A 72,089-nucleotide genomic window follows, 5' to 3' on the forward strand; every position below is an offset into this window, starting at 1 on the left:
TACCTCTAGACGTTGGGTTTTACCTCTGGATGGTGGGTTTTACCTCTAGATGGTGGGATTTACATGTAGATTGTGGGCTTTAAATCTAGATTTTGGGCTTTACCTTTTGATTTTGGGTTTTAAATCTAGATTTTGGCTTTTCCTCTAGAAGTTGGTCATTACCTCTGGACGTTGGGTATTACATCTAGATGTTGGTCTTTACGACTAGATTTTAAGCTTTACCTCTAGACTTTGGGCTTTAACTCTAAATGATGCGCTTTAACTTTAGATATTGGGCTTTACCTCTAGAAGTTTGGGTTTTACATCTAGGTGTTTGGCTTTAACTGTAGGTGTCGGGCTTTAACACTAGATTTTGGAATTCACCTCTAGTTGTTAGGCTTTACCTCTAGATGCTGGTCTTTACCTCGAGATGTTGGGCTTTAGATCTAGAAGTTGGGCTTTACCTCTAGATATTGGGCTTTACCTGTAGATGTTTGGCTTTAGATCTAGAAATTGGGATTACATCTAGATTTTCGGCTTTATCTCTAGATGTTGAGATTTACCTCTAGATTTTGGGCTTTGCATTGCTTAGTCTTTACCTCTAGATGTCCTGCTTTACCTCTAGATGTTTCTCTTTACCACAAGATGTTGGGTTTTACATCTAGATTTTTGGCTTTACCTCTAGATGTTGGGCTTTACATCTAGATGTTTGGCTTGCCCTCAATACATTCTGCTTTACCTGTAGATGTTGGGCTTTAAATCTAGATTTTCTGCTTTAGCTCTAGACTTTGGGCCTTACATCACTTGGTTGTTACCTCTAGATGTTGGGCTTCATCTCTAGATATTGGGCTTTATCTCTAGATATTGGGCTTTACCTCTAGATGTTGGGTTTTACTTCTAGATGTTGGGTTTTTTCCTCTAGATGTGGGATTCATATCTAGAGGTTGGGCTTCTCCTCTAGATGTGGGGCTTTATATTTAGATGTTGGGCTTTACCTCTAGATTTTGGGATTTACCTCTAGATGTTGGGTTTTTCCTCTAGATATTGGGCCTTACCTCTAGATTTGGGGATTTACCGCTAGATGTCTGTCTTATCTTTAGATGTTGGGCCTTAAAGTTAGATTTTGCAATTCACCTCTAGATGTAAGGCTTTACGTCTAGATGTTGGGCTTTACCTCTAGATGTTGGGTTTTAGATCTAGATGTCTGTCTTTAACTTTAGATGTTGGGTCTTAACATTGGATTTGGAATTCACCTCTAGATGTTAGGCTTTACGTCTAGATTCTGGGCTTTACCTCTAGATGTTGAGCTTTACTTCTAGATTTTGGGTTTTCCATCTGGATTTTTGGCTTCTCTCTAGAAGCTGGGCTTTACCTCCAGATGTTGGGCTTTACCTCTAGATGTTGGGTTTTACCTCTAGACGTTGGGTTTTACCTCTGGATGGTGGGTTTTACCTCTAGATGGTGGGATTTACATGCAGATTGTGGGCTTTAAATCTAGATTTTGGGCTTTACCTTTTGATTTTGGGTTTTAAATCTAGATTTTTGGCTTTTCCTCTAGAAGTTGGTCATTACCTCTGGACGTTGGGCTTTACCTCTAGATGTTGGTCTTTAAGTCTAGATATTGGACTTTACCTCTAGATGTAGGGGTTTACATCTAGATGTTTTGCTTTACATTTAGATTTTGGGCTTTATCTCTAGATGTTGGGATATACCTCTATATGTTTTGCTTCACCTCTAGATGTTGGGCTCTAACCTCTAGATGTTGGGCTTTTTATCTAGACTTCGGAATTTATCTCTAGAATTTGGGCTATACTTCTATATGTTGGGCTTTACCTCTCGATTTTGGGTTTTATATCTAGATGTTTGCCTTTACCTCTAGAAGTTGGGCTTTCCCTATAGACATTTGGCTTTACGACTAGATGTTCAGCTTTACATCCGAAGTTGGGCTTTACCTCTAGATTTTGGGCTTTACCCCTAGATGTTGGGCTTTACCTCTAGATTTTGGGATTTACCTCTAGATATTGGGCTTTACCTCTAGATTTTGAGTTTTAAATCTAAATTTTTGGTTTTAGCTCTAGATGTTGGGCTTTACCTCTAGATGTTAGGCTTTACCTCCAGATTTTGGGATTTACAAATAGATGTTGGGCTTTATATCTAGACTTTGGGCTTTAAATCTAGACGTAGGGCTTTAACTCTAGATGTTGGGCTTTACATTGCTTCGGCTTTAGCTCTACATGTTCTTCTTTACCTCTAGGTGTTTGTCATAACCTCCAGATGTTGGGCTTTATATCTAGGCTTTGGGCTTTAAATCTAGACGTTGGGGTTTACCTCTAGATTTTGGGCATTGCACTGCTTCGTCTTTACCTCTAGATGTCCTGCTTTACCTCTTGATGTTTTTCTTTACCTCAAGTTTTTGGGTTATACATCTAGATTTTTGGCTTTACCTCTAGATGTTGGGCTTTACATCTAGATGTTTGGCTTTCCCTCAATACATTCTACTTTACCTCTAGATATTGGGCTTTAAATCTAGATTTTCTGCTTTAGCTCTAGACTTTGGGCCTTACATCGCTTGTTTTTTACCTCTAGATGTTGGGCTTCATCTCTAGATATTTGGCTTTACCTCTAGATGTTGGGTTTTTCTTCTAGATGTTGTTTTTTCCTCTAGATGTGGGATTCATATCTAGAGGTTGGGCTTCTCCTCTAGATGTTGGGCTTTACCTCTAGATTTTGGGATTTACCTCTAGATGTTGGGATTTACCTCTAGATGTTGGGTTTTTCCTCTAGATATTGGGCCTTACCTCTAGATTTTGGGATTTACCTCTAGATGTCTGTCTTATCTTTAGGTGTTGGGTCTTAACATTGGATTTGGAATTCACCTCTAGATGTTAGGCTTTACGTCTAGATTCTGGGCTTTACCTCTAGATGTTGAGCTTTACTTCTAGATTTTGGGTTTTCCATCTGGATTTTTGGCTTCTCTCTAGAAGCTGGGCTTTACCTCCAGACCTTGGGCTTTACCTCTAGATGTTGGGTTTTACCTCTAGACGTTGGGTTTTACCTCTGGATGGTGGGTTTTACCTCTAGATGGTGGGATTTACATGTAGATTGTGGGCTTTAAATCTAGATTTTGGGCTTTACCTTTTGATTTTGGGTTTTAAATCTAGATTTTTGGCTTTTCCTCTAGAAGTTGGTCATTACCTCTGGACGTTGGGCTTTACCTCTAGATGTTGGTCTTTAAGTCTAGATATTGGACTTTACCTCTAGATGTAGGGGTTTACATCTAGATGTTTTGCTTTACATTTAGATTTTGGGCTTCACCTCTAGATGTTGGGCTTTACATCTAGACGTTGGACTTTACCTCTAGAAGTTGATATTTATATGTAGACATTGGGCTTTACGTCTAGATGTTGGGCTATACCTCTAGATATTGGCTTTAGATCTAGAATTTGGGATTTACATGTAGATTGTGGGCTTTAGCTCTAGATGTTGGGCTTTACCTATAGATTTTGGTTTTTAAATCTATATATTTGGCTTTTACTCTAGATGTTGCGTTTTAACTCTAGATATCTGTCTTTACCTCTAGATGTTGGGCTTTACCTCTGTATTTTGGGCTCTAACTCTAGGTGTTGGGCTTTAAATCTAGATTTTGGGCTTTACCTTTAGATTTTGGGTTTTAAATATAAATCTTTGGCTTTTCCTCTAGAAGTTGGTCCTTACCTCTAGACGTTGAGCTTTACATCTAGATGTTTGGGCTTTACCTCTAGATTTTAAGCTTTACCTCTAGACTTTGGGCTTTAACTCTAAATGATGCGCTTTAACTTTAGATATTGGGCTTTACCTCTAGAAGTTTGGGTTTTACATCTAGGTGTTTGGCTTTAACTGTAGGTGTCGGGCTTTAACACTAGATTTTGGAATTCACCTCTAGTTGTTAGGCTTTACCTCTAGATGCTGGTCTTTACCTCGAGATGTTGGGCTTTAGATCTAGAAGTTGGGCTTTACCTCTAGATATTGGGCTTTACCTGTAGATGTTTGGCTTTAGATCTAGAAATTGGGATTACATCTAGATTTTCGGCTTTATCTCTAGATGTTGAGATTTACCTCTAGATTTTGGGCTTTGCATTGCTTAGTCTTTACCTCTAGATGTCCTGCTTTACCTCTAGATGTTTCTCTTTACCACAAGATGTTGGGTTTTACATCTAGATTTTTGGCTTTACCTCTAGATGTTGGGCTTTACATCTAGATGTTTGGCTTGCCCTCAATACATTCTGCTTTACCTGTAGATGTTGGGCTTTAAATCTAGATTTTCTGCTTTAGCTCTAGACTTTGGGCCTTACATCACTTGGTTGTTACCTCTAGATGTTGGGCTTCATCTCTAGATATTGGGCTTTATCTCTAGATATTGGGCTTTACCTCTAGATGTTGGGTTTTACTTCTAGATGTTGGGTTTTTTCCTCTAGATGTGGGATTCATATCTAGAGGTTGGGCTTCTCCTCTAGATGTGGGGCTTTATATTTAGATGTTGGGCTTTACCTCTAGATTTTGGGATTTACCTCTAGATGTTGGGTTTTTCCTCTAGATATTGGGCCTTACCTCTAGATTTGGGGATTTACCGCTAGATGTCTGTCTTATCTTTAGATGTTGGGCCTTAAAGTTAGATTTTGCAATTCACCTCTAGATGTAAGGCTTTACGTCTAGATGTTGGGCTTTACCTCTAGATGTTGGGTTTTAGATCTAGATGTCTGTCTTTAACTTTAGATGTTGGGTCTTAACATTGGATTTGGAATTCACCTCTAGATGTTAGGCTTTACGTCTAGATTCTGGGCTTTACCTCTAGATGTTGAGCTTTACTTCTAGATTTTGGGTTTTCCATCTGGATTTTTGGCTTCTCTCTAGAAGCTGGGCTTTACCTCCAGATGTTGGGCTTTACCTCTAGATGTTGGGTTTTACCTCTAGACGTTGGGTTTTACCTCTGGATGGTGGGTTTTACCTCTAGATGGTGGGATTTACATGCAGATTGTGGGCTTTAAATCTAGATTTTGGGCTTTACCTTTTGATTTTGGGTTTTAAATCTAGATTTTTGGCTTTTCCTCTAGAAGTTGGTCATTACCTCTGGACGTTGGGCTTTACCTCTAGATGTTGGTCTTTAAGTCTAGATATTGGACTTTACCTCTAGATGTAGGGGTTTACATCTAGATGTTTTGCTTTACATTTAGATTTTGGGCTTTATCTCTAGATGTTGGGATATACCTCTATATGTTTTGCTTCACCTCTAGATGTTGGGCTCTAACCTCTAGATGTTGGGCTTTTTATCTAGACTTCGGAATTTATCTCTAGAATTTGGGCTATACTTCTATATGTTGGGCTTTACCTCTCGATTTTGGGTTTTATATCTAGATGTTTGCCTTTACCTCTAGAAGTTGGGCTTTCCCTATAGACATTTGGCTTTACGACTAGATGTTCAGCTTTACATCCGAAGTTGGGCTTTACCTCTAGATTTTGGGCTTTACCCCTAGATGTTGGGCTTTACCTCTAGATTTTGGGATTTACCTCTAGATATTGGGCTTTACCTCTAGATTTTGAGTTTTAAATCTAAATTTTTGGTTTTAGCTCTAGATGTTGGGCTTTACCTCTAGATGTTAGGCTTTACCTCCAGATTTTGGGATTTACAAATAGATGTTGGGCTTTATATCTAGACTTTGGGCTTTAAATCTAGACGTAGGGCTTTAACTCTAGATGTTGGGCTTTACATTGCTTCGGCTTTAGCTCTACATGTTCTTCTTTACCTCTAGGTGTTTGTCATAACCTCCAGATGTTGGGCTTTATATCTAGGCTTTGGGCTTTAAATCTAGACGTTGGGGTTTACCTCTAGATTTTGGGCATTGCACTGCTTCGTCTTTACCTCTAGATGTCCTGCTTTACCTCTTGATGTTTTTCTTTACCTCAAGTTTTTGGGTTATACATCTAGATTTTTGGCTTTACCTCTAGATGTTGGGCTTTACATCTAGATGTTTGGCTTTCCCTCAATACATTCTACTTTACCTCTAGATATTGGGCTTTAAATCTAGATTTTCTGCTTTAGCTCTAGACTTTGGGCCTTACATCGCTTGTTTTTTACCTCTAGATGTTGGGCTTCATCTCTAGATATTTGGCTTTACCTCTAGATGTTGGGTTTTTCTTCTAGATGTTGTTTTTTCCTCTAGATGTGGGATTCATATCTAGAGGTTGGGCTTCTCCTCTAGATGTTGGGCTTTACCTCTAGATTTTGGGATTTACCTCTAGATGTTGGGATTTACCTCTAGATGTTGGGTTTTTCCTCTAGATATTGGGCCTTACCTCTAGATTTTGGGATTTACCTCTAGATGTCTGTCTTATCTTTAGGTGTTGGGTCTTAACATTGGATTTGGAATTCACCTCTAGATGTTAGGCTTTACGTCTAGATTCTGGGCTTTACCTCTAGATGTTGAGCTTTACTTCTAGATTTTGGGTTTTCCATCTGGATTTTTGGCTTCTCTCTAGAAGCTGGGCTTTACCTCCAGACCTTGGGCTTTACCTCTAGATGTTGGGTTTTACCTCTAGACGTTGGGTTTTACCTCTGGATGGTGGGTTTTACCTCTAGATGGTGGGATTTACATGTAGATTGTGGGCTTTAAATCTAGATTTTGGGCTTTACCTTTTGATTTTGGGTTTTAAATCTAGATTTTTGGCTTTTCCTCTAGAAGTTGGTCATTACCTCTGGACGTTGGGCTTTACCTCTAGATGTTGGTCTTTAAGTCTAGATATTGGACTTTACCTCTAGATGTAGGGGTTTACATCTAGATGTTTTGCTTTACATTTAGATTTTGGGCTTCACCTCTAGATGTTGGGCTTTACATCTAGACGTTGGACTTTACCTCTAGAAGTTGATATTTATATGTAGACATTGGGCTTTACGTCTAGATGTTGGGCTATACCTCTAGATATTGGCTTTAGATCTAGAATTTGGGATTTACATGTAGATTGTGGGCTTTAGCTCTAGATGTTGGGCTTTACCTATAGATTTTGGTTTTTAAATCTATATATTTGGCTTTTACTCTAGATGTTGCGTTTTAACTCTAGATATCTGTCTTTACCTCTAGATGTTGGGCTTTACCTCTGTATTTTGGGCTCTAACTCTAGGTGTTGGGCTTTAAATCTAGATTTTGGGCTTTACCTTTAGATTTTGGGTTTTAAATATAAATCTTTGGCTTTTCCTCTAGAAGTTGGTCCTTACCTCTAGACGTTGAGCTTTACATCTAGATGTTTGGGCTTTACCTCTAGATTTTAAGCTTTACCTCTAGACTTTGGGCTTTAACTCTAAATGATGCGCTTTAACTTTAGATATTGGGCTTTACCTCTAGAAGTTTGGGTTTTACATCTAGGTGTTTGGCTTTAACTGTAGGTGTCGGGCTTTAACACTAGATTTTGGAATTCACCTCTAGTTGTTAGGCTTTACCTCTAGATGCTGGCCTTTACCTCGAGATGTTGGGCTTTAGATCTAGAAGTTGGGCTTTACATCTAGATTTTGGTCTTTACCTCTAGATGTTTGGCTTTAGATCTAGAAATTGGGATTACATCTAGATTTTCGGCTTTATCTCTAGATGTTGAGATTTACCTCTAGATTTTGGGCTTTGCATTGCTTCGTCTTTACCTCTAGATGTCCTGCTTTACCTCTAGATGTTTGTCTTTACCACAAGATGTTGGGTTTTACATCTAGATATTTGGCTTTACCTCTAGATGTTGGGCTTTACATCTAGATGTTTGGCTTCCCCTCAATACATTCTGCTTTACCTCTAGATGTTGGGCTTTAAATCTAGATTTTCTGCTTTAGCTCTAGACTTTGGGCCTTACATCACTTGGTTGTTACCTCTAGATGTTGGGCTTTATCTCTAGATATTGGGCTTTACCTCTAGATGTTGGGTTTTCCTTCTAGATGTTGGGTTTTTTCCTCTAGATGTGGGATTCATATCTAGAGGTTGGGCTTCTCCTCTAGATGTGGGGCTTTATATTTAGATGTTGGGCTTTACCTCTAGATTTTGGGATTTACCTCTAGATGTTGGGTTTTTCCTCTAGATATTGGGCCTTACCTCTAGATTTTGGGATTTACCGCTAGATGTCTGTCTTATCTTTAGATGTTGGGCCTTAAAGTTAGATTTTGGAATTCACCTCTAGATGTAAGGCTTTACGTCTAGATGTTGGGCTTTACCTCTAGATGTTGGGTTTTAGATCTAGATGTCTGTCTTTAACTTTAGATGTTGGGTCTTAACATTGGATTTGGAATTCACCTCTAGATGTTAGGCTTTACGTCTAGATTCTGGGCTTTACCTCTAGATGTTGGGTTTTACCTCTAGACGTTGGGTTTTACCTCTGGATGGTGGGTTTTACCTCTAGATGGTGGGATTTACATGTAGATTGTGGGCTTTAAATCTAGATTTTGGGCTTTACCTTTTGATTTTGGGTTTTAAATCTAGATTTTTGGCTTTTCCTCTAGAAGTTGGTCATTACCTCTGGACGTTGGGCTTTACCTCTAGATGTTGGTCTTTAAGTCTAGATATTGGACTTTACCTCTAGATGTAGGGGTTTACATCTAGATGTTTTGCTTTACATTTAGATGTTGGGCTTTATCTCTAGATGTTGGGATATACCTCTATATGTTTTGCTTCACCTCTAGATGTTGGGCTCTAACCTCTAGATGTTGGGCTTTTTATCTAGACTTCGGAATTTATCTCTAGAATTTGGGCTATACTTCTAATTGTTAGGCTTTACCTCTCGATTTTGGGTTTTATATCTAGATGTTTGCCTTTACCTCTAGAAGTTGGGCTTTCCCTATAGACATTTGGCTTTACGACTAGATGTTCAGCTTTACATCCGAAGTTGGGCTTTACCTCTAGATTTTGGGCTTTACCCCTAGATGTTGGGCTTTACCTCTAGATTTTGGGATTTACCTCTAGATATTGGGCTTTACCTCTAGATTTTGAGTTTTAAATCTAAATTTTTGGTTTTAGCTCTAGATGTTGGGCTTTACCTCTAGATGTTAGGCTTTACCTCCAGATGTTGGGATTTACAAATAGATGTTGGGCTTTATATCTAGACTTTGGGTTTTAAATCTAGACGTAGGGCTTTAACTCTAGATGTTGGGCTTTACATTGCTTCGGCTTTAGCTCTACATGTTCTTCTTTACCTCTAGATGTTTGTCATAACCTCCAGATGTTGGGCTTTATATCTAGGCTTTGGGCTTTAAATCTAGACGTTGGGGTTTACCTCTAGATTTTGGGCATTGCACTGCTTCGTCTTTACCTCTAGATGTCCTGCTTTACCTCTTGATGTTTTTCTTTACCTCAAGTTTTTGGGTTATACATCTAGATTTTTGGCTTTACCTCTAGATGTTGGGCTTTACATCTAGATGTTTGGCTTTCCCTCAATACATTCTACTTTACCTCTAGATATTGGGCTTTAAATCTAGATTTTCTGCTTTAGCTCTAGACTTTGGGCCTTACATCGCTTGTTTTTTACCTCTAGATGTTGGGCTTCATCTCTAGATATTTGGCTTTACCTCTAGATGTTGGGTTTTTCTTCTAGATGTTGTTTTTTTCCTCTAGATGTGGGATTCATATCTAGAGGTTGGGCTTCTCCTCTAGATGTGGGGCTTTATATTTAGATGTTGGGCTTTACCTCTAGATTTTGGGATTTACCTCTAGATGTTGGGTTTTTCCTCTAGATATTGGGCCTTACCTCTAGATTTTGGGATTTACCTCTAGATGTCTGTCTTATCTTTAGGTGTTGGGTCTTAACATTGGATTTGGAATTCACCTCTAGATGTTAGGCTTTACGTCTAGATTCTGGGCTTTACCTCTAGATGTTGAGCTTTACTTCTAGATTTTGGGTTTTCCATCTGGATTTTTGGCTTCTCTCTAGAAGCTGGGCTTTACCTCCAGACGTTGGGCTTTACCTCTAGATGTTGGGTTTTACCTCTAGACGTTGGGTTTTACCTCTGGATGGTGGGTTTTACCTCTAGATGGTGGGATTTACATGTAGATTGTGGGCTTTAAATCTAGATTTTGGGCTTTACCTTTTGATTTTGGGTTTTAAATCCAGATTTTGGCTTTTCCTCTAGAAGTTGGTCATTACCTCTGGACGTTGGGCTTTACCTCTAGATGTTGGGCTTTACCTCTAGATTTTAAGCTTTACCTCTAGACTTTGGGCTTTAACTCTAAATGATGCGCTTTAACTTTAGATATTGGGCTTTACCTCTAGAAGTTTGGGTTTTACATCTAGGTGTTTGGCTTTAACTGTAGGTGTCGGGCTTTAACACTAGATTTTGGAATTCACCTCTAGTTGTTAGGCTTTACCTCTAGATGCTGGTCTTTACCTCGAGATGTTGGGCTTTAGATCTAGAAGTTGGGCTTTACCTCTAGATATTGGGCTTTACCTGTAGATGTTTGGCTTTAGATCTAGAAATTGGGATTACATCTAGATTTTCGGCTTTATCTCTAGATGTTGAGATTTACCTCTAGATTTTGGGCTTTGCATTGCTTCGTCTTTACCTCTAGATGTCCTGCTTTACCTCTAGATGTTTGTCTTTACCTCAAGATGTTGGGATTTAGATCTAGATTTTTGGCTTTACCTCTAGATGTTGGGCTTTACATCTAGATGTTTGGCTTGCCCTCAATACATTCTGCTTTACCTGTAGATGTTGGGCTTTAAATCTAGATTTTCTGCTTTAGCTCTAGACTTTGGGCCTTACATCACTTGGTTGTTACCTCTAGATGTTGGGCTTCATCTCTAGATATTGGGCTTTATCTCTAGATATTGGGCTTTACCTCTAGATGTTGGGTTTTACTTCTAGATGTTGGGTTTTTTCCTCTAGATGTGGGATTCATATCTAGAGGTTGGGCTTCTCCTCTAGATGTGGGGCTTTATATTTAGATGTTGGGCTTTACCTCTAGATTTTGGGATTTACCTCTAGATGTTGGGTTTTTCCTCTAGATATTGGGCCTTACCTCTAGATTTTGGGATTTACCTCTAGATGTCTGTCTTATCTTTAGGTGTTGGGTCTTAACATTGGATTTGGAATTCACCTCTAGATGTTAGGCTTTACGTCTAGATTCTGGGCTTTACCTCTAGATGTTGAGCTTTACTTCTAGATTTTGGGTTTTCCATCTGGATTTTTGGCTTCTCTCTAGAAGCTGGGCTTTACCTCCAGACGTTGGGCTTTACCTCTAGATGTTGGTCTTTAAGTCTAGATATTGGACTTTACCTCTAGATGTAGGGGTTTACATCTAGATGTTTTGCTTTACATTTAGATTTTGGGCTTCACCTCTAGATGTTGGGCTTTACATCTAGACGTTGGACTTTACCTCTAGAAGTTGATATTTATATGTAGACATTGGGCTTTACGTCTAGATGTTGGGCTATACCTCTAGATATTGGCTTTAGATCTAGAATTTGGGATTTACATGTAGATTGTGGGCTTTAGCTCTAGATGTTGGGCTTTACCTATAGATTTTGGTTTTTAAATCTATATATTTGGCTTTTACTCTAGATGTTGCGTTTTAACTCTAGATATCTGTCTTTACCTCTAGATGTTGGGCTTTACCTCTGTATTTTGGGCTCTAACTCTAGGTGTTGGGCTTTAAATCTAGATTTTGGGCTTTACCTTTAGATTTTGGGTTTTAAATATAAATCTTTGGCTTTTCCTCTAGAAGTTGGTCCTTACCTCTAGACGTTGAGCTTTACATCTAGATGTTTGGGCTTTACCTCTAGATTTTAAGCTTTACCTCTAGACTTTGGGCTTTAACTCTAAATGATGCGCTTTAACTTTAGATATTGGGCTTTACCTCTAGAAGTTTGGGTTTTACATCTAGGTGTTTGGCTTTAACTGTAGGTGTCGGGCTTTAACACTAGATTTTGGAATTCACCTCTAGTTGTTAGGCTTTACCTCTAGATGCTGGCCTTTACCTCGAGATGTTGGGCTTTAGATCTAGAAGTTGGGCTTTACATCTAGATTTTGGTCTTTACCTCTAGATGTTTGGCTTTAGATCTAGAAATTGGGATTACATCTAGATTTTCGGCTTTATCTCTAGATGTTGAGATTTACCTCTAGATTTTGGGCTTTGCATTGCTTCGTCTTTACCTCTAGATGTCCTGCTTTACCTCTAGATGTTTGTCTTTACCACAAGATGTTGGGTTTTACATCTAGATATTTGGCTTTACCTCTAGATGTTGGGCTTTACATCTAGATGTTTGGCTTCCCCTCAATACATTCTGCTTTACCTGTAGATGTTGGGCTTTAAATCTAGATTTTCTGCTTTAGCTCTAGACTTTGGGCCTTACATCACTTGGTTGTTACCTCTAGATGTTGGGCTTTATCTCTAGATATTGGGCTTTACCTCTAGATGTTGGGTTTTCCTTCTAGATGTTGGGTTTTTTCCTCTAGATGTGGGATTCATATCTAGAGGTTGGGCTTCTCCTCTAGATGTGGGGCTTTATATTTAGATGTTGGGCTTTACCTCTAGATTTTGGGATTTACCTCTAGATGTTGGGTTTTTCCTCTAGATATTGGGCCTTACCTCTAGATTTTGGGATTTACCGCTAGATGTCTGTCTTATCTTTAGATGTTGGGCCTTAAAGTTAGATTTTGGAATTCACCTCTAGATGTAAGGCTTTACGTCTAGATGTTGGGCTTTACCTCTAGATGTTGGGTTTTAGATCTAGATGTCTGTCTTTAACTTTAGATGTTGGGTCTTAACATTGGATTTGGAATTCACCTCTAGATGTTAGGCTTTACGTCTAGATTCTGGGCTTTACCTCTAGATGTTGGGTTTTACCTCTAGACGTTGGGTTTTACCTCTGGATGGTGGGTTTTACCTCTAGATGGTGGGATTTACATGTAGATTGTGGGCTTTAAATCTAGATTTTGGGCTTTACCTTTTGATTTTGGGTTTTAAATCTAGATTTTTGGCTTTTCCTCTAGAAGTTGGTCATTACCTCTGGACGTTGGGCTTTACCTCTAGATGTTGGTCTTTAAGTCTAGATATTGGACTTTACCTCTAGATGTAGGGGTTTACATCTAGATGTTTTGCTTTACATTTAGATGTTGGGCTTTATCTCTAGATGTTGGGATATACCTCTATATGTTTTGCTTCACCTCTAGATGTTGGGCTCTAACCTCTAGATGTTGGGCTTTTTATCTAGACTTCGGAATTTATCTCTAGAATTTGGGCTATACTTCTAATTGTTAGGCTTTACCTCTCGATTTTGGGTTTTATATCTAGATGTTTGCCTTTACCTCTAGAAGTTGGGCTTTCCCTATAGACATTTGGCTTTACGACTAGATGTTCAGCTTTACATCCGAAGTTGGGCTTTACCTCTAGATTTTGGGCTTTACCCCTAGATGTTGGGCTTTACCTCTAGATTTTGGGATTTACCTCTAGATATTGGGCTTTACCTCTAGATTTTGAGTTTTAAATCTAAATTTTTGGTTTTAGCTCTAGATGTTGGGCTTTACCTCTAGATGTTAGGCTTTACCTCCAGATGTTGGGATTTACAAATAGATGTTGGGCTTTATATCTAGACTTTGGGTTTTAAATCTAGACGTAGGGCTTTAACTCTAGATGTTGGGCTTTACATTGCTTCGGCTTTAGCTCTACATGTTCTTCTTTACCTCTAGATGTTTGTCATAACCTCCAGATGTTGGGCTTTATATCTAGGCTTTGGGCTTTAAATCTAGACGTTGGGGTTTACCTCTAGATTTTGGGCATTGCACTGCTTCGTCTTTACCTCTAGATGTCCTGCTTTACCTCTTGATGTTTTTCTTTACCTCAAGTTTTTGGGTTATACATCTAGATTTTTGGCTTTACCTCTAGATGTTGGGCTTTACATCTAGATGTTTGGCTTTCCCTCAATACATTCTACTTTACCTCTAGATATTGGGCTTTAAATCTAGATTTTCTGCTTTAGCTCTAGACTTTGGGCCTTACATCGCTTGTTTTTTACCTCTAGATGTTGGGCTTCATCTCTAGATATTTGGCTTTACCTCTAGATGTTGGGTTTTTCTTCTAGATGTTGTTTTTTTCCTCTAGATGTGGGATTCATATCTAGAGGTTGGGCTTCTCCTCTAGATGTGGGGCTTTATATTTAGATGTTGGGCTTTACCTCTAGATTTTGGGATTTACCTCTAGATGTTGGGTTTTTCCTCTAGATATTGGGCCTTACCTCTAGATTTTGGGATTTACCTCTAGATGTCTGTCTTATCTTTAGGTGTTGGGTCTTAACATTGGATTTGGAATTCACCTCTAGATGTTAGGCTTTACGTCTAGATTCTGGGCTTTACCTCTAGATGTTGAGCTTTACTTCTAGATTTTGGGTTTTCCATCTGGATTTTTGGCTTCTCTCTAGAAGCTGGGCTTTACCTCCAGACGTTGGGCTTTACCTCTAGATGTTGGGTTTTACCTCTAGACGTTGGGTTTTACCTCTGGATGGTGGGTTTTACCTCTAGATGGTGGGATTTACATGTAGATTGTGGGCTTTAAATCTAGATTTTGGGCTTTACCTTTTGATTTTGGGTTTTAAATCCAGATTTTGGCTTTTCCTCTAGAAGTTGGTCATTACCTCTGGACGTTGGGCTTTACCTCTAGATGTTGGGCTTTACCTCTAGATTTTAAGCTTTACCTCTAGACTTTGGGCTTTAACTCTAAATGATGCGCTTTAACTTTAGATATTGGGCTTTACCTCTAGAAGTTTGGGTTTTACATCTAGGTGTTTGGCTTTAACTGTAGGTGTCGGGCTTTAACACTAGATTTTGGAATTCACCTCTAGTTGTTAGGCTTTACCTCTAGATGCTGGTCTTTACCTCGAGATGTTGGGCTTTAGATCTAGAAGTTGGGCTTTACCTCTAGATATTGGGCTTTACCTGTAGATGTTTGGCTTTAGATCTAGAAATTGGGATTACATCTAGATTTTCGGCTTTATCTCTAGATGTTGAGATTTACCTCTAGATTTTGGGCTTTGCATTGCTTCGTCTTTACCTCTAGATGTCCTGCTTTACCTCTAGATGTTTGTCTTTACCTCAAGATGTTGGGATTTAGATCTAGATTTTTGGCTTTACCTCTAGATGTTGGGCTTTACATCTAGATGTTTGGCTTGCCCTCAATACATTCTGCTTTACCTGTAGATGTTGGGCTTTAAATCTAGATTTTCTGCTTTAGCTCTAGACTTTGGGCCTTACATCACTTGGTTGTTACCTCTAGATGTTGGGCTTCATCTCTAGATATTGGGCTTTATCTCTAGATATTGGGCTTTACCTCTAGATGTTGGGTTTTACTTCTAGATGTTGGGTTTTTTCCTCTAGATGTGGGATTCATATCTAGAGGTTGGGCTTCTCCTCTAGATGTGGGGCTTTATATTTAGATGTTGGGCTTTACCTCTAGATTTTGGGATTTACCTCTAGATGTTGGGTTTTTCCTCTAGATATTGGGCCTTACCTCTAGATTTTGGGATTTACCTCTAGATGTCTGTCTTATCTTTAGGTGTTGGGTCTTAACATTGGATTTGGAATTCACCTCTAGATGTTAGGCTTTACGTCTAGATTCTGGGCTTTACCTCTAGATGTTGAGCTTTACTTCTAGATTTTGGGTTTTCCATCTGGATTTTTGGCTTCTCTCTAGAAGCTGGGCTTTACCTCCAGACGTTGGGCTTTACCTCTAGATGTTGGGTTTTACCTCTAGACGTTGGGTTTTACCTCTGGATGGTGGGTTTTACCTCTAGATGGTGGGATTTACATGTAGATTGTGGGCTTTAAATCTAGATTTTGGGCTTTACCTTTTGATTTTGGGTTTTAAATCTAGATTTTGGCTTTTCCTCTAGAAGTTGGTCATTACCTCTGGACATTGGGCTTTACCTCTAGATGTTGGTCTTTAAGTCTAGATATTGGACTTTACCGCTAGATGTAGGGGTTTACATCTAGATGTTTTGCTTTACATTTAGATTTTGGGCTTCACCTCTAGATGTTGGGCTTTACATCTAGACGTTGGACTTTACCTCTAGAAGTTGATATTTATATGTAGACATTGGGCTTTACGTCTAGATGTTGGGCTATACCTCTAGATATTGGCTTTAGATCTAGAATTTGGGATTTACATGTAGATTGTGGGCTTTAGCTCTAGATGTTGGGCTTTACCTCTAGATTTTGGTTTTTAAATCTATATATTTGGCTTTTACTCTAGATGTTGCGTTTTAACTCTCGATATCTGTCTTTACCTCTAGATGTTGGGCTTTACCTCTGTATTTTGGGCTCTAACTCTAGGTGTTGGGCTTTAAATCTAGATTTTGGGCTTTACCTTTAGATTTTGGGTTTTAAATATAAATCTTTGGCTTTTCCTCTAGAAGTTGGTCCTTACCTCTAGACGTTGAGCTTTACATCTAGATGTTTGGGCTTTACCTCTAGATTTTAAGCTTTACCTCTAGACTTTGGGCTTTAACTCTAAATGATGCGCTTTAACTTTAGATATTGGGCTTTACCTCTAGAAGTTTGGGTTTTACATCTAGGTGTTTGGCTTTAACTGTAGGTGTCGGGCTTTAACACTAGATTTTGGAATTCACCTCTAGTTGTTAGGCTTTACCTCTAGATGCTGGCCTTTACCTCGAGATGTTGGGCTTTAGATCTAGAAGTTGGGCTTTACATCTAGATTTTGGTCTTTACCTCTAGATGTTTGGCTTTAGATCTAGAAATTGGGATTACATCTAGATTTTCGGCTTTATCTCTAGATGTTGAGATTTACCTCTAGATTTTGGGCTTTGCATTGCTTCGTCTTTACCTCTAGATGTCCTGCTTTACCTCTAGATGTTTGTCTTTACCACAAGATGTTGGGTTTTACATCTAGATTTTTGGCTTTACCTCTAGATGTTGGGCTTTACATCTAGATGTTTGGCTTCCCCTCAATACATTCTGCTTTACCTGTAGATGTTGGGCTTTAAATCTAGATTTTCTGCTTTAGCTCTAGACTTTGGGCCTTACATCACTTGGTTGTTACCTCTAGATGTTGGGCTTTATCTCTAGATATTGGGCTTTACCTCTAGATGTTGGGTTTTCCTTCTAGATGTTGGGTTTTTTCCTCTAGATGTGGGATTCATATCTAGAGGTTGGGCTTCTCCTCTAGATGTGGGGCTTTATATTTAGATGTTGGGCTTTACCTCTAGATTTTGGGATTTACCTCTAGATGTTGGGTTTTTCCTCTAGATATTGGGCCTTACCTCTAGATTTTGGGATTTACCGCTAGATGTCTGTCTTATCTTTAGATGTTGGGCCTTAAAGTTAGATTTTGGAATTCACCTCTAGATGTAAGGCTTTACGTCTAGATGTTGGGCTTTACCTCTAGATGTTGGGTTTTAGATCTAGATGTCTGTCTTTAACTTTAGATGTTGGGTCTTAACATTGGATTTGGAATTCACCTCTAGATGTTAGGCTTTACGTCTAGATTCTGGGCTTTACCTCTAGATGTTGGGTTTTACCTCTAGACGTTGGGTTTTACCTCTGGATGGTGGGTTTTACCTCTAGATGGTGGGATTTACATGCAGATTGTGGGCTTTAAATCTAGATTTTGGGCTTTACCTTTTGATTTTGGGTTTTAAATCTAGATTTTTGGCTTTTCCTCTAGAAGTTGGTCATTACCTCTGGACGTTGGGCTTTACCTCTAGATGTTGGTCTTTAAGTCTAGATATTGGACTTTACCTCTAGATGTAGGGGTTTACATCTAGATGTTTTGCTTTACATTTAGATTTTGGGCTTTATCTCTAGATGTTGGGATATACCTCTATATGTTTTGCTTCACCTCTAGATGTTGGGCTCTAACCTCTAGATGTTGGGCTTTTTATCTAGACTTCGGAATTTATCTCTAGAATTTGGGCTATACTTCTATATGTTGGGCTTTACCTCTCGATTTTGGGTTTTATATCTAGATGTTTGCCTTTACCTCTAGAAGTTGGGCTTTCCCTATAGACATTTGGCTTTACGACTAGATGTTCAGCTTTACATCCGAAGTTGGGCTTTACCTCTAGATTTTGGGCTTTACCCCTAGATGTTGGGCTTTACCTCTAGATTTTGGGATTTACCTCTAGATATTGGGCTTTACCTCTAGATTTTGAGTTTTAAATCTAAATTTTTGGTTTTAGCTCTAGATGTTGGGCTTTACCTCTAGATGTTAGGCTTTACCTCCAGATTTTGGGATTTACAAATAGATGTTGGGCTTTATATCTAGACTTTGGGCTTTAAATCTAGACGTAGGGCTTTAACTCTAGATGTTGGGCTTTACATTGCTTCGGCTTTAGCTCTACATGTTCTTCTTTACCTCTAGATGTTTGTCATAACCTCCAGATGTTGGGCTTTATATCTAGGCTTTGGGCTTTAAATCTAGACGTTGGGGTTTACCTCTAGATTTTGGGCATTGCACTGCTTCGTCTTTACCTCTAGATGTCCTGCTTTACCTCTTGATGTTTTTCTTTACCTCAAGTTTTTGGGTTATACATCTAGATTTTTGGCTTTACCTCTAGATGTTGGGCTTTACATCTAGATGTTTGGCTTTCCCTCAATACATTCTACTTTACCTCTAGATATTGGGCTTTAAATCTAGATTTTCTGCTTTAGCTCTAGACTTTGGGCCTTACATCGCTTGTTTTTTACCTCTAGATGTTGGGCTTCATCTCTAGATATTTGGCTTTACCTCTAGATGTTGGGTTTTTCTTCTAGATGTTGTTTTTTTCCTCTAGATGTGGGATTCATATCTAGAGGTTGGGCTTCTCCTCTAGATGTGGGGCTTTATATTTAGATGTTGGGCTTTACCTCTAGATTTTGGGATTTACCTCTAGATGTTGGGTTTTTCCTCTAGATATTGGGCCTTACCTCTAGATTTTGGGATTTACCTCTAGATGTCTGTCTTATCTTTAGGTGTTGGGTCTTAACATTGGATTTGGAATTCACCTCTAGATGTTAGGCTTTACGTCTAGATTCTGGGCTTTACCTCTAGATGTTGAGCTTTACTTCTAGATTTTGGGTTTTCCATCTGGATTTTTGGCTTCTCTCTAGAAGCTGGGCTTTACCTCCAGACGTTGGGCTTTACCTCTAGATGTTGGGTTTTACCTCTAGACGTTGGGTTTTACCTCTGGATGGTGGGTTTTACCTCTAGATGGTGGGATTTACATGTAGATTGTGGGCTTTAAATCTAGATTTTGGGCTTTACCTTTTGATTTTGGGTTTTAAATCCAGATTTTGGCTTTTCCTCTAGAAGTTGGTCATTACCTCTGGACGTTGGGCTTTACCTCTAGATGTTGGTCTTTACGACTAGATTTTAAGCTTTACCTCTAGACTTTGGGCTTTAACTCTAAATGATGCGCTTTAACTTTAGATATTGGGCTTTACCTCTAGAAGTTTGGGTTTTACATCTAGGTGTTTGGCTTTAACTGTAGGTGTCGGGCTTTAACACTAGATTTTGGAATTCACCTCTAGTTGTTAGGCTTTACCTCTAGATGCTGGTCTTTACCTCGAGATGTTGGGCTTTAGATCTAGAAGTTGGGCTTTACCTCTAGATATTGGGCTTTACCTGTAGATGTTTGGCTTTAGATCTAGAAATTGGGATTACATCTAGATTTTCGGCTTTATCTCTAGATGTTGAGATTTACCTCTAGATTTTGGGCTTTGCATTGCTTCGTCTTTACCTCTAGATGTCCTGCTTTACGTCTAGATGTTTGTCTTTACCTCAAGATGTTGGGATTTAGATCTAGATTTTTGGCTTTACCTCTAGATGTTGGGCTTTACATCTAGATGTTTGGCTTGCCCTCAATACATTCTGCTTTACCTGTAGATGTTGGGCTTTAAATCTAGATTTTCTGCTTTAGCTCTAGACTTTGGGCCTTACATCACTTGGTTGTTACCTCTAGATGTTGGGCTTCATCTCTAGATATTGGGCTTTATCTCTAGATATTGGGCTTTACCTCTAGATGTTGGGTTTTACTTCTAGATGTTGGGTTTTTTCCTCTAGATGTGGGATTCATATCTAGAGGTTGGGCTTCTCCTCTAGATGTGGGGCTTTATATTTAGATGTTGGGCTTTACCTCTAGATTTTGGGATTTACCTCTAGATGTTGGGTTTTTCCTCTAGATATTGGGCCTTACCTCTAGATTTGGGGATTTACCGCTAGATGTCTGTCTTATCTTTAGATGTTGGGCCTTAAAGTTAGATTTTGCAATTCACCTCTAGATGTAAGGCTTTACGTCTAGATGTTGGGCTTTACCTCTAGATGTTGGGTTTTAGATCTAGATGTCTGTCTTTAACTTTAGATGTTGGGTCTTAACATTGGATTTGGAATTCACCTCTAGATGTTAGGCTTTACGTCTAGATTCTGGGCTTTACCTCTAGATGTTGAGCTTTACTTCTAGATTTTGGGTTTTCCATCTGGATTTTTGGCTTCTCTCTAGAAGCTGGGCTTTACCTCCAGATGTTGGGCTTTACCTCTAGATGTTGGGTTTTACCTCTAGACGTTGGGTTTTACCTCTGGATGGTGGGTTTTACCTCTAGATGGTGGGATTTACATGCAGATTGTGGGCTTTAAATCTAGATTTTGGGCTTTACCTTTTGATTTTGGGTTTTAAATCTAGATTTTTGGCTTTTCATCTAGAAGTTGGTCATTACCTCTGGACGTTGGGCTTTACCTCTAGATGTTGGTCTTTAAGTCTAGATATTGGACTTTACCTCTAGATGTAGGGGTTTACATCTAGATGTTTTGCTTTACATTTAGATTTTGGGCTTTATCTCTAGATGTTGGGATATACCTCTATATGTTTTGCTTCACCTCTAGATGTTGGGCTCTAACCTCTAGATGTTGGGCTTTTTATCTAGACTTCGGAATTTATCTCTAGAATTTGGGCTATACTTCTATATGTTGGGCTTTACCTCTCGATTTTGGGTTTTATATCTAGATGTTTGCCTTTACCTCTAGAAGTTGGGCTTTCCCTATAGACATTTGGCTTTACGACTAGATGTTCAGCTTTACATCCGAAGTTGGGCTTTACCTCTAGATTTTGGGCTTTACCCCTAGATGTTGGGCTTTACCTCTAGATTTTGGGATTTACCTCTAGATATTGGGCTTTACCTCTAGATTTTGAGTTTTAAATCTAAATTTTTGGTTTTAGCTCTAGATGTTGGGCTTTACCTCTAGATGTTAGGCTTTACCTCCAGATTTTGGGATTTACAAATAGATGTTGGGCTTTATATCTAGACTTTGGGCTTTAAATCTAGACGTAGGGCTTTAACTCTAGATGTTGGGCTTTACATTGCTTCGGCTTTAGCTCTACATGTTCTTCTTTACCTCTTGGTGTTTGTCATAACCTCCAGATGTTGGGCTTTATATCTAGGCTTTGGGCTTTAAATCTAGACGTTGGGGTTTACCTCTAGATTTTGGGCATTGCACTGCTTCGTCTTTACCTCTAGATGTCCTGCTTTACCTCTTGATGTTTTTCTTTACCTCAAGTTTTTGGGTTATACATCTAGATTTTTGGCTTTACCTCTAGATGTTGGGCTTTACATCTAGATGTTTGGCTTTCCCTCAATACATTCTACTTTACCTCTAGATATTGGGCTTTAAATCTAGATTTTCTGCTTTAGCTCTAGACTTTGGGCCTTACATCGCTTGTTTTTTACCTCTAGATGTTGGGCTTCATCTCTAGATATTTGGCTTTACCTCTAGATGTTGGGTTTTTCTTCTAGATGTTGTTTTTTCCTCTAGATGTGGGATTCATATCTAGAGGTTGGGCTTCTCCTCTAGATGTGGGGCTTTATATTTAGATGTTGGGCTTTACCTCTAGATTTTGGGATTTACCTCTAGATGTTGGGATTTACCTCTAGATGTTGGGTTTTTCCTCTAGATATTGGGCCTTACCTCTAGATTTTGGGATTTACCTCTAGATGTCTGTCTTATCTTTAGGTGTTGGGTCTTAACATTGGATTTGGAATTCACCTCTAGATGTTAGGCTTTACGTCTAGATTCTGGGCTTTACCTCTAGATGTTGAGCTTTACTTCTAGATTTTGGGTTTTCCATCTGGATTTTTGGCTTCTCTCTAGAAGCTGGGCTTTACCTCCAGACCTTGGGCTTTACCTCTAGATGTTGGGTTTTACCTCTAGACGTTGGGTTTTACCTCTGGATGGTGGGTTTTACCTCTAGATGGTGGGATTTACATGTAGATTGTGGGCTTTAAATCTAGATTTTGGGCTTTACCTTTTGATTTTGGGTTTTAAATCTAGATTTTTGGCTTTTCCTCTAGAAGTTGGTCATTACCTCTGGACGTTGGGCTTTACCTCTAGATGTTGGTCTTTAAGTCTAGATATTGGACTTTACCTCTAGATGTAGGGGTTTACATCTAGATGTTTTGCTTTACATTTAGATTTTGGGCTTCACCTCTAGATGTTGGGCTTTACATCTAGACGTTGGACTTTACCTCTAGATGTTGGGCTCTAACCTCTAGATGTTGGGCTTTTTATCTAGACTTCGGAATTTATCTCTAGAATTTGGGCTATACTTCTAATTTTTAGGCTTTACCTCTCGATTTTGGGTTTTATATCTAGATGTTTGCCTTTACCTCTAGAAGTTGGGCTTTCCCTATAGACATTTGGCTTTACGACTAGATGTTCAGCTTTACATCCGAAGTTGGGCTTTACCTCTAGATTTTGGGCTTTACCCCTAGATGTTGGGCTTTACCTCTAGATTTTGGGATTTACCTCTAGATATTGGGCTTTACCTCTAGATTTTGAGTTTTAAATCTAAATTTTTGGTTTTAGCTCTAGATGTTGGGCTTTACCTCTAGATGTTAGGCTTTACCTCCAGATGTTGGGATTTACAAATAGATGTTGGGCTTTATATCTAGACTTTGGGTTTTAAATCTAGACGTAGGGCTTTAACTCTAGATGTTGGGCTTTACATTGCTTCGGCTTTAGCTCTACATGTTCTTCTTTACCTCTAGATGTTTGTCATAACCTCCAGATGTTGGGCTTTATATCTAGGCTTTGGGCTTTAAATCTAGACGTTGGGGTTTACCTCTAGATTTTGGGCATTGCACTGCTTCGTCTTTACCTCTAGATGTCCTGCTTTACCTCTTGATGTTTTTCTTTACCTCAAGTTTTTGGGTTATACATCTAGATTTTTGGCTTTACCTCTAGATGTTGGGCTTTACATCTAGATGTTTGGCTTTCCCTCAATACATTCTACTTTACCTCTAGATATTGGGCTTTAAATCTAGATTTTCTGCTTTAGCTCTAGACTTTGGGCCTTACATCGCTTGTTTTTTACCTCTAGATGTTGGGCTTCATCTCTAGATATTTGGCTTTACCTCTAGATGTTGGGTTTTTCTTCTAGATGTTGTTTTTTTCCTCTAGATGTGGGATTCATATCTAGAGGTTGGGCTTCTCCTCTAGATGTGGGGCTTTATATTTAGATGTTGGGCTTTACCTCTAGATTTTGGGATTTACCTCTAGATGTTGGGTTTTTCCTCTAGATATTGGGCCTTACCTCTAGATTTTGGGATTTACCTCTAGATGTCTGTCTTATCTTTAGGTGTTGGGTCTTAACATTGGATTTGGAATTCACCTCTAGATGTTAGGCTTTACGTCTAGATTCTGGGCTTTACCTCTAGATGTTGAGCTTTACTTCTAGATTTTGGGTTTTCCATCTGGATTTTTGGCTTCTCTCTAGAAGCTGGGCTTTACCTCCAGACGTTGGGCTTTACCTCTAGATGTTGGGTTTTACCTCTAGACGTTGGGTTTTACCTCTGGATGGTGGGTTTTACCTCTAGATGGTGGGATTTACATGTAGATTGTGGGCTTTAAATCTAGATTTTGGGCTTTACCTTTTGATTTTGGGTTTTAAATCCAGATTTTGGCTTTTCCTCTAGAAGTTGGTCATTACCTCTGGACGTTGGGCTTTACCTCTAGATGTTGGGCTTTACCTCTAGATTTTAAGCTTTACCTCTAGACTTTGGGCTTTAACTCTAAATGATGCGCTTTAACTTTAGATATTGGGCTTTACCTCTAGAAGTTTGGGTTTTACATCTAGGTGTTTGGCTTTAACTGTAGGTGTCGGGCTTTAACACTAGATTTTGGAATTCACCTCTAGTTGTTAGGCTTTACCTCTAGATGCTGGTCTTTACCTCGAGATGTTGGGCTTTAGATCTAGAAGTTGGGCTTTACCTCTAGATATTGGGCTTTACCTGTAGATGTTTGGCTTTAGATCTAGAAATTGGGATTACATCTAGATTTTCGGCTTTATCTCTAGATGTTGAGATTTACCTCTAGATTTTGGGCTTTGCATTGCTTCGTCTTTACCTCTAGATGTCCTGCTTTACCTCTAGATGTTTGTCTTTACCTCAAGATGTTGGGATTTAGATCTAGATTTTTGGCTTTACCTCTAGATGTTGGGCTTTACATCTAGATGTTTGGCTTGCCCTCAATACATTCTGCTTTACCTGTAGATGTTGGGCTTTAAATCTAGATTTTCTGCTTTAGCTCTAGACTTTGGGCCTTACATCACTTGGTTGTTACCTCTAGATGTTGGGCTTCATCTCTAGATATTGGGCTTTATCTCTAGATATTGGGCTTTACCTCTAGATGTTGGGTTTTACTTCTAGATGTTGGGTTTTTTCCTCTAGATGTGGGATTCATATCTAGAGGTTGGGCTTCTCCTCTAGATGTGGGGCTTTATATTTAGATGTTGGGCTTTACCTCTAGATTTTGGGATTTACCTCTAGATGTTGGGTTTTTCCTCTAGATATTGGGCCTTACCTCTAGATTTTGGGATTTACCTCTAGATGTCTGTCTTATCTTTAGGTGTTGGGTCTTAACATTGGATTTGGAATTCACCTCTAGATGTTAGGCTTTACGTCTAGATTCTGGGCTTTACCTCTAGATGTTGAGCTTTACTTCTAGATTTTGGGTTTTCCATCTGGATTTTTGGCTTCTCTCTAGAAGCTGGGCTTTACCTCCAGACCTTGGGCTTTACCTCTAGATGTTGGGTTTTACCTCTAGACGTTGGGTTTTACCTCTGGATGGTGGGTTTTACCTCTAGATGGTGGGATTTACATGTAGATTGTGGGCTTTAAATCTAGATTTTGGGCTTTACCTTTTGATTTTGGGTTTTAAATCTAGATTTTTGGCTTTTCCTCTAGAAGTTGGTCATTACCTCTGGACGTTGGGCTTTACCTCTAGATGTTGGGCTTTACCTCTAGATTTTAAGCTTTACCTCTAGACTTTGGGCTTTAACTCTAAATGATGCGCTTTAACTTTAGATATTGGGCTTTACCTCTAGAAGTTTGGGTTTTACATCTAGGTGTTTGGCTTTAACTGTAGGTGTCGGGCTTTAACACTAGATTTTGGAATTCACCTCTAGTTGTTAGGCTTTACCTCTAGATGCTGGTCTTTACCTCGAGATGTTGGGCTTTAGATCTAGAAGTTGGGCTTTACCTCTAGATATTGGGCTTTACCTGTAGATGTTTGGCTTTAGATCTAGAAATTGGGATTACATCTAGATTTTCGGCTTTATCTCTAGATGTTGAGATTTACCTCTAGATTTTGGGCTTTGCATTGCTTCGTCTTTACCTCTAGATGTCCTGCTTTACCTCTAGATGTTTGTCTTTACCTCAAGATGTTGGGATTTAGATCTAGATTTTTGGCTTTACCTCTAGATGTTGGGCTTTACATCTAGATGTTTGGCTTGCCCTCAATACATTCTGCTTTACCTGTAGATGTTGGGCTTTAAATCTAGATTTTCTGCTTTAGCTCTAGACTTTGGGCCTTACATCACTTGGTTGTTACCTCTAGATGTTGGGCTTCATCTCTAGATATTGGGCTTTATCTCTAGATATTGGGCTTTACCTCTAGATGTTGGGTTTTACTTCTAGATGTTGGGTTTTTTCCTCTAGATGTGGGATTCATATCTAGAGGTTGGGCTTCTCCTCTAGATGTGGGGCTTTATATTTAGATGTTGGGCTTTACCTCTAGATTTTGGGATTTACCTCTAGATGTTGGGTTTTTCCTCTAGATATTGGGCCTTACCTCTAGATTTTGGGATTTACCTCTAGATGTCTGTCTTATCTTTAGGTGTTGGGTCTTAACATTGGATTTGGAATTCACCTCTAGATGTTAGGCTTTACGTCTAGATTCTGGGCTTTACCTCTAGATGTTGGGTTTTAGATCTAGATGTCTGTCTTTAACTTTAGATGTTGGGTCTTAACATTGGATTTGGAATTCACCTCTAGATGTTAGGCTTTACGTCTAGATTCTGGGCTTTACCTCTAGATGTTGAGCTTTACTTCTAGATTTTGGGTTTTCCATCTGGATTTTTGGCTTCTCTCTAGAAGCTGGGCTTTACCTCCAGATGTTGGGCTTTACCTCTAGATGTTGGGTTTTACCTCTAGACGTTGGGTTTTACCTCTGGATGGTGGGTTTTACCTCTAGATGGTGGGATTTACATGCAGATTGTGGGCTTTAAATCTAGATTTTGGGCTTTACCTTTTGATTTTGGGTTTTAAATCTAGATTTTTGGCTTTTCATCTAGAAGTTGGTCATTACCTCTGGACGTTGGGCTTTACCTCTAGATGTTGGTCTTTAAGTCTAGATATTGGACTTTACCTCTAGATGTAGGGGTTTACATCTAGATGTTTTGCTTTACATTTAGATTTTGGGCTTTATCTCTAGATGTTGGGATATACCTCTATATGTTTTGCTTCACCTCTAGATGTTGGGCTCTAACCTCTAGATGTTGGGCTTTTTATCTAGACTTCGGAATTTATCTCTAGAATTTGGGCTATACTTCTATATGTTGGGCTTTACCTCTCGATTTTGGGTTTTATATCTAGATGTTTGCCTTTACCTCTAGAAGTTGGGCTTTCCCTATAGACATTTGGCTTTACGACTAGATGTTCAGCTTTACATCCGAAGTTGGGCTTTACCTCTAGATTTTGGGCTTTACCCCTAGATGTTGGGCTTTACCTCTAGATTTTGGGATTTACCTCTAGATATTGGGCTTTACCTCTAGATTTTGAGTTTTAAATCTAAATTTTTGGTTTTAGCTCTAGATGTTGGGCTTTACCTCTAGATGTTAGGCTTTACCTCCAGATTTTGGGATTTACAAATAGATGTTGGGCTTTATATCTAGACTTTGGGCTTTAAATCTAGACGTAGGGCTTTAACTCTAGATGTTGGGCTTTACATTGCTTCGGCTTTAGCTCTACATGTTCTTCTTTACCTCTTGGTGTTTGTCATAACCTCCAGATGTTGGGCTTTATATCTAGGCTTTGGGCTTTAAATCTAGACGTTGGGGTTTACCTCTAGATTTTGGGCATTGCACTGCTTCGTCTTTACCTCTAGATGTCCTGCTTTACCTCTTGATGTTTTTCTTTACCTCAAGTTTTTGGGTTATACATCTAGATTTTTGGCTTTACCTCTAGATGTTGGGCTTTACATCTAGATGTTTGGCTTTCCCTCAATACATTCTACTTTACCTCTAGATATTGGGCTTTAAATCTAGATTTTCTGCTTTAGCTCTAGACTTTGGGCCTTACATCGCTTGTTTTTTACCTCTAGATGTTGGGCTTCATCTCTAGATATTTGGCTTTACCTCTAGATGTTGGGTTTTTCTTCTAGATGTTGTTTTTTCCTCTAGATGTGGGATTCATATCTAGAGGTTGGGCTTCTCCTCTAGATGTGGGGCTTTATATTTAGATGTTGGGCTTTACCTCTAGATTTTGGGATTTACCTCTAGATGTTGGGATTTACCTCTAGATGTTGGGTTTTTCCTCTAGATATTGGGCCTTACCTCTAGATTTTGGGATTTACCTCTAGATGTCTGTCTTATCTTTAGGTGTTGGGTCTTAACATTGGATTTGGAATTCACCTCTAGATGTTAGGCTTTACGTCTAGATTCTGGGCTTTACCTCTAGATGTTGAGCTTTACTTCTAGATTTTGGGTTTTCCATCTGGATTTTTGGCTTCTCTCTAGAAGCTGGGCTTTACCTCCAGACCTTGGGCTTTACCTCTAGATGTTGGGTTTTACCTCTAGACGTTGGGTTTTACCTCTGGATGGTGGGTTTTACCTCTAGATGGTGGGATTTACATGTAGATTGTGGGCTTTAAATCTAGATTTTGGGCTTTACCTTTTGATTTTGGGTTTTAAATCTAGATTTTTGGCTTTTCCTCTAGAAGTTGGTCATTACCTCTGGACGTTGGGCTTTACCTCTAGATGTTGGTCTTTAAGTCTAGATATTGGACTTTACCTCTAGATGTAGGGGTTTACATCTAGATGTTTTGCTTTACATTTAGATTTTGGGCTTCACCTCTAGATGTTGGGCTTTACATCTAGACGTTGGACTTTACCTCTAGAAGTTGATATTTATATGTAGACATTGGGCTTTACGTCTAGATGTTGGGCTATACCTCTAGATATTGGCTTTAGATCTAGAATTTGGGATTTACATGTAGATTGTGGGCTTTAGCTCTAGATGTTGGGCTTTACCTCTAGATTTTGGTTTTTAAATCTATATATTTGGCTTTTACTCTAGATGTTGCGTTTTAACTCTAGATATCTGTCTTTACCTCTAGATGTTGGGCTTTACCTCTGTATTTTGGGCTCTAACTCTAGGTGTTGGGCTTTAAATCTAGATTTTGGGCTTTACCTTTAGATTTTGGGTTTTAAATATAAATCTTTGGCTTTTCCTCTAGAAGTTGGTCCTTACCTCTAGACGTTGAGCTTTACATCTAGATGTTTGGGCTTTACCTCTAGATTTTAAGCTTTACCTCTAGACTTTGGGCTTTAACTCTAAATGATGCGCTTTAACTTTAGATATTGGGCTTTACCTCTAGAAGTTTGGGTTTTACATCTAGGTGTTTGGCTTTAACTGTAGGTGTCGGGCTTTAACACTAGATTTTGGAATTCACCTCTAGTTGTTAGGCTTTACCTCTAGATGCTGGCCTTTACCTCGAGATGTTGGGCTTTAGATCTAGAAGTTGGGCTTTACATCTAGATTTTGGTCTTTACCTCTAGATGTTTGGCTTTAGATCTAGAAATTGGGATTACATCTAGATTTTCGGCTTTATCTCTAGATGTTGAGATTTACCTCTAGATTTTGGGCTTTGCATTGCTTCGTCTTTACCTCTAGATGTCCTGCTTTACCTCTAGATGTTTGTCTTTACCACAAGATGTTGGGTTTTACATCTAGATATTTGGCTTTACCTCTAGATGTTGGGCTTTACATCTAGATGTTTGGCTTCCCCTCAATACATTCTGCTTTACCTCTAGATGTTGGGCTTTAAATCTAGATTTTCTGCTTTAGCTCTAGACTTTGGGCCTTACATCACTTGGTTGTTACCTCTAGATGTTGGGCTTTATCTCTAGATATTGGGCTTTACCTCTAGATGTTGGGTTTTCCTTCTAGATGTTGGGTTTTTTCCTCTAGATGTGGGATTCATATCTAGAGGTTGGGCTTCTCCTCTAGATGTGGGGCTTTATATTTAGATGTTGGGCTTTACCTCTAGATTTTGGGATTTACCTCTAGATGTTGGGTTTTTCCTCTAGATATTGGGCCTTACCTCTAGATTTTGGGATTTACCGCTAGATGTCTGTCTTATCTTTAGATGTTGGGCCTTAAAGTTAGATTTTGGAATTCACCTCTAGATGTAAGGCTTTACGTCTAGATGTTGGGCTTTACCTCTAGATGTTGGGTTTTAGATCTAGATGTCTGTCTTTAACTTTAGATGTTGGGTCTTAACATTGGATTTGGAATTCACCTCTAGATGTTAGGCTTTACGTCTAGATTCTGGGCTTTACCTCTAGATGTTGGGTTTTACCTCTAGACGTTGGGTTTTACCTCTGGATGGTGGGTTTTACCTCTAGATGGTGGGATTTACATGTAGATTGTGGGCTTTAAATCTAGATTTTGGGCTTTACCTTTTGATTTTGGGTTTTAAATCTAGATTTTTGGCTTTTCCTCTAGAAGTTGGTCATTACCTCTGGACGTTGGGCTTTACCTCTAGATGTTGGTCTTTAAGTCTAGATATTGGACTTTACCTCTAGATGTAGGGGTTTACATCTAGATGTTTTGCTTTACATTTAGATGTTGGGCTTTATCTCTAGATGTTGGGATATACCTCTATATGTTTTGCTTCACCTCTAGATGTTGGGCTCTAACCTCTAGATGTTGGGCTTTTTATCTAGACTTCGGAATTTATCTCTAGAATTTGGGCTATACTTCTAATTGTTAGGCTTTACCTCTCGATTTTGGGTTTTATATCTAGATGTTTGCCTTTACCTCTAGAAGTTGGGCTTTCCCTATAGACATTTGGCTTTACGACTAGATGTTCAGCTTTACATCCGAAGTTGGGCTTTACCTCTAGATTTTGGGCTTTACCCCTAGATGTTGGGCTTTACCTCTAGATTTTGGGATTTACCTCTAGATATTGGGCTTTACCTCTAGATTTTGAGTTTTAAATCTAAATTTTTGGTTTTAGCTCTAGATGTTGGGCTTTACCTCTAGATGTTAGGCTTTACCTCCAGATTTTGGGATTTACAAATAGATGTTGGGCTTTATATCTAGACTTTGGGCTTTAAATCTAGACGTAGGGCTTTAACTCTAGATGTTGGGCTTTACATTGCTTCGGCTTTAGCTCTACATGTTCTTCTTTACCTCTAGATGTTTGTCATAACCTCCAGATGTTGGGCTTTATATCTAGGCTTTGGGCTTTAAATCTAGACGTTGGGGTTTACCTCTAGATTTTGGGCATTGCACTGCTTCGTCTTTACCTCTAGATGTCCTGCTTTACCTCTTGATGTTTTTCTTTACCTCAAGTTTTTGGGTTATACATCTAGATTTTTGGCTTTACCTCTAGATGTTGGGCTTTACATCTAGATGTTTGGCTTCCCCTCAATACATTCTGCTTTACCTCTAAATGTTGGGCTTTAAATCTAGATTTTCTGCTTTAGCTCTAGACTTTGGGCCTTACATCACTTGGTTGTTACCTCTAGATGTTGGGCTTTATCTCTAGATATTGGGCTTTACCTCTAGATGTTGGGTTTTCCTTCTAGATGTTGGGTTTTTTCCTCTAGATGTGGGATTCATATCTAGAGGTTGGGCTTCTCCTCTAGATGTGGGGCTTTATATTTAGATGTTGGGCTTTACCTCTAGATTTTGGGATTTACCTCTAGATGTTGGGTTTTTCCTCTAGATATTGGGCCTTACCTCTAGATTTTGGGATTTACCGCTAGATGTCTGTCTTATCTTTAGATGTTGGGCCTTAAAGTTAGATTTTGGAATTCACCTCTAGATGTAAGGCTTTACGTCTAGATGTTGGGCTTTACCTCTAGATGTTGGGTTTTAGATCTAGATGTCTGTCTTTAACTTTAGATGTTGGGTCTTAACATTGGATTTGGAATTCACCTCTAGATGTTAGGCTTTACGTCTAGATTCTGGGCTTTACCTCTAGATGTTGAGCTTTACTTCTAGATTTTGGGTTTTCCATCTGGATTTTTGGCTTCTCTCTAGAAGCTGGGCTTTACCTCCAGACGTTGGGCTTTACCTCTAGATGTTGGGTTTTACCTCTAGACGTTGGGTTTTACCTCTGGATGGTGGGTTTTACCTCTAGATGGTGGGATTTACATGTAGATTGTGGGCTTTAAATCTAGATTTTGGGCTTTACCTTTTGATTTTGGGTTTTAAATCCAGATTTTGGCTTTTCCTCTAGAAGTTGGTCATTACCTCTGGACGTTGGGCTTTACCTCTAGATGTTGGGCTTTACCTCTAGATTTTAAGCTTTACCTCTAGACTTTGGGCTTTAACTCTAAATGATGCGCTTTAACTTTAGATATTGGGCTTTACCTCTAGAAGTTTGGGTTTTACATCTAGGTGTTTGGCTTTAACTGTAGGTGTCGGGCTTTAACACTAGATTTTGGAATTCACCTCTAGTTGTTAGGCTTTACCTCTAGATGCTGGTCTTTACCTCGAGATGTTGGGCTTTAGATCTAGAAGTTGGGCTTTACCTCTAGATATTGGGCTTTACCTGTAGATGTTTGGCTTTAGATCTAGAAATTGGGATTACATCTAGATTTTCGGCTTTATCTCTAGATGTTGAGATTTACCTCTAGATTTTGGGCTTTGCATTGCTTCGTCTTTACCTCTAGATGTCCTGCTTTACCTCTAGATGTTTGTCTTTACCTCAAGATGTTGGGATTTAGATCTAGATTTTTGGCTTTACCTCTAGATGTTGGGCTTTACATCTAGATGTTTGGCTTGCCCTCAATACATTCTGCTTTACCTGTAGATGTTGGGCTTTAAATCTAGATTTTCTGCTTTAGCTCTAGACTTTGGGCCTTACATCACTTGGTTGTTACCTCTAGATGTTGGGCTTCATCTCTAGATATTGGGCTTTATCTCTAGATATTGGGCTTTACCTCTAGATGTTGGGTTTTACTTCTAGATGTTGGGTTTTTTCCTCTAGATGTGGGATTCATATCTAGAGGTTGGGCTTCTCCTCTAGATGTGGGGCTTTATATTTAGATGTTGGGCTTTACCTCTAGATTTTGGGATTTACCTCTAGATGTTGGGTTTTTCCTCTAGATATTGGGCCTTACCTCTAGATTTTGGGATTTACCTCTAGATGTCTGTCTTATCTTTAGGTGTTGGGTCTTAACATTGGATTTGGAATTCACCTCTAGATGTTAGGCTTTACGTCTAGATTCTGGGCTTTACCTCTAGATGTTGAGCTTTACTTCTAGATTTTGGGTTTTCCATCTGGATTTTTGGCTTCTCTCTAGAAGCTGGGCTTTACCTCCAGACGTTGGGCTTTACCTCTAGATGTTGGGTTTTACCTCTAGACGTTGGGTTTTACCTCTGGATGGTGGGTTTTACCTCTAGATGGTGGGATTTACATGTAGATTGTGGGCTTTAAATCTAGATTTTGGGCTTTACCTTTTGATTTTGGGTTTTAAATCTAGATTTTGGCTTTTCCTCTAGAAGTTGGTCATTACCTCTGGACATTGGGCTTTACCTCTAGATGTTGGTCTTTAAGTCTAGATATTGGACTTTACCGCTAGATGTAGGGGTTTACATCTAGATGTTTTGCTTTACATTTAGATTTTGGGCTTCACCTCTAGATGTTGGGCTTTACATCTAGACGTTGGACTTTACCTCTAGAAGTTGATATTTATATGTAGACATTGGGCTTTACGTCTAGATGTTGGGCTATACCTCTAGATATTGGCTTTAGATCTAGAATTTGGGTTTTACATGTAGATTGTGGGCTTTAGCTCTAGATGTTGGGCTTTACCTCTAGATTTTGGTTTTTAAATCTATATATTTGGCTTTTACTCTAGATGTTGCGTTTTAACTCTCGATATCTGTCTTTACCTCTAGATGTTGGGCTTTACCTCTGTATTTTGGGCTCTAACTCTAGGTGTTGGGCTTTAAATCTAGATTTTGGGCTTTACCTTTAGATTTTGGGTTTTAAATATAAATCTTTGGCTTTTCCTCTAGAAGTTGGTCCTTACCTCTAGACGTTGAGCTTTACATCTAGATGTTTGGGCTTTACCTCTAGATTTTAAGCTTTACCTCTAGACTTTGGGCTTTAACTCTAAATGATGCGCTTTAACTTTAGATATTGGGCTTTACCTCTAGAAGTTTGGGTTTTACATCTAGGTGTTTGGCTTTAACTGTAGGTGTCGGGCTTTAACACTAGATTTTGGAATTCACCTCTAGTTGTTAGGCTTTACCTCTAGATGCTGGCCTTTACCTCGAGATGTTGGGCTTTAGATCTAGAAGTTGGGCTTTACATCTAGATTTTGGTCTTTACCTCTAGATGTTTGGCTTTAGATCTAGAAATTGGGATTACATCTAGATTTTCGGCTTTATCTCTAGATGTTGAGATTTACCTCTAGATTTTGGGCTTTGCATTGCTTCGTCTTTACCTCTAGATGTCCTGCTTTACCTCTAGATGTTTGTCTTTACCACAAGATGTTGGGTTTTACATCTAGATTTTTGGCTTTACCTCTAGATGTTGGGCTTTACATCTAGATGTTTGGCTTGCCCTCAATACATTCTGCTTTACCTCTAGATGTTGGGCTTTAAATCTAGATTTTCTGCTTTAGCTCTAGACTTTGGGCCTTACATCACTTGGTTGTTACCTCTAGATGTTGGGCTTTATCTCTAGATATTGGGCTTTACCTCTAGATGTTGGGTTTTCCTTCTAGATGTTGGGTTTTTTCCTCTAGATGTGGGATTCATATCTAGAGGTTGGGCTTCTCCTCTAGATGTGGGGCTTTATATTTAGATGTTGGGCTTTACCTCTAGATTTTGGGATTTACCTCTAGATGTTGGGTTTTTCCTCTAGATATTGGGCCTTACCTCTAGATTTTGGGATTTACCGCTAGATGTCTGTCTTATCTTTAGATGTTGGGCCTTAAAGTTAGATTTTGGAATTCACCTCTAGATGTAAGGCTTTACGTCTAGATGTTGGGCTTTACCTCTAGATGTTGGGTTTTAGATCTAGATGTCTGTCTTTAACTTTAGATGTTGGGTCTTAACATTGGATTTGGAATTCACCTCTAGATGTTAGGCTTTACGTCTAGATTCTGGGCTTTACCTCTAGATGTTGGGTTTTACCTCTGGATGGTGGGTTTTACCTCTAGATGGTGGGATTTACATGTAGATTGTGGGCTTTAAAACTAGATTTTGGGCTTTACCTTTTGATTTTGGGTTTTAAATCTAGATTTTTGGCTTTTCCTCTAGAAGTTGGTCATTACCTCTGGACGTTGGGCTTTACCTCTAGATGTTGGTCTTTAAGTCTAGATATTGGACTTTACCTCTAGATGTAGGGGTTTACATCTAGATGTTTTGATTTACATTTAGGTGTTGGGCTTTATCTCTAGATGTTGGGATATACCTCTATATGTTTTGCTTCACCTCTAGATGTTGGGCTCTAACCTCTAGATGTTGGGCTTTTTATCTAGACTTCGGAATTTATCTCTAGAATTTGGGCTATACTTCTAATTGTTAGGCTTTACCTCTCGATTTTGGGTTTTATATCTAGATGTTTGCCTTTACCTCTAGAAGTTGGGCTTTCCCTATAGACATTTGGCTTTACGACTAGATGTTCAGCTTTACATCCGAAGTTGGGCTTTACCTCTAGATTTTGGGCTTTACCCCTAGATGTTGGGCTTTACCTCTAGATTTTGGGATTTACCTCTAGATATTGGGCTTTACCTCTAGATTTTGAGTTTTAAATCTAAATTTTTGGCTTTAGCTCTAGATGTTGGGCTTTACCTCTAGATGTTAGGCTTTACCTCCAGATGTTGGGATTTACAAATAGATGTTGGGCTTTATATCTAGACTTTGGGTTTTAAATCTAGACGTAGGGCTTTAACTCTAGATGTTGGGCTTTACATTGCTTCGGCTTTAGCTCTACATGTTCTTCTTTACCTCTAGATGTTTGTCATAACCTCCAGATGTTGGGCTTTAAATCTAGGCTTTGGGCTTTAAATCTAGACGTTGGGGTTTACCTCTAGATTTTGGGCATTGCACTGCTTCGTCTTTACCTCTAGATGTCCTGCTTTACCTCTTGATGTTTTTCTTTACCTCAAGTTTTTGGGTTATACATCTAGATTTTTGGCTTTACCTCTAGATGTTGGGCTTTACATCTAGATGTTTGGCTTTCCGTCAATACATTCTACTTTACCTCTAGATATTGGGCTTTAAATCTAGATTTTCTGCTTTAGCTCTAGACTTTGGGCCTTACATCGCTTGTTTTTTACCTCTAGATGTTGGGCTTCATCTCTAGATATTTGGCTTTACCTCTAGATGTTGGGTTTTTCTTCTAGATGTTGTTTTTTCCTCTAGATGTGGGATTCATATCTAGAGGTTGGGCTTCTCCTCTATATGTGGGGCTTTATATTTAGATGTTGGGCTTTACCTCTAGATTTTGGGATTTACCTCTAGATGTTGGGTTTTTCCTCTAGATATTGGGCCTTACCTCTAGATTTTGGGATTTACCTCTAGATGTCTGTCTTATCTTTAGGTGTTGGGTCTTAACATTGGATTTGGAATTCACCTCTAGATGTTAGGCTTTACGTCTAGATTCTGGGCTTTACCTCTAGATGTTGAGCTTTACTTCTAGATTTTGGGTTTTCCATCTGGATTTTTGGCTTCTCTCTAGAAGCTGGGCTTTACCTCCAGACGTTGGGCTTTACCTCTAGATGTTGGGTTTTACCTCTAGACGTTGGGTTTTACCTCTGGATGGTGGGTTTTACCTCTAGATGGTGGGATTTACATGTAGATTGTGGGCTTTAAATCTAGATTTTGGGCTTTACCTTTTGATTTTGGGTTTTAAATCTAGATTTTGGCTTTTCCTCTAGAAGTTGGTCATTACCTCTGGACGTTGGGCTTTACATCTAGATGTTGGTCTTTACGTCTAGATTTTAAGCTTTACCTCTAGACTTTGGGCTTTAACTCTAAATGATGCGCTTTAACTTTAGATATTGGGCTTTACCTCTAGAAGTTTGGGTTTTACATCTAGGTGTTTGGCTTTAACTGTAGGTGTCGGGCTTTAACACTAGATTTTGGAATTCACCTCTAGTTGTTAGGCTTTACCTCTAGATGCTGGTCTTTACCTCGAGATGTTGGGCTTTAGATCTAGAAGTTGGGCTTTACCTCTAGATATTGGGCTTTACCTGTAGATGTTTGGCTTTAGATCTAGAAATTGGGATTACATCTAGATTTTCGGCTTTATCTCTAGATGTTGAGATTTACCTCTAGATTTTGGGCTTTGCATTGCTTCGTCTTTACCTCTAGATGTCCTGCTTTACGTCTAGATGTTTGTCTTTACCTCAAGATGTTGGGATTTAGATCTAGATTTTTGGCTTTACCTCTAGATGTTGGGCTTTACATCTAGATGTTTGGCTTGCCCTCAATACATTCTGCTTTACCTGTAGATGTTGGGCTTTAAATCTAGATTTTCTGCTTTAGCTCTAGACTTTGGGCCTTACATCACTTGGTTGTTACCTCTAGATGTTGGGCTTCATCTCTAGATATTGGGCTTTATCTCTAGATATTGGGCTTTACCTCTGGATGTTGGGTTTTACTTCTAGATGTTGGGTTTTTTCCTCTAGATGTGGGATTCATATCTAGAGGTTGGGCTTCTCCTCTAGATGTGGGGCTTTATATTTAGATGTTGGGCTTTACCTCTAGATTTTGGGATTTACCTCTAGATGTTGGGTTTTTCCTCTAGATATTGGGCCTTACCTCTAGATTTGGGGATTTACCGCTAGATGTCTGTCTTATCTTTAGATGTTGGGCCTTAAAGTTAGATTTTGCAATTCACCTCTAGATGTAAGGCTTTACGTCTAGATGTTGGGCTTTACCTCTAGATGTTGGGTTTTAGATCTAGATGTCTGTCTTTAACTTTAGATGTTGGGTCTTAACATTGGATTTGGAATTCACCTCTAGATGTTAGGCTTTACGTCTAGATTCTGGGCTTTACCTCTAGATGTTGAGCTTTACTTCTAGATTTTGGGTTTTCCATCTGGATTTTTGGCTTCTCTCTAGAAGCTGGGCTTTACCTCCAGATGTTGGGCTTTACCTCTAGATGTTGGGTTTTACCTCTAGACGTTGGGTTTTACCTCTGGATGGTGGGTTTTACCTCTAGATGGTGGGATTTACATGCAGATTGTGGGCTTTAAATCTAGATTTTGGGCTTTACCTTTTGATTTTGGGTTTTAAATCTAGATTTTTGGCTTTTCCTCTAGAAGTTGGTCATTACCTCTGGACGTTGGGCTTTACCTCTAGATGTTGGTCTTTAAGTCTAGATATTGGACTTTACCTCTAGATGTAGGGGTTTACATCTAGATGTTTTGCTTTACATTTAGATGTTGGGCTTTATCTCTAGATGTTGGGATATACCTCTATATGTTTTGCTTCACCTCTAGATGTTGGGCTCTAACCTCTAGATGTTGGGCTTTTTATCTAGACTTCGGAATTTATCTCTAGAATTTGGGCTATACTTCTAATTGTTAGGCTTTACCTCTCGATTTTGGGTTTTATATCTAGATGTTTGCCTTTACCTCTAGAAGTTGGGCTTTCCCTATAGACATTTGGCTTTACGACTAGATGTTCAGCTTTACATCCGAAGTTGGGCTTTACCTCTAGATTTTGGGCTTTACCCCTAGATGTTGGGCTTTACCTCTAGATTTTGGGATTTACAAATAGATGTTGGGCTTTATATCTAGACTTTGGGCTTTAAATCTAGACGTAGGGCTTTAACTCTAGATGTTGGGCTTTACATTGCTTCGGCTGTAGCTCTACATGTTCTTCTTTACCTCTAGGTGTTTGTCATAACCTCCAGATGTTGGGCTTTATATCTAGGCTTTGGGCTTTAAATCTAGACGTTGGGGTTTACCTCTAGATTTTGGGCATTGCACTGCTTCGTCTTTACCTCTAGATGTCCTGCTTTACCTCTTGATGTTTTTCTTTACCTCAAGTTTTTGGGTTATACATCTAGATTTTTGGCTTTACCTCTAGATGTTGGGCTTTACATCTAGATGTTTGGCTTTCCCTCAATACATTCTACTTTACCTCTAGATATTGGGCTTTAAATCTAGATTTTCTGCTTTAGCTCTAGACTTTGGGCCTTACATCGCTTGTTTTTTACCTCTAGATGTTGGGCTTCATCTCTAGATATTTGGCTTTACCTCTAGATGTTGGGTTTTTCTTCTAGATGTTGTTTTTTCCTCTAGATGTGGGATTCATATCTAGAGGTTGGGCTTCTCCTCTAGATGTGGGGCTTTATATTTAGATGTTGGGCTTTACCTCTAGATTTTGGGATTTACCTCTAGATGTTGGGATTTACCTCTAGATGTTGGGTTTTTCCTCTAGATATTGGGCCTTACCTCTAGATTTTGGGATTTACCTCTAGATGTCTGTCTTATCTTTAGGTGTTGGGTCTTAACATTGGATTTGGAATTCACCTCTAGATGTTAGGCTTTACGTCTAGATTCTGGGCTTTACCTCTAGATGTTGAGCTTTACTTCTAGATTTTGGGTTTTCCATCTGGATTTTTGGCTTCTCTCTAGAAGCTGGGCTTTACCTCCAGACCTTGGGCTTTACCTCTAGATGTTGGGTTTTACCTCTAGACGTTGGGTTTTACCTCTGGATGGTGGGTTTTACCTCTAGATGGTGGGATTTACATGTAGATTGTGGGCTTTAAATCTAGATTTTGGGCTTTACCTTTTGATTTTGGGTTTTAAATCTAGATTTTTGGCTTTTCCTCTAGAAGTTGGTCATTACCTCTGGACGTTGGGCTTTACCTCTAGATGTTGGTCTTTAAGTCTAGATATTGGACTTTACCTCTAGATGTAGGGGTTTACATCTAGATGTTTTGCTTTACATTTAGATTTTGGGCTTCACCTCTAGATGTTGGGCTTTACATCTAGACGTTGGACTTTACCTCTAGAAGTTGATATTTATATGTAGACATTGGGCTTTACGACTAGATGTTGGGCTTTACCTCTAGAAGTTGGGCTTTACGTCTAGATTTTGGGCTTTACCTCTAGATGTTGGGCTTTACCTCTAGACATTGTCTTTAACTCTAGATGTAGCCTTTTACATCTAGATGTTTGGTTTTAACTGTAGATCTCAGGGTTTAATTCTAGATTTTGCTATTCACCTCTAGATGTTAAGATTTACCTCTAGATATTGGGCTTTACCTCTAGATGTTAAGCTTTTATTCTAGACGTTGGGCTTTACCTCTAGACTTTGGGCTTTACCTCTAGATGATGTGCTTTAACTCTAGATATTGGGGTTTACCTCTAGAAGTTGGGTTTTACATCTAGGTGTTTGGCTTTAACTGTAGGTGTCGGGCTTTAACACTAGATTTTGGAATTCGTCTCTAGATGTTAGGCTTTACGTCTAGATGTTGGGCTATACCTCTAGATATTGGCTTTAGATCTAGAATTTGGGATTTACATGTAGATTGTGGGCTTTACCTCTAGATGTTGGGCTTTACCTCTGTATTTTGGGCTCTAACTCTAGGTGTTGGGCTTTAAATCTAGATTTTGGGCTTTACCTTTAGATTTTGGGTTTTAAATATAAATCTTTGGCTTTTCCTCTAGAAGTTGGTCCTTACCTCTAGACGTTGAGCTTTACATCTAGATGTTTGGGCTTTACCTCTAGATTTTAAGCTTTACCTCTAGACTTTGGGCTTTAACTCTAAATGATGCGCTTTAACTTTAGATATTGGGCTTTACCTCTAAACCCTAGTTTGGGTTTTACATCTAGGTGTTTGGCTTTAACTGTAGGTGTCGGGCTTTAACACTAGATTTTGGAATTCACCTCTAGTTGTTAGGCTTTACCTCTAGATGCTGGTCTTTACCTCGAGATGTTGGGCTTTAGATCTAGAAGTTGGGCTTTACATCTAGATTTTGGTCTTTACCTCTAGATATTGGGCTTTACCTCTAGATGTTTGGCTTTAGATCTAGAAATTGGGATTACATCTAGATTTTCGGCTTTATCTCTAGATGTTGAGATTTACCTCTAGATTTTGGGCTTTGCATTGCTTCGTCTTTACCTCTAGATGTCCTGCTTTACGTCTAGATGTTTGTCTTTACCTCAAGATGTTGGGTTTTACATCTAGATTTTTGGCTTTACCTCTAGATGTTGGGCTTTACATCTAGATGTTTGGCTTGCCCTCAATACATTCTGCTTTACCGGTAGATGTTGGGCTTTAAATCTAGATTTTCTGCTTTAGCTCTAGACTTTGGGCCTTACATCACTTGGTTGTTACCTCTAGATGTTGGGCTTCATCTCTAGATATTGGGCTTTATCTCTAGATATTGGGCTTTACCTCTGGATGTTGGGTTTTACTTCTAGATGTTGGGTTTTTTCCTCTAGATGTGGGATTCATATCTAGAGGTTGGGCTTCTCCTCTAGATGTGGGGCTTTATATTTAGATGTTGGGCTTTACCTCTAGATTTTGGGATTTACCTCTAGATGTTGGGTTTTTCCTCTAGATATTGGGCCTTACCTCTAGATTTTGGGATTTACCGCTAGATGTCTGTCTTAACTTTAGATGTTGGGCCTTAAAGTTAGATTTTGGAATTCACCTCTAGATGTAAGGCTTTACGTCTAGATGTTGGGCTTTACCTCTAGATGTTGGGTTTTAGATCTAGATGTCTGTCTTTAACTTTAGATGTTGGGTCTTAACATTGGATTTGGAATTCACCTCTAGATGTTAGGCTTTACGTCTAGATTCTGGGCTTTACCTCTAGATGTTGAGCTTTACTTCTAGATTTTGGGTTTTCCATCTGGATTTTTGGCTTCTCTCTAGAAGCTGGGCTTTACCTCCAGACGTTGGGCTTTACCTCTAGATGTTGGGGTTTACCTCTAGACGTTGGGTTTTACCTCTGGATGGTGGGTTTTACCTCTAGATGGTGGGATTTACATGTAGATTGTGGGCTTTAAATCTAGATTTTGGGCTTTACCTTTTGATTTTGGGTTTTAAATCTAGATTTTTGGCTTTTCCTCTAGAAGTTGGTCATTACCTCTGGACGTTGGGCTTTACCTCTAGATGTTGGTCTTTAAGTCTAGATATTGGACTTTACCTCTAGATGTAGGGGTTTACATCTAGATGTTTTGATTTACATTTAGATGTTGGGCTTTATCTCTAGATGTTGGGATATACCTCTATATGTTTTGCTTCACCTCTAGATGTTGGGCTCTAACCTCTAGATGTTGGGCTTTTTATCTAGACTTCGGAATTTATCTCTAGAATTTGGGCTATACTTCTAATTGTTAGGCTTTACCTCTCGATTTTGGGTTTTATATCTAGATGTTTGCCTTTACCTCTAGAAGTTGGGCTTTCCCTATAGACATTTGGCTTTACGACTAGATGTTCAGCTTTACATCCGAAGTTGGGCTTTACCTCTAGATTTTGGGCTTTACCCCTAGATGTTGGGCTTTACCTCTAGATTTTGGGATTTACCTCTAGATATTTGGCTTTACCTCTAGATTTTGAGTTTTAAATCTAAATTTTTGGTTTTAGCTCTAGATGTTGGGCTTTACCTCTAGATGTTAGGCTTTACCTCCAGATTTTGGAATTTACAAATAGATGTTGGGCTTTATATCTAGACTTTGGCCTTTAAATCTAGACGTAGGGCTTTAACTCTAGATGTTGGGCTTTACATTGCTTCGGCTTTACCTCTACATGTTCTTCTTTACCTCTAGATGTTTGTCATAACCTCACGATGTTGGGCTTTATATCTAGGCTTTGGGCTTTAAATCTAGACGTTGGGGTTTACCTCTAGATTTTGGGCATTGCACTGCTTCGTCTTTACCTCTAGATGTCCTGCTTTACCTCTTGATGTTTTTCTTTACCTCAAGTTTTTGGGTTATACATCTAGATTTTTGGCTTTACCTCTAGATGTTGGGCTTTACATCTAGAAGTTTGGCTTTCCCTCAATACATTCTACTTTACCTCTAGATGTTGGGCTTTAAATCTAGATTTTCTGCTTTAGCTCTAGACTTTGGGCCTTACATCGCTTGTTTTTTACCTCTAGATGTTGGGCTTTATCTCTAGACATTGGGCATTACCTCTAGATGTTGGGTTTTACTTCTAGATGTTGTTTTTTCCTCTAGATGTGGGATTCATATCTAGAGGTTGGGCTTCTCCTCTAGATGTGGGGCTTTATTTTTAGATGTTGGGCTTTACCTCTAGATGTTGAGCTTTACTTCTAGATTTTGGGTTTTCCATCTGGATTTTTGGCTTCTCTCTAGAAGCTGGGCTTTACCTCCAGACCTTGGGCTTTACCTCTAGATGTTGGGTTTTACCTCTAGACATTGGGTTTTACCTCTGGATGGTGGGTTTTACCTCTAGATGGTGGGATTTACATGTAGATTGTGGGCTTTAAATCTAGATTTTGGGCTTTACCTTTTGATTTTGGGTTTTAAATCTAGATTTTTGGCTTTTCCTCTAGAAGTTGGTCATTACCTCTGGACGTTGGGCTTTACCTCTAGATGTTGGTCTTTAAGTCTAGATATTGGACTTTACCTCTAGATGTAGGGGTTTACATCTAGATGTTTTGCTTTACATTTAGATGTTGGGCTTCACCTCTAGATGTTGGGATATACCTCTATATGTTTTGCTTCACCTCTAGATGTTGGGCTCTAACCTCTAGATGTTGGGCTTTTTATCTAGACTTCGGAATTTATCTCTAGAATTTGGGCTATACTTCTATATGTTGGGCTTTACCTCTCGATTTTGGGTTTTATATCTAGATGTTTGCCTTTACCTCTAGAAGTTGGGCTTTCCCTATAGACATTTCGCTTTACGACTAGATGTTCAGCTTTACATCCGAAGTTGGGCTTTACCTCTAGATGTTGGGCTTTAACCCTAGATGTTAGGCTTTACCTCCAGATTTTGGGATTTACAAATAGATGTTGGGCTTTATATCTAGACTTTGGGCTTTAAATCTAGACGTAGGGCTTTAACTCTAGATGTTGGGCTTTACATTGCTTCGGCTTTACCTCTACATGTTCTTCTTTACCTCTAGATGTTTGTCATAACCTCACGATGTTGGGCTTTATATCTAGGCTTTGGTCTTTAAATCTAGACGTTAGGGTTTACCTCTAGATTTTGGGCATTGCACTGCTTCTTCTTTACCTCTAGATGTCCTGCTTTACCTCTTGATGTTTTTCTTTACCTCAAGATTTTGGGTTATACATCTAGATTTTTGGCTTTACCTCTAGATGTTGGGCTTTACATCTAGATGTTTGGCTTTCCCTCAATACATTCTACTTTACCTCTAGATGTTGGGCTTTAAATCTAGATTTTCTGCTTTAGCTCTAGACTTTGGGCCTTACATCGCTTGTTTTTTACCTCTAGATGTTGGGGTTTACCTCTAGACATTGGGCTTTACCTCTAGATGTTGGGTTTTACTTCTAGATGTTGTTTTTTCCTCTAGATGTGGGATTCATATCTAGAGGTTGGGCTTCTCCTCTAGATGTGGGGCTTTATTTTTAGATGTTGGGCTTTACCTCTAGATGTTGAGCTTTACTTCTAGATTTTGGGTTTTCCATCTGGATTTTTGGCTTCTCTCTAGAAGCTGGGCTTTACCTCCAGACCTTGGGCTTTACCTCTAGATGTTGGGTTTTACCTCTAGACGTTGGGTTTTACCTCTGGATGGTGGGTTTTACCTCTAGATGGTGGGATTTACATGTAGATTGTGGGCTTTAAATCTAGATTTTGGGCTTTACCTTTTGATTTTGGGTTTTAAATCTAGATTTTTGGCTTTTCCTCTAGAAGTTGGTCATTACCTCTGGACGTTGGGCTTTACCTCTAGATGTTGGTCTTTAAGTCTAGATATTGGACTTTACCTCTAGATGTAGGGGTTTACATCTAGATGTTTTGCTTTACATTTAGATGTTGGGCTTCACCTCTAGATGTTGGGATATACCTCTATATGTTTTGCTTCACCTCTAGATGTTGGGCTCTAACCTCTAGATGTTGGGCTTTTTATCTAGACTTCGGAATTTATCTCTAGAATTTGGGCTATACTTCTATATGTTGGGCTTTACCTCTCGATTTTGGGTTTTATATCTAGATGTTTGCCTTTACCTCTAGAAGTTGGGCTTTCCCTATAGACATTTCGCTTTACGACTAGATGTTCAGCTTTACATCCGAAGTTGGGCTTTACCTCTAGATGTTGGGCTTTAAACATAGATGTTAGGCTTTACCTCTAGATTTTGGGATTTACAAATAGATGTTGGGCTTTATATCTAGACTTTGGGCTTTAAATCTAGACGTAGGGCTTTAACTCTAGATGTTGGGCTTTACATTGCTTCGGCTTTACCTCTACATGTTCTTCTTTACCTCTAGATGTTTGTCATAACCTCCAGATGTTGGGCTTTATATCTAGGCTTTGGTCTTTAAATCTAGACGTTGGGGTTTAACTCTAGATTTTGGGCATTGCACTGCTTCTTCTTTACCTCTAGATGTCCTGCTTTACCTCTTGATGTTTTTCTTTACCTCAAGATTTTGGGTTATACATCTAGATTTTTGGCTTTACCTCTAGATGTTGGGCTTTACATCTAGATGTTTGGCTTTCCCTCAATACATTCTACTTTACCTCTAGATGTTGGGCTTTAAATCTAGATTTTCTGCTTTAGCTCTAGACTTTGGGCCTTACATCGCTTGTTTTTTACCTCTAGATGTTGGGCTTTACCTCTAGACATTGGGCTTTACCTCTAGATGTTGGGTTTTACTTCTAGATGTTGTTTTTTCCTCTAGATGTGGGATTCATATCTAGAGGTTGGGCTTCTCCTCTAGATGTGGGGCTTTATTTTTAGATGTTGGGCTTTACCTCTAGATGTTGAGCTTTACTTCTAGATTTTGGGTTTTCCATCTGGATTTTTGGCTTCTCTCTAGAAGCTGGGCTTTACCTCCAGACCTTGGGCTTTACCTCTAGATGTTGGGTTTTACCTCTAGACGTTGGGTTTTACCTCTGGATGGTGGGTTTTACCTCTAGATGGTGGGATTTACATGTAGATTGTGGGCTTTAAATCTAGATTTTGGGCTTTACCTTTTGATTTTGGGTTTTAAATCTAGATTTTTGGCTTTTCCTCTAGAAGTTGGTCATTACCTCTGGACGTTGGGCTTTACCTCTAGATGTTGGTCTTTAAGTCTAGATATTGGACTTTACCTCTAGATGTAGGGGTTTACATCTAGATGTTTTGCTTTACATTTAGATGTTGGGCTTCACCTCTAGATGTTGGGATATACCTCTATATGTTTTGCTTCACCTCTAGATGTTGGGCTCTAACCTCTAGATGTTGGGCTTTTTATCTAGACTTCGGAATTTATCTCTAGAATTTGGGCTATACTTCTATATGTTGGGCTTTACCTCTCGATTTTGGGTTTTATATCTAGATGTTTGCCTTTACCTCTAGAAGTTGGGCTTTCCCTATAGACATTTCGCTTTACGACTAGATGTTCAGCTTTACATCCGAAGTTGGGCTTTACCTCTAGATGTTGGGCTTTAAACATAGATGTTAGGCTTTACCTCTAGATTTTGGGATTTACAAATAGATGTTGGGCTTTATATCTAGACTTTGGGCTTTAAATCTAGACGTAGGGCTTTAACTCTAGATGTTGGGCTTTACATTGCTTCGGCTTTACCTCTACATGTTCTTCTTTACCTCTAGATGTTTGTCATAACCTCACGATGTTGGGCTTTATATCTAGGCTTTGGTCTTTAAATCTAGACGTTAGGGTTTACCTCTAGATTTTGGGCATTGCACTGCTTCTTCTTTACCTCTAGATGTCCTGCTTTACCTCTTGATGTTTTTCTTTACCTCAAGATTTTGGGTTATACATCTAGATTTTTGGCTTTACCTCTAGATGTTGGGCTTTACATCTAGATGTTTGGCTTTCCCTCAATACATTCTACTTTACCTCTAGATGTTGGGCTTTAAATCTAGATTTTCTGCTTTAGCTCTAGACTTTGGGCCTTACATCGCTTGTTTTTTACCTCTAGATGTTGGGGTTTACCTCTAGACATTGGGCTTTACCTCTAGATGTTGGGTTTTACTTCTAGATGTTGTTTTTTCCTCTAGATGTGGGATTCATATCTAGAGGTTGGGCTTCTCCTCTAGATGTGGGGCTTTATTTTTAGATGTTGGGCTTTACCTCTAGATGTTGAGCTTTACTTCTAGATTTTGGGTTTTCCATCTGGATTTTTGGCTTCTCTCTAGAAGCTGGGCTTTACCTCCAGACGTTGGGCTTTACCTCTAGATGTTGGGGTTTACCTCTAGACGTTGGGTTTTACCTCTGGATGGTGGGTTTTACCTCTAGATGGTGGGATTTACATGTAGATTGTGGGCTTTAAATCTAGATTTTGGGCTTTACCTTTTGATTTTGGGTTTTAAATCTAGATTTTTGGCTTTTCCTCTAGAAGTTGGTCATTACCTCTGGACGTTGGGCTTTACCTCTAGATGTTGGTCTTTAAGTCTAGATATTGGACTTTACCTCTAGATGTAGGGGTTTACATCTAGATGTTTTGATTTACATTTAGATGTTGGGCTTTATCTCTAGATGTTGGGATATACCTCTATATGTTTTGCTTCACCTCTAGATGTTGGGCTCTAACCTCTAGATGTTGGGCTTTTTATCTAGACTTCGGAATTTATCTCTAGAATTTGGGCTATACTTCTAATTGTTAGGCTTTACCTCTCGATTTTGGGTTTTATATCTAGATGTTTGCCTTTACCTCTAGAAGTTGGGCTTTCCCTATAGACATTTGGCTTTACGACTAGATGTTCAGCTTTACATCCGAAGTTGGGCTTTACCTCTAGATTTTGGGCTTTACCCCTAGATGTTGGGCTTTACCTCTAGATTTTGGGATTTACCTCTAGATATTTGGCTTTACCTCTAGATTTTGAGTTTTAAATCTAAATTTTTGGTTTTAGCTCTAGATGTTGGGCTTTACCTCTAGATGTTAGGCTTTACCTCCAGATTTTGGAATTTACAAATAGATGTTGGGCTTTATATCTAGACTTTGGCCTTTAAATCTAGACGTAGGGCTTTAACTCTAGATGTTGGGCTTTACATTGCTTCGGCTTTACCTCTACATGTTCTTCTTTACCTCTAGATGTTTGTCATAACCTCACGATGTTGGGCTTTATATCTAGGCTTTGGGCTTTAAATCTAGACGTTGGGGTTTACCTCTAGATTTTGGGCATTGCACTGCTTCGTCTTTACCTCTAGATGTCCTGCTTTACCTCTTGATGTTTTTCTTTACCTCAAGTTTTTGGGTTATACATCTAGATTTTTGGCTTTACCTCTAGATGTTGGGCTTTACATCTAGAAGTTTGGCTTTCCCTCAATACATTCTACTTTACCTCTAGATGTTGGGCTTTAAATCTAGATTTTCTGCTTTAGCTCTAGACTTTGGGCCTTACATCGCTTGTTTTTTACCTCTAGATGTTGGGCTTTATCTCTAGACATTGGGCATTACCTCTAGATGTTGGGTTTTACTTCTAGATGTTGTTTTTTCCTCTAGATGTGGGATTCATATCTAGAGGTTGGGCTTCTCCTCTAGATGTGGGGCTTTATTTTTAGATGTTGGGCTTTACCTCTAGATGTTGAGCTTTACTTCTAGATTTTGGGTTTTCCATCTGGATTTTTGGCTTCTCTCTAGAAGCTGGGCTTTACCTCCAGACCTTGGGCTTTACCTCTAGATGTTGGGTTTTACCTCTAGACATTGGGTTTTACCTCTGGATGGTGGGTTTTACCTCTAGATGGTGGGATTTACATGTAGATTGTGGGCTTTAAATCTAGATTTTGGGCTTTACCTTTTGATTTTGGGTTTTAAATCTAGATTTTTGGCTTTTCCTCTAGAAGTTGGTCATTACCTCTGGACGTTGGGCTTTACCTCTAGATGTTGGTCTTTAAGTCTAGATATTGGACTTTACCTCTAGATGTAGGGGTTTACATCTAGATGTTTTGCTTTACATTTAGATGTTGGGCTTCACCTCTAGATGTTGGGATATACCTCTATATGTTTTGCTTCACCTCTAGATGTTGGGCTCTAACCTCTAGATGTTGGGCTTTTTATCTAGACTTCGGAATTTATCTCTAGAATTTGGGCTATACTTCTATATGTTGGGCTTTACCTCTCGATTTTGGGTTTTATATCTAGATGTTTGCCTTTACCTCTAGAAGTTGGGCTTTCCCTATAGACATTTCGCTTTACGACTAGATGTTCAGCTTTACATCCGAAGTTGGGCTTTACCTCTAGATGTTGGGCTTTAACCCTAGATGTTAGGCTTTACCTCCAGATTTTGGGATTTACAAATAGATGTTGGGCTTTATATCTAGACTTTGGGCTTTAAATCTAGACGTAGGGCTTTAACTCTAGATGTTGGGCTTTACATTGCTTCGGCTTTACCTCTACATGTTCTTCTTTACCTCTAGATGTTTGTCATAACCTCACGATGTTGGGCTTTATATCTAGGCTTTGGTCTTTAAATCTAGACGTTAGGGTTTACCTCTAGATTTTGGGCATTGCACTGCTTCTTCTTTACCTCTAGATGTCCTGCTTTACCTCTTGATGTTTTTCTTTACCTCAAGATTTTGGGTTATACATCTAGATTTTTGGCTTTACCTCTAGATGTTGGGCTTTACATCTAGATGTTTGGCTTTCCCTCAATACATTCTACTTTACCTCTAGATGTTGGGCTTTAAATCTAGATTTTCTGCTTTAGCTCTAGACTTTGGGCCTTACATCGCTTGTTTTTTACCTCTAGATGTTGGGCTTTACCTCTAGACATTGGGCTTTACCTCTAGATGTTGGGTTTTACTTCTAGATGTTGTTTTTTCCTCTAGATGTGGGATTCATATCTAGAGGTTGGGCTTCTCCTCTAGATGTGGGGCTTTATTTTTAGATGTTGGGCTTTACCTCTAGATGTTGAGCTTTACTTCTAGATTTTGGGTTTTCCATCTGGATTTTTGGCTTCTCTCTAGAAGCTGGGCTTTACCTCCAGACCTTGGGCTTTACCTCTAGATGTTGGGTTTTACCTCTAGACGTTGGGTTTTACCTCTGGATGGTGGGTTTTACCTCTAGATGGTGGGATTTACATGTAGATTGTGGGCTTTAAATCTAGATTTTGGGCTTTACCTTTTGATTTTGGGTTTTAAATCTAGATTTTTGGCTTTTCCTCTAGAAGTTGGTCATTACCTCTGGACGTTGGGCTTTACCTCTAGATGTTGGTCTTTAAGTCTAGATATTGGACTTTACCTCTAGATGTAGGGGTTTACATCTAGATGTTTTGCTTTACATTTAGATGTTGGGCTTCACCTCTAGATGTTGGGATATACCTCTATATGTTTTGCTTCACCTCTAGATGTTGGGCTCTAACCTCTAGATGTTGGGCTTTTTATCTAGACTTCGGAATTTATCTCTAGAATTTGGGCTATACTTCTATATGTTGGGCTTTACCTCTCGATTTTGGGTTTTATATCTAGATGTTTGCCTTTACCTCTAGAAGTTGGGCTTTCCCTATAGACATTTCGCTTTACGACTAGATGTTCAGCTTTACATCCGAAGTTGGGCTTTACCTCTAGATGTTGGGCTTTAAACATAGATGTTAGGCTTTACCTCTAGATTTTGGGATTTACAAATAGATGTTGGGCTTTATATCTAGACTTTGGGCTTTAAATCTAGACGTAGGGCTTTAACTCTAGATGTTGGGCTTTACATTGCTTCGGCTTTACCTCTACATGTTCTTCTTTACCTCTAGATGTTTGTCATAACCTCCAGATGTTGGGCTTTATATCTAGGCTTTGGTCTTTAAATCTAGACGTTGGGGTTTAACTCTAGATTTTGGGCATTGCACTGCTTCTTCTTTACCTCTAGATGTCCTGCTTTACCTCTTGATGTTTTTCTTTACCTCAAGATTTTGGGTTATACATCTAGATTTTTGGCTTTACCTCTAGATGTTGGGCTTTACATCTAGATGTTTGGCTTTCCCTCAATACATTCTACTTTACCTCTAGATGTTGGGCTTTAAATCTAGATTTTCTGCTTTAGCTCTAGACTTTGGGCCTTACATCGCTTGTTTTTTACCTCTAGATGTTGGGCTTTACCTCTAGACATTGGGCTTTACCTCTAGATGTTGGGTTTTACTTCTAGATGTTGTTTTTTCCTCTAGATGTGGGATTCATATCTAGAGGTTGGGCTTCTCCTCTAGATGTGGGGCTTTATTTTTAGATGTTGGGCTTTACCTCTAGATGTTGAGCTTTACTTCTAGATTTTGGGTTTTCCATCTGGATTTTTGGCTTCTCTCTAGAAGCTGGGCTTTACCTCCAGACCTTGGGCTTTACCTCTAGATGTTGGGTTTTACCTCTAGACGTTGGGTTTTACCTCTGGATGGTGGGTTTTACCTCTAGATGGTGGGATTTACATGTAGATTGTGGGCTTTAAATCTAGATTTTGGGCTTTACCTTTTGATTTTGGGTTTTAAATCTAGATTTTTGGCTTTTCCTCTAGAAGTTGGTCATTACCTCTGGACGTTGGGCTTTACCTCTAGATGTTGGTCTTTAAGTCTAGATATTGGACTTTACCTCTAGATGTAGGGGTTTACATCTAGATGTTTTGCTTTACATTTAGATGTTGGGCTTCACCTCTAGATGTTGGGATATACCTCTATATGTTTTGCTTCACCTCTAGATGTTGGGCTCTAACCTCTAGATGTTGGGCTTTTTATCTAGACTTCGGAATTTATCTCTAGAATTTGGGCTATACTTCTATATGTTGGGCTTTACCTCTCGATTTTGGGTTTTATATCTAGATGTTTGCCTTTACCTCTAGAAGTTGGGCTTTCCCTATAGACATTTCGCTTTACGACTAGATGTTCAGCTTTACATCCGAAGTTGGGCTTTACCTCTAGATGTTGGGCTTTAAACATAGATGTTAGGCTTTACCTCTAGATTTTGGGATTTACAAATAGATGTTGGGCTTTATATCTAGACTTTGGGCTTTAAATCTAGACGTAGGGCTTTAACTCTAGATGTTGGGCTTTACATTGCTTCGGCTTTACCTCTACATGTTCTTCTTTACCTCTAGATGTTTGTCATAACCTCACGATGTTGGGCTTTATATCTAGGCTTTGGTCTTTAAATCTAGACGTTAGGGTTTACCTCTAGATTTTGGGCATTGCACTGCTTCTTCTTTACCTCTAGATGTCCTGCTTTACCTCTTGATGTTTTTCTTTACCTCAAGATTTTGGGTTATACATCTAGATTTTTGGCTTTACCTCTAGATGTTGGGCTTTACATCTAGATGTTTGGCTTTCCCTCAATACATTCTACTTTACCTCTAGATGTTGGGCTTTAAATCTAGATTTTCTGCTTTAGCTCTAGACTTTGGGCCTTACATCGCTTGTTTTTTACCTCTAGATGTTGGGGTTTACCTCTAGACATTGGGCTTTACCTCTAGATGTTGGGTTTTACTTCTAGATGTTGTTTTTTCCTCTAGATGTGGGATTCATATCTAGAGGTTGGGCTTCTCCTCTAGATGTGGGGCTTTATTTTTAGATGTTGGGCTTTACCTCTAGATGTTGAGCTTTACTTCTAGATTTTGGGTTTTCCATCTGGATTTTTGGCTTCTCTCTAGAAGCTGGGCTTTACCTCCAGACGTTGGGCTTTACCTCTAGATGTTGGGTTTTACCTCTAGACGTTGGGTTTTACCTCTGGATGGTGGGTTTTACCTCTAGATGGTGGGATTTACATGTAGATTGTGGGCTTTAAATCTAGATTTTGGGCTTTACCTTTTGATTTTGGGTTTTAAATCTAGATTTTTGGCTTTTCCTCTAGAAGTTGGTCATTACCTCTGGACGTTGGGCTTTACCTCTAGATGTTGGTCTTTAAGTCTAGATATTGGACTTTACCTCTAGATGTAGGGGTTTACATCTAGATGTTTTGCTTTACATTTAGATGTTGGGCTTCACCTCTAGATGTTGGGATATACCTCTATATGTTTTGCTTCACCTCTAGATGTTGGGCTCTAACCTCTAGATGTTGGGCTTTTTATCTAAACTTCGGAATTTATCTCTAGAATTTGGGCTATACTTCTATATGTTGGGCTTTACCTCTCGATTTTGGGTTTTATATCTAGATGTTTGCCTTTACCTCTAGAAGTTGGGCTTTCCCTATAGACATTTCGCTTTACGACTAGATGTTCAGCTTTACATCCGAAGTTGGGCTTTACCTCTAGATGTTGGGCTTTAATCATAGATGTTAGGCTTTACCTCCAGATTTTGGGATTTACAAATAGATGTTGGGCTTTATATCTAGACTTTGGGCTTTAAATCTAGACGTAGGGCTTTAACTCTAGATGTTGGGCTTTACATTGCTTCGGCTTTACCTCTACATGTTCTTCTTTACCTCTAGATGTTTGTCATAACCTCACGATGTTGGGCTTTATATCTAGGCTTTGGTCTTTAAATCTAGACGTTAGGGTTTACCTCTAGATTTTGGGCATTGCACTGCTTCTTCTTTACCTCTAGATGTCCTGCTTTACCTCTTGATGTTTTTCTTTACCTCAAGATTTTGGGTTATACATCTAGATTTTTGGCTTTACCTCTAGATGTTGGGCTTTACATCTAAATGTTTGGCTTTCCCTCAATACATTCTACTTTACCTCTAGATGTTGGGCTTTAAATCTAGATTTTCTGCTTTAGCTCTAGACTTTGGGCCTTACATCGCTTGTTTTTTACCTCTAGATGTTGGGCTTTACCTCTAGACATTGGGCTTTACCTCTAGATGTTGGGTTTTACTTCTAGATGTTGTTTTTTCCTCTAGATGTGGGATTCATATCTAGAGGTTGGGCTTCTCCTCTAGATGTGGGGCTTTATTTTTAGATGTTGGGCTTTACCTCTAGATGTTGAGCTTTACTTCTAGATTTTGGGTTTTCCATCTGGATTTTTGGCTTCTCTCTAGAAGCTGGGCTTTACCTCCAGACCTTGGGCTTTACCTCTAGATGTTGGGTTTTACCTCTAGACGTTGGGTTTTACCTCTGGATGGTGGGTTTTACCTCTAGATGGTGGGATTTACATGTAGATTGTGGGCTTTAAATCTAGATTTTGGGCTTTACCTTTTGATTTTGGGTTTTAAATCTAGATTTTTGGCTTTTCCTCTAGAAGTTGGTCATTACCTCTGGACGTTGGGCTTTACCTCTAGATGTTGGTCTTTAAGTCTAGTTATTGGACTTTACCTCTAGATGTAGGGGTTTACATCTAGATGTTTTGCTTTACATTTAGATGTTGGGCTTCACCTCTAGATGTTGGGATATACCTCTATATGTTTTGCTTCACCTCTAGATGTTGGGCTCTAACCTCTAGATGTTGGGCTTTTTATCTAGACTTCGGAATTTATCTCTAGAATTTGGGCTATACTTCTATATGTTGGGCTTTACCTCTCGATTTTGGGTTTTATATCTAGATGTTTGCCTTTACCTCTAGAAGTTGGGCTTTCCCTATAGACATTTCGCTTTACGACTAGATGTTCAGCTTTACATCCGAAGTTGGGCTTTACCTCTAGATGTTGGGCTTTAAACATAGATGTTAGGCTTTACCTCCAGATTTTGGGATTTACAAATAGATGTTGGGCTTTATATCTAGACTTTGGGCTTTAAATCTAGACGTAGGGCTTTAACTCTAGATGTTGGGCTTTACATTGCTTCGGCTTTACCTCTACATGTTCTTCTTTACCTCTAGATGTTTGTCATAACCTCACGATGTTGGGCTTTATATCTAGGCTTTGGTCTTTAAATCTAGACGTTAGGGTTTACCTCTAGATTTTGGGCATTGCACTGCTTCTTCTTTACCTCTAGATGTCCTGCTTTACCTCTTGATGTTTTTCTTTACCTCAAGATTTTGGGTTATACATCTAGATTTTTGGCTTTACCTCTAGATGTTGGGCTTTACATCTAGATGTTTGGCTTTCCCTCAATACATTCTACTTTACCTCTAGATGTTGGGCTTTAAATCTAGATTTTCTGCTTTAGCTCTAGACTTTGGGCCTTACATCGCTTGTTTTTTACCTCTAGATGTTGGGCTTTACCTCTAGACATTGGGCTTTACCTCTAGATGTTGGGTTTTACTTCTAGATGTTGTTTTTTCCTCTAGATGTGGGATTCATATCTAGAGGTTGGGCTTCTCCTCTAGATGTGGGGCTTTATTTTTAGATGTTGGGCTTTACCTCTAGATGTTGAGCTTTACTTCTAGATTTTGGGTTTTCCATCTGGATTTTTGGCTTCTCTCTAGAAGCTGGGCTTTACCTCCAGACCTTGGGCTTTACCTCTAGATGTTGGGTTTTACCTCTAGACGTTGGGTTTTACCTCTGGATGGTGGGTTTTACCTCTAGATGGTGGGATTTACATGTAGATTGTGGGCTTTAAATCTAGATTTTGGGCTTTACCTTTTGATTTTGGGTTTTAAATCTAGATTTTTGGCTTTTCCTCTAGAAGTTGGTCATTACCTCTGGACGTTGGGCTTTACCTCTAGATGTTGGTCTTTAAGTCTAGATATTGGACTTTACCTCTAGATGTAGGGGTTTACATCTAGATGTTTTGCTTTACATTTAGATGTTGGGCTTCACCTCTAGATGTTGGGATATACCTCTATATGTTTTGCTTCACCTCTAGATGTTGGGCTCTAACCTCTAGATGTTGGGCTTTTTATCTAGACTTCGGAATTTATCTCTAGAATTTGGGCTATACTTCTATATGTTGGGCTTTACCTCTCGATTTTGGGTTTTATATCTGGATGTTTGCCTTTACCTCTAGAAGTTGGGCTTTCCCTATAGACATTTCGCTTTACGACTAGATGTTCAGCTTTACATCCGAAGTTGGGCTTTACCTCTAGATGTTGGGCTTTAAACATAGATGTTAGGCTTTACCTCCAGATTTTGGGATTTACAAATAGATGTTGGGCTTTATATCTAGACTTTGGGCTTTAAATCTAGACGTAGGGCTTTAACTCTAGATGTTGGGCTTTACATTGCTTCGGCTTTACCTCTACATGTTCTTCTTTACCTCTAGATGTTTGTCATAACCTCACGATGTTGGGCTTTATATCTAGGCTTTGGTCTTTAAATCTAGATGTTAGGGTTTAACTCTAGATTTTGGGCATTGCACTGCTTCTTCTTTACCTCTAGATGTCCTGCTTTACCTCTTGATGTTTTTCTTTACCTCAAGATTTTGGGTTATACATCTAGATTTTTGGCTTTACCTCTAGATGTTGGGCTTTACATCTAGATGTTTGGCTTTCCCTCAATACATTCTACTTTACCTCTAGATGTTGGGCTTTAAATCTAGATTTTCTGCTTTAGCTCTAGACTTTGGGCCTTACATCGCTTGTTTTTTACCTCTAGATGTTGGGGTTTACCTCTAGACATTGGGCTTTACCTCTAGATGTTGGGTTTTACTTCTAGAGGTTGTTTTTTCCTCTAGATGTGGGATTCATATCTAGAGGTTGGGCTTCTCCTCTAGATGTGGGGCTTTATATTTAGATGTTGGGCTTTACCTCTAGATTTTGGGATTTACCTCTAGATGTTGGGTTTTTCCTCTAGATATTGGGCCTTACCTCTAGATTTTGGGATTTACCTCTAGATGTCTGTCTTATCTTTAGGTGTTGGGTCTTAACATTGGATTTGGAATTCACCTCTAGATGTTAGGCTTTACATCTAGATTCTGGGCTTTACCTCTAGATGTTGAGCTTTACTTCTAGATTTTGGGTTTTCCATCTGGATTTTTGGCTTCTCTCTAGAAGCTGGGCTTTACCTCCAGACGTTGGGCTTTACCTCTAGATGTTGGGTTTTACCTCTAGACGTTGGGTTTTACCTCTGGATGGTGGGTTTTACCTCTAGATGGTGGGATTTACATGTAGATTGTGGGCTTTAAATCTAGATTTTGGGCTTTACCTTTTGATTTTGGGTTTTAAATCTAGATTTTTGGCTTTTCCTCTAGAAGTTGGTCATTACCTCTGGACGTTGGGCTTTACCTCTAGATGTTGGTCTTTAAGTCTAGATATTGGACTTTACCTCTAGATGTAGGGGTTTACATCTAGATGTTTTGCTTTACATTTAGATTTTGGGCTTCACCTCTAGATGTTGGGCTTTACATCTAGACGTTGTACTTTACCTCTAGAAGTTGATATTTATATGTAGACATTGGGCTTTACGACTAGATGTTGGGCTTTACCTCTAGAAGTTGGGCTTTACGTCTAGATTTTGGGCTTTACCTCTAGATGTTGGGCTTTACCTCTAGACATTGTCTTTAACTCTAGATGTAGCCTTTTACATCTAGATGTTTGGTTTTAACTGTAGATCTCAGGGTTTAATTCCAGATTTTGCTATTCACCTCTAGATGTTAAGATTTACCTCTAGATATTGGGCTTTACCTCTAGATGTTAAGCTTTTATTCTAGACGTTGGGCTTTACCTCTAGACTTTGGGCTTTACCTCTAGATGATGTGCTTTAACTCTAGATATTGGGGTTTACCTCTAGAAGTTGGGTTTTACATCTAGGTGTTTGGCTTTAACTGTAGGTGTCGGGCTTTAACACTAGATTTTGGAATTCGTCTCTAGATGTTAGGCTTTACGTCTAGATGTTGGGCTATACCTCTAGATATTGGCTTTAGATCTAGAATTTGGGATTTACATGTAGATTGTGGGCTTTAGCTCTAGATGTTGGGCTTTACCTCTAGATTTTGGTTTTTAAATCTATATATTTGGCTTTTCCTCTAGATGTTGCGCTTTAACTCTAGATATCTGTCTTTACCTCTAGATGTTGGGCTTTACCTCTGTATTTTGGGCTCTAACTCTAGGTGTTGGGCTTTAAATCTAGATTTTGGGCTTTACCTTTAGATTTTGGGTTTTAAATATAAATCTTTGGCTTTTCCTCTAGAAGTTGGTCCTTACCTCTAGACGTTGAGCTTTACATCTAGATGTTTGAGCTTTACCTCTAGACTTTGGGCTTTAACTCTAAATGATGTGCTTTAACTTTAGATATTGGGCTTTACCTCTAGAAGTTTGGGTTTTACATCTAGGTGTTTGGCTTTAACTGTAGGTGTCGAGCTTTAACACTAGATTTTGGAATTCACCTCTAGTTGTTAGGCTTTACCTCTAGATGCTGGTCTTTACCTCGAGATGTTGGGCTTTAGATCTAGAAATTGGGCTTTACATCTAGATTTTGGTCTTTACCTCTAGATATTGGGCTTTACCTCTAGATGTTTGGCTTTAGATCTAGAAATTGGGATTACATCTAGATTTTCGGCTTTATCTCTATATGTTGGGCTTTACATCTAGATGTTTGGCTTCCCCTCAATACATTCTGCTTTACCTGTAGATGTTGGGCTTTAAATCTAGATTTTCTGCTTTAGCTCTAGACTTTGGGCCTTACATCACTTGGTTGTTACCTCTAGATGTTGGGCTTCATCTCTAGATACTGGGCTTTATCTCTAGATATTGGGCTTTACCTCTAGATGTTGGGTTTTACTTCTAGATGTTGTTTTTTCCTCTAGATGTGGGATTCATATCTAGATGTTGGGCTTTACCTCTAGATGTTGGGTTTTACATCTAGATGTCTGTCTTTAACTTTAGATGTTGGGTCTTAACATTGAATTTGGAATTCACCTCTAGATGTTAGGCTTTACATCAAGATTCTGGGCTTTACCTCTAGATGTTGGGATTTACCTCTAGATTTTGGGCTTTGCATTGCTTCGTCTTTACCTCTAGATGTCCTGCTTTACCTCTAGATGTTTGTCTTTACATCAAGAATTTGGGTTTTACATCTAGGTGTTTGGCTTTAACTGTAGGTGTCGGGCTTTAACACTAGATTTTGGAATTCACCTCTAGTTGTTAGGCTTTACCTCTAGATGCTGGTCTTTACCTCGAGATGTTGGGCTTTAGATCTAGAAGTTGGGCTTTACATCTAGATTTTGGTCTTTACCTCTAGATATTGGGCTTTACCTCTAGATGTTTGGCTTTAGATCTAGAAATTGGGATTACATCTAGATTTTCGGCTTTATCTCTAGATGTTGAGATTTACCTCTAGATTTTGGGCTTTGCATTGCTTCGTCTTTACCTCTAGATGTCCTGCTTTACGTCTAGATGTTTGTCTTTACCTCAAGATGTTGGGATTTAGATCTAGATTTTTGGCTTTACCTCTAGATGTTGGGCTTTACATCTAGATGTTTGGCTTCCCCTCAATACATTCTGCTTTACCTGTAGATGTTGGGCTTTAAATCTAGATTTTCTGCTTTAGCTCTAGACTTTGGGCCTTACATCACTTGGTTGTTACCTCTAGATGTTGGGCTTCATCTCTAGATATTGGGCTTTATCTCTAGATATTGGGCTTTACCTCTAGATGTTGGGTTTTACTTCTAGATGTTGGGTTTTTTCCTCTAGATGTGGGATTCATATCTAGAGGTTGGGCTTCTCCTCTAGATGTGGGGCTTTATATTTAGATGTTGGGCTTTACCTCTAGATTTTGGGATTTACCTCTAGATGTTGGGTTTTTCCTCTAGATATTGGGCCTTACCTCTAGATTTTGGGATTTAACGCTAGATGTCTGTCTTATCTTTAGATGTTGGGCCTTAAAGTTAGATTTTGGAATTCACCTCTAGATGTAAGGCTTTACGTCTAGATGTTGGGCTTTACCTCTAGATGTTGAGCTTTACTTCTAGATTTTGGGTTTTCCATCTGGATTTTTGGCTTCTCTCTAGAAGCTGGGCTTTACCTCCAGATGTTGGGCTTTACCTCTAGATGTTGGGTTTTACCTCTAGACGTTGGGTTTTACCTCTGGATGGTGGGTTTTACCTCTAGATGGTGGGATTTACATGCAGATTGTGGGCTTTAAATCTAGATTTTGGGCTTTACCTTTTGATTTTGGGTTTTAAATCTAGATTTTTGGCTTTTCCTCTAGAAGTTGGTCATTACCTCTGGACGTTGGGCTTTACCTCTAGATGTTGGTCTTTAAGTCTAGATATTGGACTTTACCTCTAGATGTAGGGGTTTACATCTAGATGTTTTGCTTTACATTTAGATTTTGGGCTTTATCTCTAGATGTTGGGATATACCTCTAGATGTTTTGCTTCACCTCTAGATGTTGGGCTCTAACCTCTAGATGTTGGGCTTTTTATCTAGACTTCGGAATTTATCTCTAGAATTTGGGCTATACTTCTAATTGTTAGGCTTTACCTCTCGATTTTGGGTTTTATATCTAGATGTTTGCCTTTACCTCTAGAAGTTGGGCTTTCCCTATAGACATTTCGCTTTACGACTAGATGTTCAGCTTTACATCCGAAGTTGGGCTTTACCTCTAGATTTTGGGCTTTACCCCTAGATGTTGGGCTTTACCTCTAGATTTTGGGATTTACAAATAGATGTTGGGCTTTATATCTAGACTTTGGGCTTTAAATCTAGACGTAGGGCTTTAACTCTAGATGTTGGGCTTTACATTGCTTCGGCTGTAGCTCTACATGTTCTTCTTTACCTCTAGGTGTTTGTCATAACCTCCAGATGTTGGGCTTTATATCTAGGCTTTGGGCTTTAAATCTAGACGTTGGGGTTTACCTCTAGATTTTGGGCATTGCACTGCTTCGTCTTTACCTCTAGATGTCCTGCTTTACCTCTTGATGTTTTTCTTTACCTCAAGTTTTTGGGTTATACATCTAGATTTTTGGCTTTACCTCTAGATGTTGGGCTTTACATCTAGATGTTTGGCTTTCCCTCAATACATTCTACTTTACCTCTAGATATTGGGCTTTAAATCTAGATTTTCTGCTTTAGCTCTAGACTTTGGGCCTTACATCGCTTGTTTTTTACCTCTAGATGTTGGGCTTCATCTCTAGATATTTGGCTTTACCTCTAGATGTTGGGTTTTTCTTCTAGATGTTGTTTTTTCCTCTAGATGTGGGATTCATATCTAGAGGTTGGGCTTCTCCTCTAGATGTGGGGCTTTATATTTAGATGTTGGGCTTTACCTCTAGATTTTGGGATTTACCTCTAGATGTTGGGATTTACCTCTAGATGTTGGGTTTTTCCTCTAGATATTGGGCCTTACCTCTAGATTTTGGGATTTACCTCTAGATGTCTGTCTTATCTTTAGGTGTTGGGTCTTAACATTGGATTTGGAATTCACCTCTAGATGTTAGGCTTTACGTCTAGATTCTGGGCTTTACCTCTAGATGTTGAGCTTTACTTCTAGATTTTGGGTTTTCCATCTGGATTTTTGGCTTCTCTCTAGAAGCTGGGCTTTACCTCCAGACCTTGGGCTTTACCTCTAGATGTTGGGTTTTACCTCTAGACGTTGGGTTTTACCTCTGGATGGTGGGTTTTACCTCTAGATGGTGGGATTTACATGTAGATTGTGGGCTTTAAATCTAGATTTTGGGCTTTACCTTTTGATTTTGGGTTTTAAATCTAGATTTTTGGCTTTTCCTCTAGAAGTTGGTCATTACCTCTGGACGTTGGGCTTTACCTCTAGATGTTGGTCTTTAAGTCTAGATATTGGACTTTACCTCTAGATGTAGGGGTTTACATCTAGATGTTTTGCTTTACATTTAGATTTTGGGCTTCACCTCTAGATGTTGGGCTTTACATCTAGACGTTGGACTTTACCTCTAGAAGTTGATATTTATATGTAGACATTGGGCTTTACGACTAGATGTTGGGCTTTACCTCTAGAAGTTGGGCTTTACGTCTAGATTTTGGGCTTTACCTCTAGATGTTGGGCTTTACCTCTAGACATTGTCTTTAACTCTAGATGTAGCCTTTTACATCTAGATGTTTGGTTTTAACTGTAGATCTCAGGGTTTAATTCTAGATTTTGCTATTCACCTCTAGATGTTAAGATTTACCTCTAGATATTGGGCTTTACCTCTAGATGTTAAGCTTTTATTCTAGACGTTGGGCTTTACCTCTAGACTTTGGGCTTTACCTCTAGATGATGTGCTTTAACTCTAGATATTGGGGTTTACCTCTAGAAGTTGGGTTTTACATCTAGGTGTTTGGCTTTAACTGTAGGTGTCGGGCTTTAACACTAGATTTTGGAATTCGTCTCTAGATGTTAGGCTTTACGTCTAGATGTTGGGCTATACCTCTAGATATTGGCTTTAGATCTAGAATTTGGGATTTACATGTAGATTGTGGGCTTTAGCTCTAGATGTTGGGCTTTACCTCTAGATTTTGGTTTTTAAATCTATATATTTGGCTTTTCCTCTAGATGTTGCGCTTTAACTCTAGATATCTGTCTTTACCTCTAGATGTTGGGCTTTACCTCTGTATTTTGGGCTCTAACTCTAGGTGTTGGGCTTTAAATCTAGATTTTGGGCTTTACCTTTAGATTTTGGGTTTTAAATATAAATCTTTGGCTTTTCCTCTAGAAGTTGGTCCTTACCTCTAGACGTTGAGCTTTACATCTAGATGTTTGGGCTTTACCTCTAGATTTTAAGCTTTACCTCTAGACTTTGGGCTTTAACTCTAAATGATGCGCTTTAACTTTAGATATTGGGCTTTACCTCTAAACCCTAGTTTGGGTTTTACATCTAGGTGTTTGGCTTTAACTGTAGGTGTCGGGCTTTAACACTAGATTTTGGAATTCACCTCTAGTTGTTAGGCTTTACCTCTAGATGCTGGTCTTTACCTCGAGATGTTGGGCTTTAGATCTAGAAGTTGGGCTTTACATCTAGATTTTGGTCTTTACCTCTAGATATTGGGCTTTACCTCTAGATGTTTGGCTTTAGATCTAGAAATTGGGATTACATCTAGATTTTCGGCTTTATCTCTAGATGTTGAGATTTACCTCTAGATTTTGGGCTTTGCATTGCTTCGTCTTTACCTCTAGATGTCCTGCTTTACGTCTAGATGTTTGTCTTTACCTCAAGATGTTGGGTTTTACATCTAGATTTTTGGCTTTACCTCTAGATGTTGGGCTTTACATCTAGATGTTTGGCTTGCCCTCAATACATTCTGCTTTACCTGTAGATGTTGGGCTTTAAATCTAGATTTTCTGCTTTAGCTCTAGACTTTGGGCCTTACATCACTTGGTTGTTACCTCTAGATGTTGGGCTTCATCTCTAGATATTGGGCTTTATCTCTAGATATTGGGCTTTACCTCTGGATGTTGGGTTTTACTTCTAGATGTTGGGTTTTTTCCTCTAGATGTGGGATTCATATCTAGAGGTTGGGCTTCTCCTCTAGATGTGGGGCTTTATATTTAGATGTTGGGCTTTACCTCTAGATTTTGGGATTTACCTCTAGATGTTGGGTTTTTCCTCTAGATATTGGGCCTTACCTCTAGATTTTGGGATTTACCGCTAGATGTCTGTCTTATCTTTAGATGTTGGGCCTTAAAGTTAGATTTTGGAATTCACCTCTAGATGTAAGGCTTTACGTCTAGATGTTGGGCTTTACCTCTAGATGTTGGGTTTTAGATCTAGATGTCTGTCTTTAACTTTAGATGTTGGGTCTTAACATTGGATTTGGAATTCACCTCTAGATGTTAGGCTTTACGTCTAGATTCTGGGCTTTACCTCTAGATGTTGAGCTTTACTTCTAGATTTTGGGTCTTCCATCTGGATTTTTGGCTTCTCTCTAGAAGCTGGGCTTTACCTCCAGACGTTGGGCTTTACCTCTAGATGTTGGGGTTTACCTCTAGACGTTGGGTTTTACCTCTGGATGGTGGGTTTTACCTCTAGATGGTGGGATTTACATGTAGATTGTGGGCTTTAAATCTAGATTTTGGGCTTTACCTTTTGATTTTGGGTTTTAAATCTAGATTTTTGGCTTTTCCTCTAGAAGTTGGTCATTACCTCTGGACGTTGGGCTTTACCTCTAGATGTTGGTCTTTAAGTCTAGATATTGGACTTTACCTCTAGATGTAGGGGTTTACATCTAGATGTTTTGATTTACATTTAGATGTTGGGCTTTATCTCTAGATGTTGGGATATACCTCTATATGTTTTGCTTCACCTCTAGATGTTGGGCTCTAACCTCTAGATGTTGGGCTTTTTATCTAGACTTCGGAATTTATCTCTAGAATTTGGGCTATACTTCTAATTGTTAGGCTTTACCTCTCGATTTTGGGTTTTATATCTAGATGTTTGCCTTTACCTCTAGAAGTTGGGCTTTCCCTATAGACATTTGGCTTTACGACTAGATGTTCAGCTTTACATCCGAAGTTGGGCTTTACCTCTAGATTTTGGGCTTTACCCCTAGATGTTGGGCTTTACCTCTAGATTTTGGGATTTACCTCTAGATATTTGGCTTTACCTCTAGATTTTGAGTTTTAAATCTAAATTTTTGGTTTTAGCTCTAGATGTTGGGCTTTACCTCTAGATGTTAGGCTTTACCTCCAGATTTTGGAATTTACAAATAGATGTTGGGCTTTATATCTAGACTTTGGCCTTTAAATCTAGACGTAGGGCTTTAACTCTAGATGTTGGGCTTTACATTGCTTCGGCTTTACCTCTACATGTTCTTCTTTACCTCTAGATGTTTGTCATAACCTCACGATGTTGGGCTTTATATCTAGGCTTTGGGCTTTAAATCTAGACGTTGGGGTTTACCTCTAGATTTTGGGCATTGCACTGCTTCGTCTTTACCTCTAGATGTCCTGCTTTACCTCTTGATGTTTTTCTTTACCTCAAGATTTTGGGTTATACATCTAGATTTTTGGGTTTACCTCTAGATGTTGGGCTTTACATCTAGAAGTTTGGCTTTCCCTCAATACATTCTACTTTACCTCTAGATGTTGGGCTTTAAATCTAGATTTTCTGCTTTAGCTCTAGACTTTGGGCCTTACATCGCTTGTTTTTTACCTCTAGATGTTGGGCTTTATCTCTAGACATTGGGCATTACCTCTAGATGTTGGGTTTTACTTCTAGATGTTGTTTTTTCCTCTAGATGTGGGATTCATATCTAGAGGTTGGGCTTCTCCTCTAGATGTGGGGCTTTATTTTTAGATGTTGGGCTTTACCTCTAGATGTTGAGCTTTACTTCTAGATTTTGGGTTTTCCATCTGGATTTTTGGCTTCTCTCTAGAAGCTGGGCTTTACCTCCAGACCTTGGGCTTTACCTCTAGATGTTGGGTTTTACCTCTAGACATTGGGTTTTACCTCTGGATGGTGGGTTTTACCTCTAGATGGTGGGATTTACATGTAGATTGTGGGCTTTAAATCTAGATTTTGGGCTTTACCTTTTGATTTTGGGTTTTAAATCTAGATTTTTGGCTTTTCCTCTAGAAGTTGGTCATTACCTCTGGACGTTGGGCTTTACCTCTAGATGTTGGTCTTTAAGTCTAGATATTGGACTTTACCTCTAGATGTAGGGGTTTACATCTAGATGTTTTGCTTTACATTTAGATGTTGGGCTTCACCTCTAGATGTTGGGATATACCTCTATATGTTTTGCTTCACCTCTAGATGTTGGGCTCTAACCTCTAGATGTTGGGCTTTTTATCTAGACTTCGGAATTTATCTCTAGAATTTGGGCTATACTTCTATATGTTGGGCTTTACCTCTCGATTTTGGGTTTTATATCTAGATGTTTGCCTTTACCTCTAGAAGTTGGGCTTTCCCTATAGACATTTCGCTTTACGACTAGATGTTCAGCTTTACATCCGAAGTTGGGCTTTACCTCTAGATGTTGGGCTTTAACCCTAGATGTTAGGCTTTACCTCCAGATTTTGGGATTTACAAATAGATGTTGGGCTTTATATCTAGACTTTGGGCTTTAAATCTAGACGTAGGGCTTTAACTCTAGATGTTGGGCTTTACATTGCTTCGGCTTTACCTCTACATGTTCTTCTTTACCTCTAGATGTTTGTCATAACCTCACGATGTTGGGCTTTATATCTAGGCTTTGGTCTTTAAATCTAGACGTTAGGGTTTACCTCTAGATTTTGGGCATTGCACTGCTTCTTCTTTACCTCTAGATGTCCTGCTTTACCTCTTGATGTTTTTCTTTACCTCAAGATTTTGGGTTATACATCTAGATTTTTGGCTTTACCTCTAGATGTTGGGCTTTACATCTAGATGTTTGGCTTTCCCTCAATACATTCTACTTTACCTCTAGATGTTGGGCTTTAAATCTAGATTTTCTGCTTTAGCTCTAGACTTTGGGCCTTACATCGCTTGTTTTTTACCTCTAGATGTTGGGCTTTATCTCTAGACATTGGGCTTTACCTCTAGATGTTGGGTTTTACTTCTAGATGTTGTTTTTTCCTCTAGATGTGGGATTCATATCTAGAGGTTGGGCTTCTCCTCTAGATGTGGGGCTTTATTTTTAGATGTTGGGCTTTACCTCTAGATGTTGAGCTTTACTTCTAGATTTTGGGTTTTCCATCTGGATTTTTGGCTTCTCTCTAGAAGCTGGGCTTTACCTCCAGACCTTGGGCTTTACCTCTAGATGTTGGGTTTTACCTCTAGACGTTGGGTTTTACCTCTGGATGGTGGGTTTTACCTCTAGATGGTGGGATTTACATGTAGATTGTGGGCTTTAAATCTAGATTTTGGGCTTTACCTTTTGATTTTGGGTTTTAAATCTAGATTTTTGGCTTTTCCTCTAGAAGTTGGTCATTACCTCTGGACGTTGGGCTTTACCTCTAGATGTTGGTCTTTAAGTCTAGATATTGGACTTTACCTCTAGATGTAGGGGTTTACATCTAGATGTTTTGCTTTACATTTAGATGTTGGGCTTCACCTCTAGATGTTGGGATATACCTCTATATGTTTTGCTTCACCTCTAGATGTTGGGCTCTAACCTCTAGATGTTGGGCTTTTTATCTAGACTTCGGAATTTATCTCTAGAATTTGGGCTATACTTCTATATGTTGGGCTTTACCTCTCGATTTTGGGTTTTATATCTAGATGTTTGCCTTTACCTCTAGAAGTTGGGCTTTCCCTATAGACATTTCGCTTTACGACTAGATGTTCAGCTTTACATCCGAAGTTGGGCTTTACCTCTAGATGTTGGGCTTTAAACATAGATGTTAGGCTTTACCTCCAGATTTTGGGATTTACAAATAGATGTTGGGCTTTATATCTAGACTTTGGGCTTTAAATCTAGACGTAGGGCTTTAACTCTAGATGTTGGGCTTTACATTGCTTCGGCTTTACCTCTACATGTTCTTCTTTACCTCTAGATGTTTGTCATAACCTCACGATGTTGGGCTTTATATCTAGGCTTTGGTCTTTAAATCTAGACGTTAGGGTTTACCTCTAGATTTTGGGCATTGCACTGCTTCTTCTTTACCTCTAGATGTCCTGCTTTACCTCTTGATGTTTTTCTTTACCTCAAGATTTTGGGTTATACATCTAGATTTTTGGCTTTACCTCTAGATGTTGGGCTTTACATCTAAATGTTTGGCTTTCCCTCAATACATTCTACTTTACCTCTAGATGTTGGGCTTTAAATCTAGATTTTCTGCTTTAGCTCTAGACTTTGGGCCTTACATCGCTTGTTTTTTACCTCTAGATGTTGGGCTTTACCTCTAGACATTGGGCTTTACCTCTAGATGTTGGGTTTTACTTCTAGATGTTGTTTTTTCCTCTAGATGTGGGATTCATATCTAGAGGTTGGGCTTCTCCTCTAGATGTGGGGCTTTATTTTTAGATGTTGGGCTTTACCTCTAGATGTTGGGCTTTACCTCTAGATTTTGGGATTTACCTCTAGATGTTGGGTTTTTCCTCTAGATATTGGGCCTTACCTCTAGATTTTGGGATTTACCTCTAGATGTCTGTCTTATCTTTAGGTGTTGGGTCTTAACATTGGATTTGGAATTCACCTCTAGATGTTAGGCTTTACATCTAGATTCTGGGCTTTACCTCTAGATGTTGAGCTTTACTTCTAGATTTTGGGTTTTCCATCTGGATTTTTGGCTTCTCTCTAGAAGCTGGGCTTTACCTCCAGACGTTGGGCTTTACCTCTAGATGTTGGGTTTTACCTCTAGACGTTGGGTTTTACCTCTGGATGGTGGGTTTTACCTCTAGATGGTGGGATTTACATGTAGATTGTGGGCTTTAAATCTAGATTTTGGGCTTTACCTTTTGATTTTGGGTTTTAAATCTAGATTTTTGGCTTTTCCTCTAGAAGTTGGTCATTACCTCTGGACGTTGGGCTTTACCTCTAGATGTTGGTCTTTAAGTCTAGATATTGGACTTTACCTCTAGATGTAGGGGTTTACATCTAGATGTTTTGCTTTACATTTAGATTTTGGGCTTCACCTCTAGATGTTGGGCTTTACATCTAGACGTTGTACTTTACCTCTAGAAGTTGATATTTATATGTAGACATTGGGCTTTACGACTAGATGTTGGGCTTTACCTCTAGAAGTTGGGCTTTACGTCTAGATTTTGGGCTTTACCTCTAGATGTTGGGCTTTACCTCTAGACATTGTCTTTAACTCTAGATGTAGCCTTTTACATCTAGATGTTTGGTTTTAACTGTAGATCTCAGGGTTTAATTCCAGATTTTGCTATTCACCTCTAGATGTTAAGATTTACCTCTAGATATTGGGCTTTACCTCTAGATGTTAAGCTTTTATTCTAGACGTTGGGCTTTACCTCTAGACTTTGGGCTTTACCTCTAGATGATGTGCTTTAACTCTAGATATTGGGGTTTACCTCTAGAAGTTGGGTTTTACATCTAGGTGTTTGGCTTTAACTGTAGGTGTCGGGCTTTAACACTAGATTTTGGAATTCGTCTCTAGATGTTAGGCTTTACGTCTAGATGTTGGGCTATACCTCTAGATATTGGCTTTAGATCTAGAATTTGGGATTTACATGTAGATTGTGGGCTTTAGCTCTAGATGTTGGGCTTTACCTCTAGATTTTGGTTTTTAAATCTATATATTTGGCTTTTCCTCTAGATGTTGCGCTTTAACTCTAGATATCTGTCTTTACCTCTAGATGTTGGGCTTTACCTCTGTATTTTGGGCTCTAACTCTAGGTGTTGGGCTTTAAATCTAGATTTTGGGCTTTACCTTTAGATTTTGGGTTTTAAATATAAATCTTTGGCTTTTCCTCTAGAAGTTGGTCCTTACCTCTAGACGTTGAGCTTTACATCTAGATGTTTGAGCTTTACCTCTAGACTTTGGGCTTTAACTCTAAATGATGTGCTTTAACTTTAGATATTGGGCTTTACCTCTAGAAGTTTGGGTTTTACATCTAGGTGTTTGGCTTTAACTGTAGGTGTCGAGCTTTAACACTAGATTTTGGAATTCACCTCTAGTTGTTAGGCTTTACCTCTAGATGCTGGTCTTTACCTCGAGATGTTGGGCTTTAGATCTAGAAATTGGGCTTTACATCTAGATTTTGGTCTTTACCTCTAGATATTGGGCTTTACCTCTAGATGTTTGGCTTTAGATCTAGAAATTGGGATTACATCTAGATTTTCGGCTTTATCTCTATATGTTGGGCTTTACATCTAGATGTTTGGCTTCCCCTCAATACATTCTGCTTTACCTGTAGATGTTGGGCTTTAAATCTAGATTTTCTGCTTTAGCTCTAGACTTTGGGCCTTACATCACTTGGTTGTTACCTCTAGATGTTGGGCTTCATCTCTAGATATTGGGCTTTATCTCTAGATATTGGGCTTTACCTCTAGATGTTGGGTTTTACTTCTAGATGTTGTTTTTTCCTCTAGATGTGGGATTCATATCTAGATGTTGGGCTTTACCTCTAGATGTTGGGTTTTACATCTAGATGTCTGTCTTTAACTTTAGATGTTGGGTCTTAACATTGAATTTGGAATTCACCTCTAGATGTTAGGCTTTACATCAAGATTCTGGGCTTTACCTCTAGATGTTGGGATTTACCTCTAGATTTTGGGCTTTGCATTGCTTCGTCTTTACCTCTAGATGTCCTGCTTTACCTCTAGATGTTTGTCTTTACATCAAGAATTTGGGTTTTACATCTAGGTGTTTGGCTTTAACTGTAGGTGTCGGGCTTTAACACTAGATTTTGGAATTCACCTCTAGTTGTTAGGCTTTACCTCTAGATGCTGGTCTTTACCTCGAGATGTTGGGCTTTAGATCTAGAAGTTGGGCTTTACATCTAGATTTTGGTCTTTACCTCTAGATATTGGGCTTTACCTCTAGATGTTTGGCTTTAGATCTAGAAATTGGGATTACATCTAGATTTTCGGCTTTATCTCTAGATGTTGAGATTTACCTCTAGATTTTGGGCTTTGCATTGCTTCGTCTTTACCTCTAGATGTCCTGCTTTACGTCTAGATGTTTGTCTTTACCTCAAGATGTTGGGATTTAGATCTAGATTTTTGGCTTTACCTCTAGATGTTGGGCTTTACATCTAGATGTTTGGCTTGCCCTCAATACATTCTGCTTTACCTGTAGATGTTGGGCTTTAAATCTAGATTTTCTGCTTTAGCTCTAGACTTTGGGCCTTACATCACTTGGTTGTTACCTCTAGATGTTGGGCTTCATCTCTAGATGTTGGGCTTTATCTCTAGATATTGGGCTTTACCTCTAGATGTTGGGTTTTACTTCTAGATGTTGGGTTTTTTCCTCTAGATGTGGGATTCATATCTAGAGGTTGGGCTTCTCCTCTAGATGTGGGGCTTTATATTTAGATGTTGGGCTTTACCTCTAGATTTTGGGATTTACCTCTAGATGTTGGGTTTTTCCTCTAGATATTGGGCCTTACCTCTAGATTTTGGGATTTACCGCTAGATGTCTGTCTTATCTTTAGATGTTGGGCCTTAAAGTTAGATTTTGGAATTCACCTCTAGATGTAAGGCTTTACGTCTAGATGTTGGGCTTTACCTCTAGATGTTGGGTTTTAGATCTAGATGTCTGTCTTTAACTTTAGATGTTGGGCCTTAACATTGGATTTTGGAATTCACCTCTAGATGTTAGGATTTACGTCTAGATTCTGGGCTTTACCTCTAGATGTTGAGCTTTACTTCTAGATTTTGGGTTTTCCATCTGGATTTTTGGCTTCTCTCTAGAAGCTGGGCTTTACCTCCAGACGTTGGGCTTTACCTCTAGATGTTGGGTTTTACCTCTAGACGTTGGGTTTTACCTCTGGATGGTGGGTTTTACCTCTAGATGGTGGGATTTACATGTAGATTGTGGGCTTTAAATCTAGATTTTGGGCTTTACCTTTTGATTTTGGGTTTTAAATCTAGATTTTTGGCTTTTCCTCTAGAAGTTGGTCATTACCTCTGGACGTTGGGCTTTACCTCTAGATGTTGGTCTTTAAGTCTAGATATTGGACTTTACCTCTAGATGTAGGGGTTTACATCTAGATGTTTTGCTTTACATTTAGATGTTGGGCTTCACCTCTAGATGTTGGGATATACCTCTATATGTTTTGCTTCACCTCTAGATGTTGGGCTCTAACCTCTAGATGTTGGGCTTTTTATCTAGACTTCGGAATTTATCTCTAGAATTTGGGCTATACTTCTATATGTTGGGCTTTACCTCTCGATTTTGGGTTTTATATCTAGATGTTTGCCTTTACCTCTAGAAGTTGGGCTTTCCCTATAGACATTTCGCTTTACGACTAGATGTTCAGCTTTACATCCGAAGTTGGGCTTTACCTCTAGATGTTGGGCTTTAAACATAGATGTTAGGCTTTACCTCCAGATTTTGGGATTTACAAATAGATGTTGGGCTTTATATCTAGACTTTGGGCTTTAAATCTAGACGTAGGGCTTTAACTCTAGATGTTGGGCTTTACATTGCTTCGGCTTTACCTCTACATGTTCTTCTTTACCTCTAGATGTTTGTCATAACCTCACGATGTTGGGCTTTATATCTAGGCTTTGGTCTTTAAATCTAGACGTTAGGGTTTACCTCTAGATTTTGGGCATTGCACTGCTTCTTCTTTACCTCTAGATGTCCTGCTTTACCTCTTGATGTTTTTCTTTACCTCAAGATTTTGGGTTATACATCTAGATTTTTGGCTTTACCTCTAGATGTTGGGCTTTACATCTAGATGTTTGGCTTTCCCTCAATACATTCTACTTTACCTCTAGATGTTGGGCTTTAAATCTAGATTTTCTGCTTTAGCTCTAGACTTTGGGCCTTACATCGCTTGTTTTTTACCTCTAGATGTTGGGCTTTACCTCTAGACATTGGGCTTTACCTCTAGATGTTGGGTTTTACTTCTAGATGTTGTTTTTTCCTCTAGATGTGGGATTCATATCTAGAGGTTGGGCTTCTCCTCTAGATGTGGGGCTTTATTTTTAGATGTTGGGCTTTACCTCTAGATGTTGAGCTTTACTTCTAGATTTTGGGTTTTCCATCTGGATTTTTGGCTTCTCTCTAGAAGCTGGGCTTTACCTCCAGACCTTGGGCTTTACCTCTAGATGTTGGGTTTTACCTCTAGACGTTGGGTTTTACCTCTGGATGGTGGGTTTTACCTCTAGATGGTGGGATTTACATGTAGATTGTGGGCTTTAAATCTAGATTTTGGGCTTTACCTTTTGATTTTGGGTTTTAAATCTAGATTTTTGG

Source organism: Leptosomus discolor, unplaced genomic scaffold (assembly GCF_034619465.1).
Source record: "Leptosomus discolor isolate bLepDis1 unplaced genomic scaffold, bLepDis1.hap2 HAP2_SCAFFOLD_27, whole genome shotgun sequence".
Classification (NCBI taxonomy): Eukaryota; Metazoa; Chordata; class Aves; order Leptosomiformes; family Leptosomidae; genus Leptosomus; species Leptosomus discolor.